The 72,089-nt window shown below is 38.4% G+C and overlaps 3 protein-coding genes and 1 non-coding gene across 7 annotated transcripts; all 4 read left to right on the top strand.

Annotated features, from left to right (window-relative positions):
- Nucleotides 1-16,562: 16,562 nt before the first annotated feature.
- LOC125931855 (protein BEX1-like) lies at nt 16,563-18,188 on the top strand. 4 transcript variants are annotated; one of them, XM_049644120.1, is made up of 3 exons: nt 16,563-16,681; nt 17,107-17,181; nt 17,537-18,187. In XM_049644120.1, exon 3 carries the CDS (start codon nt 17,542-17,544, stop codon nt 17,926-17,928), a length of 387 nt encoding a protein of 128 aa, XP_049500077.1. In that variant the 5' UTR covers nt 16,563-16,681; nt 17,107-17,181; nt 17,537-17,541; the 3' UTR covers nt 17,929-18,187. The 4 variants fall into 4 exon arrangements, with proteins under 4 accessions (XP_049500077.1, XP_049500075.1, XP_049500078.1 ...); XM_049644118.1 differs by having other exon boundaries at nt 16,563-16,703; XM_049644119.1 differs by lacking the exon at nt 16,563-16,681 and adding an exon at nt 16,740-16,862.
- Nucleotides 18,189-32,695: 14,507 nt separating this feature from the next.
- On the top strand, nt 32,696-33,462 carry TCEAL5 (transcription elongation factor A like 5). The gene has a single exon (XM_049644115.1). It carries the CDS (start codon nt 32,719-32,721, stop codon nt 33,337-33,339), a length of 621 nt encoding a protein of 206 aa, XP_049500072.1. The 5' UTR covers nt 32,696-32,718; the 3' UTR covers nt 33,340-33,462.
- Nucleotides 33,463-35,879: 2,417 nt separating this feature from the next.
- Nucleotides 35,880-36,144, top strand: LOC125932485 (small Cajal body-specific RNA 2). The gene has a single exon (XR_007460645.1). It is a non-coding gene; the product is annotated as a small Cajal body-specific RNA 2 (non-coding RNA).
- Nucleotides 36,145-51,538: 15,394 nt separating this feature from the next.
- Nucleotides 51,539-53,498, top strand: TCEAL8 (transcription elongation factor A like 8). Its single transcript, XM_049644123.1, has 3 exons — nt 51,539-51,647; nt 52,043-52,113; nt 52,713-53,498. Exon 3 carries the CDS (start codon nt 52,753-52,755, stop codon nt 53,104-53,106), a length of 354 nt encoding a protein of 117 aa, XP_049500080.1. The 5' UTR covers nt 51,539-51,647; nt 52,043-52,113; nt 52,713-52,752; the 3' UTR covers nt 53,107-53,498.
- The last annotated feature ends 18,591 nt before the right edge of the window (nt 53,499-72,089 follow it).

The following is a 72,089-nucleotide window of genomic DNA, read 5'->3' as shown; positions in this document are numbered from 1 at the left end:
CTCATATTTTGCTGGTGGGAAATTTTTCTTACAATTATATATATTAATTTCCAAAATTCAACTATTCTGTAAAACTATTTGGTATTTTCTTAAAATTCAGCTATTCTACTTTTAGGTATTTGCAATAAATGAAAATTTTCTTTCACAAAAATATTTGTATGTGAATTTTCATAGCAGTTTTGTTTATAAAAGCTTATTATTGGAAATAATCCATAAACATGTGGACAGCCATAGAGGAAATGAGGCCCTCAGTCTAGAAGCTTTCTACAAACAAAAATCCTGCCAATAACCTTGTAAATTAGAAAGTCGACCCTCTTTTAGTTGAGCCTTAAGATGATATTGCAGTCAGGTCAACATCTTGATTGCAATCTTGCATATGACCTTGTGGGAGAGCCACCCAGTTAATCTGTGCCAATTTCTTGGCTGTGAGATAATAACTGCTTGTTGTTGTAAGCCAATAAATATTAGGGCTATTTGTTATGCAGCAATAGATAACTAAACACATACAGTTGAACAATAAAAAGAAACAAACTCTTTATTCAGTCCATAACATGGATAAAGCCAAGCACAAAAGAATGCATGCAATATGATTCCATTTAGACAACATTCTTGAACAGGAAAGCTTATCAATAGTGATCAAAAACAGATTACTGGTTTCCTGGAATGAAGTTTGGTGGGGTAATGGCTGCAAAAGGGCATGACTTTCTGGGGGCAATGAAAATGTTTCATATCTTAAATAAAATAGTGTTTATGTGGGAGTATATGCTTGTCAATACTCAGACTCATTTGAAATGTACTCTTCATATATATGATTTATTGTATGGAAATTACATCTCTGAAAGTTGTTTAAGAAAAGTGGTCAAAACAAAAACAACACAAGGTGGGACTAATGCCTCTGCAAAACAAAGAAATTACTTTATACTATAAAAGGCTATATAGAAACCCCTCAATTGTCATAGCTCTGTAGCAATGTAGTTTTATCCTAGATGTGTACCTTCTGCTGCCTAAGTGAAACACACAATGAAATCTTGAATAATTGCATGGAATAGCAGGACAAAGAAATTCAGATAATCCCGAATTAACATACACTAGGAAACCACTGAGATAATCCAAACGATAGGATTCTTAACAACCCTGATCTTGTTTGTCATGAAGTCACAAGGAGACTCTAAGAGCTCACCATCATTACCCTTGCTATTATGTAATGATTTTTGAAAAGGTGTCTTAGGTCATATTCATGTAAATAAAAAGAAATCATGTAAGTTTTAAAGAGTTTTTATTACAAAATATAACCTAGAAACATTAAAAATGTAAACATTAGTGAAATAGTATAAGGTGAACACTCTTGTTTTAACTATAACTCAGAGCATAAAACTTCATACATACATACATACATACATACATACATAAAACTTCATAAGTAAAATTTCCAGCCACTCCAGAAGCTCCTCCATATGCCCCATCCTAATGGAAGCCTGGCTTTTCTACCCTGAAAGTAACCACTGTCCTAAATTTTGTAGTAATCACTTTCTTTGGTTTCTTTATGGTTTATCTTCCAAGTGTGCATATCTGGATATTATAGTTTAGTCTTCTTTAGAAAATGGTGCTATATTTATTTAAAGTCTCTATTAATGTACAGGTTTTATCTCCATTTCTTTCTATTTCTTACCCATTATCTATGGAAGAAATTGGGCTGTTTGACTTCTAGACTTTCCTAGAGTCTAGATTTTGCTAACTGCTTACTTATGGTTCAACTTGATCCTCTTTATTCTAATTCCTGCAAATTGGCAACTATATCCAAGAGATTAAAATATTGACTCTAACACTTTGCCCTACCCAGACATCATTTGGTGACTACAGGTCTATGGCGACCAAATTGACTTTCAAGTCTCTGTTGATATTTTATAGTCATTTTTGAGTGAGATCCTGTGCTCTTAACACTAATTAACCCAACCTGCCTTATTAATTTGTCTAGTTGCTCTATCTTGAAATGTTAGAGCCTTGTCTGACTCTCACCCCGTCTATAGCCAGTAAGCCTCTATCTTTCTTCAATGTGACAGCTGAATTTGTCATTTTGCTGTTTTAGGCCCTCATGACCTTTCATCTGAACTACTAGGGCAGACAATTCTCTGATATTCCTCCCACTCTCCTCTCCTTCTCTTCTTTTGAGAAATTTAAGTAAGGTGTCCATGGATACACACTAGTTGATGTTGAATCTAGGAACTAACCCAAGTTTTAGAATGCGGACTGTCTCAAATGTTCCCATATTTTCTCCCATCTTTGTTCACTGATGAGTCAATAGTTATTTGGGAGAAACTTTCACATGCCCAGCACTTTTTTGTGTTCTCTTAATGTTAAGGGCTAGGTCTCAGAGAAAGGCACAACATTGGTGAAAAATATACTGTCTCTGGTTAGGCCAAATAGCCTTTCACATGAGACCATTTGGAGATAGCTATATTAAAGGGTGAACTTTCTGGCCAATAGAAGCTACAAGAAAGCAAAGGCCATGTTGGCCTGAAATAGAGAAAGTCTCAAGGAGGAAAAGAACATTGACCTGGGCCTCAGAACATGGGAAAGATCTAGAAGTTAGGTTGGAAACAGAGAAAAGAACTATATGACTGAACCCAAGCCCCCATCCTTAACATTAATCACTCTGACCTGTCTTATGCTGCTTTGTGGGTACAAGCCCACTTGTTCCTCCTTTAGAGGTGCTTAAATCTATTGATGGTCTATGATTTCAAAGCAGGTTCAGGGCAAACTTTTTCTGACATGAAATCAATAAATCTGTGCTCCGAACTTCCCCAGTGGATTTCTCACTTGTTTCCAGGTAATAGAATCCAAATATGTTAACCTTTCTTTATGGAACTCAGGCATGTGCATTTAAAATATAGGTTCCTGCCCTAACTGAAGATGGCAGCGTAGGAGGACGCTGGGCTAACCGCAAGTCCTGCTGGTCACTTAAATTCCACCTACACCTGCCTAAAAAACACAGAAAACCTCCAGAAGACTAGCAGAACGGAGTTTCCGGAGCCAAGCGCAGACGAGAGGTGCACGGAAGAGGGTAGGAAGGGTGGAGAGGCGGTGCTTGCTACACAGACTGGTGGGAGGGACCCAGGCCAGAGGGGCAGCTTGCCAGGCGAGCAGATCCCCCGAGTCTGGCTTGCAAAAGCAGAAGTGCCAGACAGAGTGTGTTCCAACACCAAGCGGGACTTAGCATCTGGGAGGTCAAAAGTTAGACCTCTGCTCAGAGAGCTGGAAGGCTGGAGGACAAAGGGAGGGAGAGATGCTGAGCCCCAGGATGACAGAGCTCAGTTTGTTGGGGAACAAAGGCACTCACCAGCGCCATCTCCATCGCCCATCCCGCAGCCAAAATCCCAAAGGGAACCAGTTCCTGCCAGGGAACTTGCTTGCACCGCGCAAACACCAAACGCTGTGCTTCTGCGGATCTGCACCTCCAGCGGTGGGTCTGACTCACTCCCACTACCACAGGGCCCCTCCTGAAGCAGATCACCGAAAGGAGAAGTGAGCTGAGCTTGCCCCTCCCGCCCTCATGCACCTTGCCTATCTACCCCAGCTAATATGCCAGATCCCCAGCACCACAAGCCTGGCAGTGTGCAAGTAGCCCAGATGGGCCACGCCACCCCACAGTGAATCCTGCCCCTAGGAGAGGGGAAGAGAAGGCACACACCAGTCTGACTGTGGCCCCAGCGGTGGGCAGGGGGCAGACGTCAGGTCTGACTGCTGCCCCGCCCACCAACTCCAGTTATACACCACAGCACAGGGGAAGTGCCCTGCAGGTCCTCACCACTCCAGGGACTATCCAAAATGACCAAACGGAAGAATTCCCCTCAAAAGAATCTCCAGGAAATAACAACAGCTAATGAACTGATCAAAAAGGATTTAAATAATATAACAGAAAGTGAATTTAGAATAATAGTCATAAAATTGATCGCTGGGCTTGAAAACAGTATAGAGGACAGCAGAGAATCTATTGCTACAGAGATCAAGGGACTAAGGAATAGTCAGGAGGAGTTGAAAAACGCTATAAACGAGATGCAAAATAAAATGGAAATGACCACAGCTCGGATTGAAGAGGCAGAGGAGAGAATAGGTGAACAAGAAGATAAAATTATGGAAAAAGAAGCTGAGAAAAAAGAGATAAAAAAAATCCAGGAGTATGAGGGGAAAATTAGAGAACTAAGTTATGCACTAAAAAAAAATGTTATACGCATAATTGGTATTCCAGAGGAGAAAGAGAGAGGGAAAGGTGCTGAAGGGGTACTTGAAGAAATAATAGCTGAGAACTTCCCTGAACTGGGGAAAGAAAAAGGCATTGAAATCCAAGAGGCACAGAGAACTCCCTTCAGACGTAACTTGAATCGATCTTCTGCATGACATATCATAGTGAAACTGGCAAAATACAAGGATAAAGAGAAAATTCTGAAAGCAACGAGGGATAAATGTGCCCTAATATATAAAGGGAGACCTATAAGACTCGTGACTGATCTCTCTTCTGAAACTTGGCAGGCCAGAAAGGATTGGCAAGAGATCTTCAATGTGATGAACAGAAAAAAAAAATGCAGCCGAGAATCCTTTATCCAGCAAGTCTGTCATTTAGAATACAAGGGGAGATAAAGGTCTTCCCAAAGAAACAAAAACTGAAGGAATTCGTCACCACTAAACCAGCCCTACAAGAGATCCTAAGGGGGATCCTGTGAGACAAAGTACCAGAGACATCGCTACAAGCATAAAACATACAGACATCACAATGACTCTAAACCCATATCTTTCTATAATAACACTGAACGTAAATGGACTAAATGCGCCAACCAAAAGACATAGGGTGTCAGAATGGATAAAAAAACAAGACCCATCTCTTTGCTGTCTACAAGAGACTCATTTTAGACCTGAGGACACCTTCAGATTGAGAGTGAGGGGATGGAGAACTATTTATCATGCTACGGGGAGCCAAAAGAAAGCTGGAGTAGCCATACTTATATCAGACAAAGTAGACTTTATTTATTTATTTTTTTTAATTTTTTAACGTTTATTTATTTTTGAGACAGAGAGAGATAGAGCATGAATGGGGGCGGGTCAGAGAGAGAGGGAGGCACAGAATCTGAAACAGGCTCCAGGCTCTGAGCTGTCAGCACAGAGCCCGATGCGGGGCTCGAACCCATGAACTGCCAGATCGTGACCTGAGCTGAAGTCGGACGCTTAGGCGACTGAGCCACCCAGGCGCCCCAAACTAGACTTTAAATTAAAGGCTGTAACAAGAGATGAAGAAGGGCATTATATAATAACTACAGGGTCTATCCATCAGGAAGAGCTAACAATTATAAATGTCTATGCACCCAATACGGGAGCCCCCAAATATATGAAACAATTACTCACAAACATAAGCAACCTTATTGATAAGAATGTGGTAATTGCAGGGGACTTTAACACTCCACTTACAGAAATGGATAGATCATCTAGACACACGGTCAATAAAGAAACAAGGGCCCTGAATGATACATTGGATCAGATGGACTTGACAGATCTATTTAGAACTCTGCATCCCAAAGCAACAGAATATACTTTCTCCTCGAGTGCACATGGAACATTCTCCAAGATAGATCACATACTGGGTCACAAAACATCCCTTCATAAGTATACAAGAATTGAGATCATACCATGCATACTTTCAGACCACAATGCTATGAAGCTTGAAATCAACAACAGGAAAAAGTCTGGAAAACCTCCAAAAGCATGGAGGTTAAAGAACACCCTACTAAAGAATGAATGGGTCAACCAGGCAATTAGAGAAGAAAATAAAAAAATATATGGAAACAAACGAAAATGAAAATACAACAATGCAAACGCTTTGGGATGCAATGAAGGCAGTCCAGAGAGGAAAATACATTGCAATCCAGGCCTATCTCAAGAAACAAGAAAAATCCCAAATACAAAATCTAACGGCACACCTAAAGGAAATAGAAGAAGAACAGCAAAGACAGCCTAAACCCAGCAGAAGAAGAGAAATAATAAAGATCAGAGCAGAAATAAACAATATAGAATCTAAAAAAACTGTAGAGCAGATCAACGAAACCGAGAGTTGGTTTTTTGAAAAAATAAACAAAATTGACAAACCTCTAGCCAGGTTTCTCAAAAAGAAAAGGCAGATGACCCAAATAGATAAAATCCTGAATGAAAATGGAATTATTACAACCAATCCCTCAGAGATACAAACAATTATCAGGGAATACTATGAAAAATTATATGCCAACAATCTGGACAACCTGGAAGAAATGGACAAATTCCTAAACACCCACACTCTTCCAAAACTCAATCAGGAGGAAATAGAAAGCTTGAACAGACCCATAACCAGCGAAGAAATTGAATCAGTTATCAAAAATCTCCCAACAAATAAGAGTCCAGGACCAGATGGCTTCCCAGGGGAGTTCTACCAGATGTTTAAAGCAGAGATAATACCTATCCTTCTCAACCTATTCCAAAAAATAGAAAGGGAAGGAAAACTTCCAGACTCATTCTAGGAAGCCAGTATTACTTTGATTCCTAAACCAGACAGAGACCCAGCAAAAAAAGAGAACTACAGGCCAATATCCCTGATGAATATGGATGCAAAAATTCTCAATAAGATATTAGCAAATCGAATTCAACAGCATATAGAAAGAATTATTCACCATGATCAAGTGGGATTCATTCCTGGGATGCAGGGCTGGTTCAACATTTGGAAATCAATCAACGTGATACATCACATTAATAAAAGAAAAGAGAAGAACCATATGATCCTGGCAATCGATGCAGAAAAGGCCTTTGACAAAATTCAGCACCCTTTCTTAATAATAACCCTTCAGAAAGTCGGGATAGAAGGAACATACTTAAGCATCATAAAAGCCATTTATGAAAAGCGCACAGCTAACATCATCCTCAATGGAGAAAAACTGAGAGGTTTTTCCCTGAGATCAGGAACACGACAGGGATGCCCACTCTCACCGCTGTTGTTTAACATAGTGTTGGAAGTTCTAGCATCAGCAATCAGACAACAAAAGGAAGTCAAAGGCATCAAAATTGACAAAGATGAAGTCAAGCTTTCACTTTTTGCAGATGACATGATACTATACATGGAAAATCCGATAGACTCCACCAAAAGTCTGCTAGAACTGATACATGAATTCAGCCAAGTTGCAGGATACAAAATCAATGTACAGAAATCAGTTGCATTCTTATACACTAACAATGAAGCAACAGAAAGACAAATAAAGAAACTGATCCCAGTCACAATTGCACCAAGAAGCATAAAATACCTAGGAACAAATCTAACCAAAGATGTAAAAGATCTGTGTGCTGAAAACTATAGAAAGCTTATGAAGGTAATTGGAGAAGATATAAAGAAATGGAAAGACATTCCCTGTTCATGGATTGGAAGAATAAATATTGTCAAAATGTCAATACTGCCCAAAGCTATCTACACATTCAATTCAAAATTGCACCAGCATTCTTCTCGAAACTAGAACAAGCAATCCTAAAATTCATATGGAACCACAAAAGGCCCCGAATAGCCAAAGTAATTTTGAAGAAGAAGACCAAAGCAGGAGGCATCACAATCCCAGACTTTAGCCTCTACTACAAAGCTGTAAGCATCAAGACAGCATGGTATTGGCACAAAAACAGACACATAGACCGGTGGAATAGAATAGAAACCCCAGAACTAGACCCACAAACGTATGGCCAACTAATCTTTGACAAAGCAGGAAAGAACATCCAATGGAAAAAAGACAGTCTCTTTAACAAATGGTGCTGGGAGGACTGGACAGCAACATGCAGAAGGTTGAAACTAGACCACTTTCTCACACCATTCACAAAAATAAACTCAAAATGGATAAAGGACCTGAATGTGAGACAGGAAACCATCAAAACCCCAGAGGAGAAAGCAGGAAAAGACCTCTCTGACCTCAGCCGTAGCAATCTCTTACTTGACACATCCCCAAAGGCAAGGGAATGAAAAGCAAAAATGAATTACTGGGACTTTATGAAGATAAAAATCTTCTGCACAGCAAAGGAAACAACCAACAAAACTAAAAGGCAACCAATGGAATGGGAAAAGATATTTGCAAATGACATACCGGACAAAGGGCTAGTATCCAAAATCTATAAAGAGCTCACCAAACTCCACACCCGAAAAATAAATAATCCAGTGAAGAAATGGGCAGAAAACATGAATAGACACTTCTCTAAAGAAGACATCTGGATGGCCAACAGGCACATGTAAAGATGCTCAACATCGCTCCACATCAGGGAAATACAAATCAAAACCAGACTCAGATATCACCTCACACATGTCAGAGTGGCCAAAATGAACAATTCAGGAGACTATAGATGCTGGAGAGGATGTGGAGAAACGGGAACCCTCTTGCACTGTTGGTGGGAATGCAAATTGGTGCAGCCACTCTGGAAAACAGTGTCGATGTTCCTCAAAAAATTAAAAATAGACCTACACTATGACCCAGCAATAGCACTGCTAGGAATTTACCCAAGGGATACAGGAGTACTGATGCATAGGGGCACTTGTACCCCAATGTTTATAGCAGCACTCTCAACAATAGCCAAATTATGGAAGGAGCCTAAATGTCCATCAACTGATGAATGGATAAAGAAATTGTGGTTTAGATACACAATGGAGTACTACGTGGCAATGAGAAAGAATGAAATATGGCCCTTTGTAGCAACGTGGATGGAGCTGGAGAGTGTTATGCTAAGTAAAAAAAGCCATACAGAGAAAGACAGATACCATATGGTTTCACTCTTACGTGGATCCTGAGAAACTTAACAGAAACCCATGGGGGAGGGGAAGGAAAAAAAAAAGAGGTTAGAGTGGGAGAGAGCCAAAGCATAAGAGACTCTTAAAAACTGAGAACAAACTGAGGGTTGATGGGGGGTGGGAGGGAGTGGAGGGTGGGTGATGGGTATTGAGGAGGGCACCTTTTGGGATGAGCACTGGGTGTTGTATGGAAACCAATTTGACAATAAATTTCTTATATTGAAAAATAAAAAAAAAATAAAAATAATTAAAAAAATAAAATATAGGTCCCTCAGTCAATTGATCATTTGGCTCTTGATTTCTGCTCTGGTCATGATCTCACAGTTCGTGGTATTGAGTTCTGCATCTGGCTCCATGCTGAGACCTCAGAGCCTGCTTTGTATTATTTCTCTCCCTCTTCTCTCTGCCTCTCTCAAAATAAAATGAATAAAGTTAAAAAAAAATATAGTTGCCCCATTGAGGCTACAAATCCATTCTTAAGCATCCATCCTAAGGAAATAATCAATGATGTTCACCAAAATACTGTTACTCTATCAAAAGTTATAGTACATATGGATGGTCAAGTTCTCTTTATACTACAATGATATTCAATCAGTTGATTTTTCTTAGACGTGAATAGAGAAAACCTTATGCTTTGCACTAAACTGAGTTGTGCGTGAATGTATTCCAAATGAACAACTTTGCCAAAGTCTGACTGATGAGTGTAACCTTATTGCTATTACTCCGTTTAGTCAATATGGCTAATTTTCCCCAGTAACAACTTTCTCCATCTTCTTCTAAGTAATAGGACTCCCTTCCCCAAAGTTTTAAAGGAACTCTTCATCAGACAACTGGAAACTAACATTCCCCAGCCTCCCTTGCAGCCAAATACGTCTTTGCATCCAAATTCTATACCATGAAATATGTTATGTGGAGCACGCAACTTCTGTATCACTTTTTAAAAGGAAATTGTTTGTCTAATAATTTCTCTTTCCTCCTTCTTGTGTCCTAGAATTCAAAGTGTATGTACAACACTCTAGGAAATAACAGGCCAGGAAAATAGAAAGCACTTGACCTCACACAGCAGACAAATCCACCTGCCCAGAAGTCCCTTTCTATCTCTGGACTATTTTGTATGAGAAAAATATATTTTCCTCCCTCTCTCTTGTTTGAACCATTGTATTTTGGGGGTCTGTATATTATAGTGGCTTATCCTGTATCCTAAACAATTTTGGGAAGCAAGTGATAGATTTTCCACATAGAGTGAAAGGAAGGATTTTTCCTCATCACTTTTTTTCTGACGTGAAAAATGAAGTTAAAATGAATTCATGATATATGTTCTGCACATGTTTCCTAGTTTGTTATTTACTATTTTTGTTTCTAGTGGTTTTATGTATAGAATTTTGTTTTGTTTTGTTTTGGGGGTGCCTACATGTTCAGTCAGTGGAGCACACACTCTTGACCTTGGGGTTGTGGGTTTGAACCCCATGTCTGGTGTAGAGATTTACCTAAAAAAAAGTCTTAAAAAAAAGAAGTTTTTTGTCTTAATATTGACAATATAAGTATATTCAGAAATAAGGATTGATTATATTCTATTTATTACAGTCTATGTTTATGTATATATGTATATACATGTATATTAGAATTCCACTGAGCACACTGTTTTTAATCAACTTTTCTATTATTTAAAGTGTAAATCATGAAAAGATTTCTTAATCATTAAATACCCCTTTATAGCACATTTTCTTTCTTTTATTAACTTTAAATAATTTTTAATTATGTTTTTAGTTTTAGTTCCAGTATAGTTAATATACAGTGTTATATTAGTTTCAGATGTACAATATAGTGATTCAGTACTTTCGTACATCACTTGGTGCTCATCACAAGTGCACTCTTTAATCCCCATCACCTATTTCACCCATCCTCCCACCTACCTCCTCTCTGGTAACCATCTGTTTATTCTCTAAATTAAAAGTCTGTTTCTTGGCTTGTTTCCCTCTTTTTTTTTTTTTCCTTTGTGCCTTTGCTTTGTTTCTTAAATTCTACAGACAAGTGAAATCATATGGTATTTATCTTTCTCTGACTGATTTATTTCACCTAGCATTGTGCTCTCTAACTCCATCCACGTTGTTGCAAATGGCAAGATTTTTATCTTTTTTGTGGCTGAATAGTATTCCATTATATATATAGTGTATTTTTCTTGTTTTATAGAACTCAATTATACAAATAGGCAATGATATGTTTAAGCCAACTAATCCATATTTGCTTATTTTTTTCATTTTGTTTATATTTTTGCTTATGTTTTCCATTATTTTCCTCATATTTGTTTTGCTACAATGAATATCTTTATAAATTTCTAAACACATGTATAATTTTTTTAAAAATAGAATAGCATCTAAAAAATTAAATGACTACATCAAGCAGTATGAAAATTTCTAAGACTTTTAATAATTACTGTCAAATAGCCTTCCAGAAAGAATATATCAAATTACATACCCACCAATAGTGTGATAATTTTTTTGAGGTTTAACAATTTACTATGAGAAGAATTGTGTCAGTTTGTTTTGCATTAAGGAAAATTTTAAATACTGTATAAAATACATATGTAAAAGTGACCAAATCATGAATACCTAGCTCAGTGAAGTTTTACAAACTAAAACTACTTAACCAACACTTAAAATGCAACAAAACAAAACCCCAGACCACTACCAACACTGTAGAAGCTCTGTTCCAGTCATTATTCAAGGCTGTCACTACCTTGAATTCTAACATCATAGTTTTGCCTACCCTAAACTCATAAAACTCATATACATTATTCTTTTTCACTCTGACTTTTATATCTCAACATTATATTTTTGAGATCCATCCATATTACATGTACTCATAATTTTTACATTTTTATTACTGAATTACATCCAACTGTGTAAATATATGATTTACTTATACATTTTCCTGAAGAAGGACATTTGAGTATGTCTAATTTCAGGAAACATAATATGTGCTTTTATAAACATGTGTAAATGTTGTTTGGTAAACCAATACACATTTTTATTATAGGCATATCTGGAGTACAACTGCTTGGTCATAAAGTGTACATATGTTTACATTTATATACTGTGATAAACAGTTTTCCAAAGTGGTAGTACGAATTTATGTTGTACCACAACCTCATAAAACACTTGACATTTTCAGTTTTTATTATTTTAGGCATCCCTAGAAAGGGTGGGGGGTGTATAGTGGTATCACATTTTGGTTTTAACTTGCATTTCTCTTCAAACTGATGAAGTTAAACATATTTTCACAAATTTATTAGATATTAGGATATTCTGGGTTTTTTTAAGTATTGTTTTAAGGTGTTTGCCCATTTTTCTATTGAATTATCTGTCTTTTAAAATTTATTTGTAAGAATTCTTTATACATTATAGATATGAGTCATTTGTCAGATATATGTGTTCCTTATGTCTTTCCTAGTTTGTGGCTTGCTTCCTTATTCTTTTAATGGTCTCCTGATGAACAGAAGTTTCTGATATTAATAAAGTACAATTTGCAATCATTTTTATCCTTCATAATTAGTGCTTTTTGTGTCCTCTTTAAGAATACTGCCTACTCCAGGGGTGCCTCGGTGGCTCAGTTGGCTAAACATCCAAATCTTAATCTCGGCTCAGGTCATGATCTCACAGTTCATGCACAGAACCTGCTTGGGATTCTTCCTCTCTGTCTTTCTCTGCCCCTCCCCTGCTCACACGTGCTCTCCCTCTCCAAAATAAATAAATAAACTTTAAAAAACCCAATAATGCCTACTCCAAAGTAATGAAGATGATTTCCTCTGTATTTTACATTAGAATGACATTTTTACTTTTCCCACTTCGATCTGCAATTCATTGGGTGTTTATTTTGTGTGTTAATTAGGGTGGAGTCAACATCATTTTTTCACATATAGATATCCAGCTGATGTGCTACCACTTTTTGGGGAAACAAATCCTTTCCCCACTTCACTGCACTGTCATCTTTGTCATAAATCAAGTGACATGTGTAGGTATGTTTCACAGGTCTGTGCGTGCATGTGTGTACACAAATATGTTAATCTCTTAGACAATATGCTATTTATTCGTAATTTACTCACTATAGCATTGTACCAAGTTTGGTATCTAGAAGTGGAAGTCTCGGTGCTCCCTTCACTGTTACCTTGGCTATATTTGGTTCTTTGCATTTTGATATACAGAGTTTGGATCTGCTTGTCAACAAAAAATAACTAGCCAAGATTTTTATATAGATTGCATGAATTTAAACATCAAATTGGGACCAATTATATGGATTGCATGAATGTAAACATCAAATTGGGAATAATTGACAACTATAAAATATTGAATCTTTCGGGGCATCTGGATGGCTCAGTTGGTTATACATCTGACTCTTGTTTTTGGCTCAGGTCATGATCTCATGGGTTCGTGAGTTTGAGCCCTGCATCAGGCTCTACACTGACACCACGGAGCCCGCTTGGAATTCTCTCTCTCCCTGTCTCTCTGCTCCTCCCCCACTCTCTCAAAATAAATAAACTTTTAAAATATTTAATCCTTCAATCCATGAACCAGGCATATCTCTATAATTATTTAGGTCTTCTTGAATGTTTCTCAAAATTATTTCTTAATTTTTAGTGTAGAGGTCTTGCAACTATTTAATTAGATTTATTTCCAGATATTTCATTTTTTTTTAATTTTTTTTCAACGTTTTTTATTTATTTTTGGGACAGAGAGAGACAGAGCATGAACGGGGGAGGGGCAGAGAGAGAGGGAGACACAGAATCTGAAACAGGCTCCAGGCTCCGAGCCATCAGCCCAGAGCCTGACGCGGGGCTCGAACTCACGGACCGCGAGATCGTGACCTGGCTGAAGTCGGACGCTTAACCGACTGCGCCACCCAGGCGCCCCCAGATATTTCATTTTTAATAAGGATTTTTTATCCTGGATTTTATCAGGATTTTTTCAGGATATAATTATCAGGATATAATTTTATCAGGATATAATTACAAACAATAAGATACATACACTTTAACTATACAGTTCAATGATTTCAACAAATGTATTAGCCAGTAGAGTCACTACCTCATCAAGATACAGAACATTTCCCTCAGCTGAGAAAGTTCTGTTATGCTCCTTTTACAATTAAAAAAATAATTCCAACCTTCAAGCCAGGCAAACACTGACTTGACCCAATTTACATCAATATAAATTAATTTTGCCTCTTCCCAAACTTTATATAGATGGAATCACACAGAAAGCACTCTTTTGTGTCTGATATCTTTCCCTGAGTATAATATTTTTTTTTTGAGATTTATCTATGCTATTGATTGTACCAGCAGTTTGTTCTTTATTATTCCTTAGCTGTACCCTAACATATGACTATATCACAATTTGTTTATACATTTCCTGGTTGATGAACATTTGGATTGTATCCAGTCTGGGGCTATCATAGATGAAACTGCCATGAAATTTCTTATTCAAATATTTTTGAGGAAATATGGTTTGAATTGTGTTTGGGAAAATTCCTAAGAGTGAAATTTCTTGGACTTATGGTAAGTGTAAGTTTAACTTTTAAAGAAACTGTCAAAAAGTCTTTCAAAATGGTTGAACTTCTCATCAACAATGAATGAGGAATGAGTGCTCCAGTTCTTCCATATCCTCTAAAATACTAGGGATTGTCAGACTTTTTAATTTTAGCAATTCTGATGGCTGTGTAGTGGTATTTAATTGGTTTTGTTTGTTTGTTTGTTTTACTTTTCCCTGATGATTAATAACATTGAGCATCTTTCCATGAGCTCTTTGGTGATTTGTACATGTACTTTTCTGAAATGCTTGTTCAAATCTTTTGATCATTTTTCATTGCATTGCTTGCCTTATTTTGAATTTTAGAAGGTCTTTATATATTTTCTGGACACAAACATTTTGTTGGTTACACATATTTTTTTCTTGGTTTCCCACCTCATTTCTCAACCATATCTTTCATAGAGCAGAAATTTTTAAATTTAAATTCAATTTCTATGTATATTCCATTACTACTCTACTTTTACTACATCTTTAATTTTTTTTAAACATTCATTTATTATTGAGAGACAGAGAGAGACAGACCATGAGCACGGGAGAGGCAGAGAGGAGGAGACACAGAATCTGAAGCAGGTTCCAGGCTCTGAGCTGTCAGCACAGAGCCCGACGCAGGCCGAACTCAGAAACAGGGAGATCATGACCTAAGCCAAAGTCGGATGCCTAACCGACTGAGCCACCCAGGCGCCCCTACTTTTATTACATTTTACGTCTATAAATCAAATGGTATAATTCTCCACATTTGTGGGTTTTTTTTCAAATTATTTTGTTTATACTAGGTCTTTCTCGTTTACATATAAATTTGAGGGTAATTTTGTCAAGGTATACAAATATGGCTGCTGAAATTTTGATTTTGAATACACTAAATTTATAGATTGATTTGGAGAGAATTTAGCTTACCAGTATTGTATTTCCTGATCCAGGACCTTGTTTTTTCAAATTTATACCTAAGTATTTCACCTTTTTTGGAAGCTATCATGAAATTATATATTTTATCATTATAATTATATATAGATAATAATTTCAATTTCCAATTATTCATCACTAAAACACAGGAATACAATGGATTTTTATAATATCTATCTATAACTGCAAACCCACTAAATTAAAGTACTAGTTCTATAGTAGGCTTATTGTAGATCCCTTAGGATTCTTTAAATACATGATCATGTGATTTGTAAATAAAAACTTACTGCTTTTTGAACTTTAAATTTATGAAGGAATTTTAATATTTGATATTGTTTTAGTTCTGAAAATTCATTAAGACTCTGCTGCACTACGGTCTAATTGGCTCACCTCATGCAAGGGCTTCAGGTATCTAGGGGCCCCTAACAAGAGGAACCATCAGCTGCCCTGTTTTTTTCCAAGTTCTAAAAAAGAAGCTGGCTGTATAGTCTATATTTATGTAATGACTTATCAGAAGAGACAGATGGTTGGGTTCCCCCCCCCAACTTTAATTCTTATTTTCAAATAAAAATAACTAAAGTATATTGATTTGGGAGGATTTAATATAAAAAGAACAAAACAGATATTAAGAATTTTTAAAAATCCACTCTCCTGGGCTCTTTTCCTCACTCATCTCTTCTACGCATTTAAAAAATTTTTTTAATGTTTACTTATTTTTGAGACACAGAGAGACAGAGCATGAACGGGGGAGGGTCAGAGAGAGGGAGACACAGAATCTGAAACAGGCTCCAGGCTCTGAGCTGTCAGCACAGAGTCCGACGCGGGGCTCAAACTCACGGACCATGAGATCATGGCCTGAGCCAAAGTCGGAAGCTTAACCGACTGAGCCACCCAGGCGCCCCTCTTCTACACATTTTAAAAGTGGAGGGAAAATGGAGAGAGAGCACTAGTAGCAGAAAAGACAGCAAGTGGAAGAAAGCATATCCTTGGAGCAAAGAAGGGGAAGAAGCAAGTCCCCAGAGAAGAACTGGAAGTGGTCAACAGACCCCTGAGAAGATACTGCCCTTACCAGGCAAGCAGAGAAAAGCCCAGGAATATATAAAGAGGGAGAGTCACAGAGCCCAGCCTGGAGTTGCTTCGAAGGACGAGGCGGCAGAGGGAAGGTGCGCAGACCAATCAGCTCTGCGCCACCTAGCGGGCAGCAAAGGGCGCGGGATGGGGGTAGTGCCGCTCGCGGTGACGAAGGCCTCACGTGACCTGCCAACGGTGACTCGAGCGCCTAGCTCTAGCGTCAGACTGGGCTGGCGCTCGCTCCCTTCTCGGTACCTGCTCCCGGTGGCCCTGAGGGCGTGCGGGACAGGGGCACCCCCAAAGGGTAGGAGGCGGAGGGGGAGCAGGTAAGGGACCCGGAGGAGGGGGAGCGTCCCCTGGGCTCGGTGTGGGAGAGCCCACGCGGCCCGCGGAGCCCTCCTCGGGTCCCAGCTGCCCGAGGGCGAAGCCGCGGAAGGACCGCAGCCTCACGCCCAGCTGCGGACCGCGTTTGGCCGCAGAAAATGGTAGGGTGGAAGGCTGGACCGCTGTGAGGCAACGACCCTTTGCAAACACCTGCCTCCTGCACGCCCGGCCCCGCCCGCGTCCTTCTTGGTGTAGAAAATGGTGGTCTGCGCGGGGCATGGGGCGTCTTGGCGTAGGGGTGGGACGGCCGTAGGGTCCCGGGGCCTAGGAAGGGCTGGGTGGCGACGGGTTGGACCCAAGCGCTGGTTGCATCAGTCCCCGCTCCCTTACTCCCGCCCTCTGCAGGTGTGCGGGTCTAAGTGTCGCAGCGGCGCACTCGCGGCTAGAATCGGGAGGAGGAGACTGCAAGGATAGGCCCAGGTCGGTGTGGGGGACAGTGGGGGGGGCGGGGGGAACGTGTGGAAAGCCCTGAGACCCCCAAATCCCCCGCCCCACCAAACAGCCCGTCCTCCATCTTGGTGCCCGCAGAGGCCTGGGCTTGGATCGGCAGGGAAAATGGTGGGCTTTGCGCGAGGGAGGGGAGAGGAGCGGCTGGGAGTGGGTAGGGCTCTTACTGGGGGCCCCCTAGAGGGCGTAGGGAGCCTCTCAGGTGGGAAAAATGAAATTTTAAAAAGGCTAAGAGATCCAGGGCTGAATCTTGGAATGTGCCTAGTAGGGCCTCTGTCCTCGGTGCTGATCAGTCCTGATAAATCCTTCTCTTTCTTTTGTCTCTTAGGAGCAATGGCGTCCAAAGACGAGCAAGCAGTAAAAAATCTCCACATGGAAAATGCCAACCAGGAAAACGAAAAAAAGAATGAAGAGGAGCAAGTTGCAAATAAAGGAGAGCCCTTGGTCCACCCTTTGGAAGCTGGTGACTATTGTGTGCCTAGAGTAAATCGTAGGCGGTTCCGTGTTAGGCAGCCCATCCTGCAGTATAGATGGGACATGATTCAGAGGCTTGGAGAGCCACAGGCAAGAATGAGAGAAGAGAATATGGAAAGGATTAGGGAGGAGGTGAGACAGCTGATGGAAAAGCTGAGGGAAAAACAATTCAGTTACAGTCTGCGGGCAGTTAGTACTGACCCCCCTCACCATGACCATCATGATGAGTTTTGTCTTATGCCTTGAATTCTGATGTTTTCTCTGAAGTTAATAGGAAAACACACCTACCTAAACTTACATGTTTTCAGTGTACCTTTGTTGTAAACCTTTTGGTGTTAACATGTTTCTTGTGCGTCTCCTATGACCGCTTCTGATTGAATATTGTATTTTGACCCAATGTGTAAGATTCTGTCAGCAAGGGAGTCTTACCCTATTGAATGGCAAGATGCTCATTATATATTGTGAAGTTAATAAAGCAGTTTAAAAAGGCATTCTCTGTATTCTTTTCTATTTCAGATCTCTTAATATTTTGTATACGAAGACAGTCTAAGAATATATAAAGTAAAAAGTTAAAGTGTTTATCTCTTTATGGTAGAATTATGAATAATTTTAATTTTCTTACCTATATTTCATTTCAGAACTAAACACATTACTAATGAAAGAGCTTAACCACCTTTAAAAACAATGTGGGCACTTACACAAAAACTTGTGACAGAATCTGTTTTAGCTTACCTCTGGATTTCTATTTAGAAGTATAAACTAATAGTGATAAGAGACACGTCTTTTTAAAAATCATACTCATCAGAAAGATGATGATAACTCCAAGGGCTGCTGTGTGTACTTGGTGAAGCAATAAGTGTAAGCTTTCTCCAAGTTCTTGTTCCCACTGGAATGTGTGCATGACCCAACTCTAGATATCCCTTTCAGCTATTTGAGGAAGTTTCCAAAGCCAGTTCTTCCCTATACTCCCAAACAAGTCTAGTAGACTAAGAGGTAAGTACTTCCATTCCTCTGCTACTGTGCCCCATTCCCATCTTCTCCCCTGAGTACATCAGTTCAGGAGTCCTCAAGGTGAGGAAATCCCACTGATTTTTTTTTTCTAGAACACTCAATAAAGTGAATCCTCACTCTTCTATAAAAGTGTAAATTCCCTCTCCCTTTTTAGCTTCATGAAAAGACCTTATCTGTCTAGTTCTCTATGTCTGTAGGTGTGTAGTTCTTTCCTAAGAAACCCCCTTAGTTCATTAGACTATACAGGATGTGTAAGGGAACACAGCTCACTTTCAGTCTGAGACAGTCCCTCCTCATTCCAGCCCCCTGAAATTTAGGAATATAAAGAATTAACCTACATTGAGTTGAATGCCAGGAGATTATGTCAACGAATACCCAAATGTGGGTAATTATGAGAAGTCCATTGGAGGACTGTTGGGTTTAAGTTCCAATAGAACTTGGGAAATGAAGTTGCCTTGGAGTGTGCTATGTAGGTGAAATATATATTATATATGAAGACAGTCTTGTGGAAATAAACTTAGAAGTTAGGATTCTAGGGGTGCCTGGGTGGCTCAGTTTGTTGAACACCAACTCCAGCTCAGGTTATGATCTCACGGTTTGTGAGTTCAAGCCCTACATCGAGCTCTGTGCTGACAGCTTGGAGCCTCAAGCCTGTTTTGGATCTCGTGTCTCCCTCTCTCTGCTCCTTCTCTCTCTGTCTCTCTGTCTCTCTCTCTCTGTCTCTCTCTCTCTCAAAAGTAATATAAACATAAAAAAATTTAAAGAAGTTCAGATTCTAAAATGGAAGTTTGCAAACCACAATCTAAGAGCCAGATTTGGCCTATTATTTTTGTGTCCAATGAGCTAAGAATAAATTTCATGTTTTTAAATGGTTGAAAAAAAATCAAGAATATTTTTTGACATGTAAAAATTATATGAAATCCAAATCTTAGTGTCCATAAATAAGTTCTTATTGGAATACAGCCATACTTAGGAATTTACATACAGTCTGCACTACAGTGGCAGAGTTGAATAGTTGTGAAAGAAACAGTTTTGCCTGCCCGCAAAGTGTACATATTTTATTATCTAGCCCTTACAGAAAAAAATTGCCAACCCCTGCTCTGGAATATAATGTCACAATAGCAGTTATGAAACCCAAGGAAAAAATGGATAGGCAGGTGAAAACCATGTAACGGCAACCCCCAGACATCATGAATCAGATGCCTAAGCAATTCCAAAGCCCTCCCTCCTCCAGGTGCTTGAGATATAAGGCACATTCATGCAAGACAAGTTCATACAGAGAAAAGCTAGAGTTGAAAGGGCAGGTGAACTGATGAACAGATAAGCATATGCCCTACCATACTTCCTAAACTTGATTGTTAATATTAGCACCAGATTTTCTGGAAAACAGAAGCATCCTAGATTCACTGGCCTAAGGATATTCTTCAGCCTTGAAGAAAAAGTGGAAGCTCACATATGAACTCATGCCATACTGTAATAGAAGTTTAAGCATGTATATGCCTAGAAAAATGTACATCTCTTCCATGTAAGGCAGATCCAAGTTGCCTTAACCTCAGAGAAGGATCAGTTCAGGATCCTAGTCTTTGAAGAGAGAACCTGCTGTTAACCAGCTTCCTTTGGTTGTTAGTGTTTGGATCTGAAGGGACATCTGAGGGAGTAGTATGTGAGTGGTTAGGCTCCCTATACAACGTTCAGGTAACAAACAACCAGCAGAAAGTGAGCGAAAGCCAGTAAGGAAACAGAGCATTAGGTTCCCTCAAGGGAAACAGACATATATTTGCCCATTTATATCATTTCTATGTGTTGTGTAGTGAGTCTCCTTTTCTCCCTCTGGCCATTGTCCATGAAAAGAAGAACAAATTATTCCCATAAGTGCCTAAAAATTTTAATAAAGAGAAGGCAGTGAGATTAGGGATTGTACCCTGGTTCTCAAAAAAAAAAAAAAAAAAAAGGATGTGCAAGAAAGAGGCTTGAGATATAGATATGTGGTGGGCCATTGGAGTTTTAGCATATCATGCACATCTAGTAGGTATCTGGTGAATGAAAAATTCAACAAAGTAAGTATGGATTTACTGGTATTCAGCAACTGATAAACAAGTATGTACATCTTGGAATCCTTATTTAAATTGAGATAATAATGCAAATAATGTTTCATAACTTTTGAATAAAAATAATTACTGTTTGTTTTCAAAAATTCAATTCAATTGAAGGAAATTCAGAAAATAAATTTAAAGGCCACCATGTGACCAAAGAAAGCAGTGCAATTTGAACTTTCTAGTCAGGCAGAGCAGGGAGAATACACAGACACTGGACTCTTACAGGAGTCCAGGTAGCATAGGAAACTTTGGTTAGAGGCGAAATAAATCCTTCATGATTAACTATCATTTAAAACACAAAGCCATATTTATGCTTCAAGTGAAAATGGAATAACGGTATGGATTTACCTCCCTAACTGAAACAACTAAAACCGGGACAAAATACATGAAACAACAGTTTTCAGTTATTTAACGTCAGAGAGTTGGGAAAGTTAATTGAAATATGAGCCTTCTAATTGCCCCCAGCTTACTGTGTATTGTAGGATTTATAGCATATGTAGAAGTAAAAGGTATGTCAATAACAGCACAAAGACCAGGAGAGGGTTAACAGAAGTACAGGATTTTGAAGTTCTTATTCTATACATTAATATCACTTGAAGGTAGATTCTGAAATGTTAAAAATGTATAAACCTTAAAACAATCATGTAAAAAGTTGTAGCTGATGAGCCAACATATGAGATAAAATGGAATCTTCAAATAGTCAATGAAAAATGTTAGAGGAAAAAGAACAAAGAGCAGATGGGACAAATGGAAACAAATAGCAAGATGATTGATTTAAGCCCAAACAAATCAACATCAATAATTGCATTCATGTAAATTGTCTAAATACCTCAAATATAAACCAGATATTATCAGATTGTATATAAAAGGAAGACAAATATATGCTGCCTATAAAAACCGTATTTTAAATTTAAAGATACAAATTGATTACAAGGAACGGAAAAACAATGAGCAATCTTAACATCAATCAAAACAAAGCTTGAGTGGCAATATTGATTCAGATACAATAAATTTCAGGGCAGAGAATAGTATCAGGGATGGGGCACCTGGGTGGTTCAGTCAGTGAAGCATCCAACTCTTGATTTTGGCTCAGGTCATGATCTCACAGTTTGTGGGTTTGAACCCCACATCAGGCTCTATACAAACAGTGCAAATCCTGCTTGAGGTTCTCTGTCTCCCTCTTTCTCTCTGCCCCTCCCCTGCTCTTTCTCTCTGAAAATAAATATTTAAAAAAAAATAGTAATAATACCAGGAATATTACAGTTATAGAAAGTCATTACATAATTTTAAGTGCTAAGTTTGTCAAAAGGACATAGCAATCGTTAACATTCACATGTTACAGTGCTTTAAAATAGATGAAGGAAAAACTGATAGCACTGCAAGGGAAGCAGACAAATCCACAATTACAGTCAGAGATTTCAACACCTTCTCTAAAATATTGATAGAACAAGTAGACAATCAGCAAGAACATATATGGCTTGAAGAACACTATGAAACAACTTATCTAGTTGACAATTGTAGAACTTGCCACCAACAACAGTAGAATGTACCTTTGCTTCATTTGCACAAGGAACACTTACCAAGATAGTCCATATTCAGGGCCAAAAAGTAAGTTTCAAAAATTTTAATAGGATTCATATCATAAAATATATGTTTTCTGAGCAAAATGGAATTAAATGAGAAACTAATAACAGAAAGATATCTGGAAAAATCCCAAATATTTGAACTAACATCAAACAGCACATGTCTAAATAACCAAAGAAAGAAATCAAAGAGGAAATTATAAGGCATTTTGAACTGAATGAAAATGAAAATTCAACAAATAGTAATTTGTGAGATGTGGCAAAAGCACCACTTGGGCAGAAATTTATAGCACTGAACATACATATTAGAATAGAAGGAAGCTCTATACCTATTAAATAAACAGAAATCTTTAAAAAAAGTTTTTTATTTGAAGTATTTTTGGTATCCAATGTTATATTAGTTTCAGGTATACAGCATAGTGATTTGACAATTTTATACATTAAACTATGCTCACCATGAAAGTAAATGGAAATTTTATTTAAAATACTTCCTCTAAAGAAAACCATAGGTCAAGATGGCTTAACTGGTAATTCTACCAAACATTTAGGAATTAACATAATGCCAATTCTATTCAAAATCTTTTAGAAAATTGAAAAGGAAGGAATAGCTCCCAACTCACCCTATGAGGCTAAAATTACTCGGATAACTAACCAGACAATTATGTTACAAGGAAAGATAACCATAAACTAATCTCCCTCATGAACATATATGTTCATTTTTTTTTTTGAGAGAGAGAGAGAGAGCATGAGCAGGGGAGAGAGAGAGAGAATATTTGGTTTTTGGTTGTTTTTATGTTTTTTTAATATGAAATTTATTTTCAAACTGGTTTCCATACAACACCCATGCTCATCCCAAAAGGTGCTCTCCTCAAGAGAGAGAGAATCTTAAGTAGGCTCCACACTCAGTGCAGAGCCTGACATGGGGCTCGAACCCATGACCCTCGGATCATGACCTGAGCCAGGCACTTAACTGTCTGAGCCATCCAGGCACCTGCCCTTTTTAAAATTCAGTTATATATACAAAACATAATACACCATTACTAAGTAAGGTTTATCCCAAGGATTCAAGATAGTGTTAAATTAGAAAATCATTGTAATTCACTACGTTAACATAAAAGAGAAAAAAACATACGATAATCTTAATGGGTGATGAAAAAACATTTGCTAAAATTGAAAGAATTATTACTGATTAAAATAGTCAGCAACCACATATAGAAGAGACCTTCCTCAACCTGATAAACTACATCTACAAAAATTATACATAATGATGTGTATGTAAAGACTAAATGTTTCCCACCTAAGATGAAAAATGAAGCAAAATAAACACTTTCATAAATTATATTTAAAATTATACCAGAAGTTTTAGTCAGTACAATAAGAGAAAGAAATAAAAGTCATACAGATTGCAAAGGAAGAAATAGAAAATACTCCTAGAAAACTATTATCTATGTAGTAATTCTATGTAATATATAAAAAGCTACTTGAGCTAATAAATACGTTCAGAAAGGTTGCAGGATACAAGATTGAAATACAAATTTAGTTGTTTTTCTAATTTTCTGAGACTGCTATAACAAATTACCATAAGCTTGGTGGCTTAAAAAAAACACCCAGAAATGTGTTCTCTTATAGTTTTGTAGGCCAGAAGTCCAAATCAAGGTGTAAGTAGTGCTATGTTCTCTCTGAAATTCTCTAGAAAAGAATCCCTCCTTACTTGTTCCAGCTTCTAGTGGCCTCAGACAGTCCTTGACTTGTGGCAACTTTAACTCTAATCTTTGCTTCTCTTCTGTATGTCTGTCTATGTGTTCTTTGTTTCTTCTAAGGATACATCCATTGGATTTAGGGCCCACCCTAAGCCACTATGATATTTCTCAACTCTTTTTTTTAATATTCTATTTTTAAGTAATCTCTATGCCCAACATGGGGCTCAAACTCACAACCCTGAGATCAAGAGTTCCAAGCTCTACCAACTGAGCCAGCCAGGCACCCCTCATCTCAATTCTTAATTAATTACATCCACAAAGACCTTATTTACAAATAAGATCACATTTTGAAGTGCTGGGTAGACATGAATTTTGGGGGAAAATATTCAGTCCTGTACAACAATGAACAGCCAGATTAAAATTTAAAACAATATCATTTACAATAGCATCAGAAATATGAAATACTTAGGGATAAATTTGGCAAAGATATTCAAGACCTGCACATTGAAAGCTATAAAACATTGATAACATACATTAAATCCACCAAAATCATAGGAAAAGAGATCAGATTTGTGGTTACCAGCAGTGGGGGTGAGGGGAGGGAAAATTGTAGAAAAGTGGTCAAAAGGTAAAAATTTCCATTTATAAAATAAATAAGTCATGGGGATGTAATGTAAAGTGTGATGACTATAGTTAACACTGCTGTATGATTTATAGAAAAGTTATTAAGAGAGTAGATCCTAGGTGTTCTCATCACAAGGAGAAATTCTTTTCTTTTTTTTATTGTACCTGTATGAGATGATGAATGTTCACTAAGCTTACTGTGGTAATCATTTCACAATATATGTAAATCAAAGCATCATGCTATCTTAAACTTATACACTAATGTGTGTGAATTATCTCTCGATAAACTGGGAGAAAAAGTTGGAAACAACCTAAATGTCCATTGACAGATAAATAGATAAACAAAATGTAGTATATACATAAAATGGAACATTATTCAGTCTTAAAAAGGAATGAAATTGTGACACATGCTACAATATGGATAAAACTTGAAGACATTATGCTAAGTGAAATAAGCCAGACAGAAAAAGATTCGTGATTTCATTTATTCAAAATCCCTAAAGTAGTCAAACACTTAGGGACAGAAAGCAGAATGGTGCTTGCCAGGGCATAAAGAGAGTGGGGCAAGGGGAGTTAGTTTAATGGGTACAAAATTTCAGTTTGGGGAGACAAAGAAAGTTCTGGAGATGGATGGTGGTGATGGTTGCACAACAATGTGAGTGTACTTAATGCCACTGATATGTGTACTAAAAAATGGTTAAGAAGGAAAATTTTATATTATGATAACTTATCATAATTAAAAAAGAAATTTGCAAGTCAGTCTTCCAAGCCCAACATTGCCTTTAGAGTCTACACACATCCCAGCCTCCTTATAATACCAGAACCATGAAAACATGACTCGCATCAACCCGAGTAGGTATCTACTTGTAAATAATACCACAGTCCCACATCCTAGATGACATCACCCCAATCCAGAAGCCTGCCACTGGAAATGATGTTTCTTCAGATAACATGGTCCCAAAGATCTTACATTGGAGATGACTTTGCTCTCTAAACAGGGGAAGACTTCACCTCAGACACTGAGACCATCGTTTCAACAATGCCTATATGCTGTCTTTCCTAAAGTACTGACAAATTGAACACAATATATTTATTGTTTTTCTTTCTTTGATATTGGGGATTCTATTACATTTCTTCAGTTCATTATTTATTTAGTTCATGACCCTGGTATATGTTTTTCTCTCTGCCAAAAGGTATACTGTATACTTCTACACTTCCATATCTAAAGGGGAAATCTTGTAGAAGTTATAACTATTAATGCCATTTTAAAAATTAATGGAGATTATTGCTTGCCTCATGAGGCAACTACCTCCTAGACCACCCCTCATCTACCTTGGTTATGTCTGGCCTATAAGAACTTCTTATTCTTCTACTTGTTTTCTTCCTTTTTATTCTCATAATAAAAGGTCTTTTATGTTGTTTAAGGCAACTTATGTCCTGCTCTCTGTAAATCTTTTTTACTATTTGAGCCACTCAAATATCCCAACAATGGAGTTCAAGATGGATGTCAAGACATCTAGTCATCAACTACATCATCTTTTTTATTTTTATTTTATTTTATTTTATTTTATTTTATTTTATTTTATTTTTGTAAAAATGCTGTCGAGTCAATTGTGAGGCCCTGGCTAGAGGCTGGTTAGTTGCCCTTCATGAACAGATGATAAAGTATACACTTCTACCACTTCCCAGATCATGCATTCACACTCTGGGACACTATGCACAAGCCCTATTAGCCCATGGGCCAGGTTCCAGACAACTAAGAACAGCCTCTATGCCCTGGAGCCTGAGAAATTATTCAAATTAGCCAATCCTCAAAGGTCCAGAAAAATGTAGCTAGCCCCACCTAATTTGTAATACATAAACTGCCCTTGAGAGATCCAACTAGCTGTTATTCAGGTGTAATGCCTGTAGCTCTGCTTGGCAACTAACTTTCTCTCTTTTGGAGCTATAAGTAACAAAGGGTTCTGCCTTCTATCTATTTTTGTGACAGTGTGTTGTGTTCTGCAATCAAAAGAACCTTTAAATTGTATAAAGTCATTTAAAAAAATAAACACACAATATACAAAAATTAACTCAAAATGTATCAAAGAGCTAAATATATGAGATAAACTTTAAAACTCTTGAAAGAAAACAAAGGTATAAATCTTCATGTCCTTGAATTTGGCAATGAAGTTTTAGATATGACATCAAAAAGAAGAACAACAAAAAAGAAAAACATATAAATTGGACTTCATAAAAATTAAAAACTTCTGTGGATAAGAAGACACTTTCAAGAAAGTAAAAAAGCAATCCACAGAATGGAAGAAAATATTTGCAAATCATATATCTGAAAAGGGTTTTGTATCCAGAATATATGAAGAACTCTTATAATTCAATAAGAAAATGACAAGCAAGCCAATTTAAAAAATGGAAAAGGGTCTTGAATAGATATTTCTCCAAAAAAGATCGATAAATATCTGATAAATACAAGAAAAGATGCTTAATATTATTAGTCATTAGGAAAATGCAAAAATAAAAAAAGTGAAAATTAACAGTTGTCTTTGAGAATGGAGAGCAATTGGAACCCTAATATATTGGTGGTAGGAGTGCAAAATGTTGCAGCCACTGTGGAGCAGTTTGGCAGTTCCTGAAAAAGTTTTACATAGAATTACCACATGACCCAGCAATTCCATTCTTAAATATTACCCAAGAGAAATAAAAACATACACCCACACAAACACTTATACAGAAGTGTTTAAGGCAGCACTTATAATGGTAGAAACATGGAAATAACCCAAATATCCATCGATATTGAATGGCTAAACAGAATACAATATGGGCATACAATTAAATATTATTCAGCCATAAAAAGGAATGAAATACTATACATACTACAATGTGAATGGACCTTGAATATATTATGCTAAGTGAAAGAAGCCAAACATGAAAGGTCACATATTGCATGATTCCATTTATATGAAATATCTAAATTGGATAATTCCATGGAGACAAAGCAGATTAGTCATTGCTAGGAACCAGTAAAAGGGAAAAATTGGTAGTGACTGCTTAATGGGTTTGGGGTCTCCTTCAGAGTTAATGCAAATTATTTTGGAATGGAATAGAGGAGATGGTTTCACAACATTGTGAATGTACTATATGTCATTGAGTTATACACTTTAAAATAACTAATTTTTATGTTATGTTAATTTCTCCTAAAAATAGAGTCCTATTTGAAAAAAAAAGATATTTATAAAAGTATATTCTCTAGGGCAGTTGGCCTTCACTTGTTTTTATATTGCATACCCGTCTGAACATCTAATGATACTAGTGGATCCTATCCTAGGCAAATATACACACCCGGTAACAATGTACATATCGCTCCCAACCACACACACATGCACATCATTTTGAATATAATTCCAGAGGATTAAGACGGTTCTCTAGTTAAGAATGCTGGAATCCAAGGAGAAAGTGCTCTCACTTTAACATAGGTCAGCTTCTAGGATGTTTTTTTTTTTTTTCCTTTTCTCATTTTATTTATTTATTTATTTATTTATTTATTTATTCAATATATGAAGTTTATTGTCAAATTGGTTTCCATACAACACCCAGTGCTCATCCCAAAAGGTGCCCTCCTCAATACCCATCACCCACCCTCCCCTCCCTCCCACCCCCCATCAACCCTCAGTTTGTTCTCAGTTTTTAAGAGTCTCTTATGCTTTGGCTCTCTTCCACTCTAACCTCTTTTTTTTCCTTCCCCTCTCCCATGGGTTTCTGTTAAGTTTCTAAGGATCCACATAAGAGTGAAACCATATGGTATCTGTCTTTCTCTGTATGACTTATTTCACTTAGCATAACACTCTCCAGTTCCATCCACGTTGCTACAAAGGGCCATATTTCATTCTTTCTCATTGCCACGTAGTACTCCATTGTGTACATAAACCACAATTTCTTTATCCATTCATCAGTTGATGGACATTTAGGCTCCTTCCATAATTTGGCTATTGTTGAGAGTGTTGCTATAAACATTGGGGTACAAGTGCCCCTATGCATCAGTACTCCCGTATCCCTTGGGTAAATTCCTAGCAGTGCTATTGCTGGCTCATAGGGTAGGTCTATTTTTAATTTTTTGAGGAACCTCCACTCTGTTTTCCAGAGTGGCTGCACCAATTTGCATTCCCAACATAGGTCAGCTTCTATTTGTCTTTTCCTTTTCTCACTCCCAAGTAGCTTCTTCTCCATCTCCTCTATATCTTTTCTCTACCTGTAGCTTCTGCTTTTCCATGATGTCAATCTGCTCATGTATCAGGGTTTCTCTGGTTCCTAGGTACAGATCTTTTCATAAGTGCACATACTCTAGTACTTTCTAAGCATATGCAACCTTGCATACCATTTTAGGTGGTCCAAGACTTCATCAGTTGAGAATGCATGGTCTACGTAAATCAGTACAGTCACCATGTCAGACTTCCTTAGACACTGAACCAAACCTGGCTCAGAGGGCACAGGATGGGTATGAACTGGGAAGCAGACACCTTGCAGCATGCAAGGTGCTTTGGTGCTTCCTAGGTGCTCTGGTGAAGATACTGCAATTTAGAAACCCATCAGGCATCACCTCCTAAGTCAAGCAGTAGGCAGCAGACAGGGTCAAAGAAACTTCCACTTGGACACTCTGAATAAGGGCAGAGAACAGGCAGGTATGGAGGCTCTCCCTAAAGCAATCATTTCTCTGGGTTTTATAGAAACCTTCCACTGCAGGGGGCTGGAAGGGATGTGTCTTGGTTTTCAGTTGTTCGGATAGCATTCCCATCTCTGCTGGGGTTGACTTACTTCTGTGAGAATTTGGAAGAAGGAGGGAAGGATCCAAAGACATTTACTCAGGTCACTACCATGGTCATCTCTCCATGTTCGTTTTGGAGTAAGCAATAGTCAGGTGCCTGAATGCAAAGGATGAGAGGCTCTGGAAGGTGAGAAGGGGATCTGGAAACTGCATATTCCCCGCTTCTTGGAAGGGCAGGGAAAATCAGACCATATCTGCATCCCTCAGATCCTCAGCCGCCTTTCCACAACAGCTAAACTTCTGAATGAAAATAGCCATGGACCAAATGTTCAAGATTGATATTGTGTCCGCCATCAGATTTCAGCAAGTCTACTTAACACTCAGTGATTGTTTAGGCACAATAAATACATGTATTTTTAGTAGAACATGGAAGAACTACCTATTTATGAAAATTACAAAAAAATATTTTGTGTATAGCCAGTTCAAGCCATTTTCCATATAGTAAAAATTAATGCAATGAACTTAATTTTGGAAACTTGTTGGTTTTTTTTCTATCCTAAACACATTCTTTGCCCCAAATGAAAATAGCTTTATTTAATTTTTGCTTATAAGAATAACCCATGCTGAGGGGAGCAAATTAAATAAAACTGAAAAAAAATATTTAGAAGAAAATAAAATCCCCACTTCAACTATCTGTTTCCCTACCTGGCAATCCATCATGTACCTGTTATGTGAAGATCTGGAGGAGAGGAGAAACGAAAATCAGTGGCTAAGTTGAGTAGATTGACGGGACGGGGTAGGTGCTCTGAGATCAAAGGAGAGAAAGAAAAAACAATCCTCAGAAATGTACCAGTGACCAGTTGCTCTAGGAGAAAATGTAGCTCTTCCTTGATAAAACAGAACAAACACATACCGCAGGGAGAAGGGGCCACATTTGATCTTTGGGAATAGCAAAGACCAAAATGAGTGACAGGGGCTCAAACGGTGAGAGGAGGGGACTTAAGCAGAGCGAGGCGGAAGGGGGCTAGTGAAGGGAAGAAGTGGGCTGGCTCCTGACGCACTTTCTGCTGGTGGGAGGGGAACTAGGGACCCGAGCCCACTGGTGACGTTTTCTTCACGTGATCAGAGGCCTACGTGTGCAGAAGTCCCTCTCCTCCAGGTACCAGCTCCCTATTTCCGTGGAGAAAGATTTCAGACTGAGGGACAGAGGGCAGCTGCCCTATAGCCCTGCAGGTCGGTACAACCAGAGGAGAAGTTGCGGGGGGCGGGGGGTGGTGCACTGGGGTAGGGATGGTAACTGATAGAGGCTACAAAGGATCCTGTCTGCTTTCCAGATGCCACCCCCTCCCACCACCATTCATTCTGGCGCAGGAAATTGTATGAGTGTTCAGGGAGAGGTCTGGGTACCAACTCTTATTTCCCCGGATAAATGTGGGCTTATGGCAGAAAGAAATGTGAGGAGACGGAAGCATCTCTCTGGAAGGGCTACAAATCCACAGGCACCTGCAGACCCCTGGGGTGGGGGATGGCAAAGGGCAAAGACCCGAGCGGGTCCAGGACTGGATTCTCTCTATCCCTTCTTTTCCCAATGGGTATATATTTGGTACAAGAAATCCAGGGCTTGGCGGGAGGAGGTGGAGAGGGACAAGGGGTTGAGACTGGGTACCAACTGGGATCTCCTAGGAGGCAGGTTATCCAGAGACGTCTGGCGGAGACGGCCGGGGGAGGGGGATGACGATGAGGAGGAAATAGCCTGATCTCTGCCGAGCAGCTGGAGGATGGCACAGCCTGTGAGCCAAAGGTGGGGAGGGCCTGTGTTATTTGCATCTTTTCTCCAACTTCCGTCCATTTTGTAGCCGAAAATGATGGCCTGCAGGTAGCGGGGGAGGGGGGAGGAGGTGCTGCAAAGAAGGGAGACAGAGGTTCAGTCTGCAGCTCCCTGTTGGGGAGGAGTGGCTTCTAAACTAAAGAACACTAACAGGAGATAAGATGAGCCAAATCTACTGAATTTGGAAATAATTTGTCTCTTGCATTGTAGGAAAACGTGATATTCTTCGTATGTAGAGAGGCAAGGGGTGTCAGGAATGCTCTGGACGTTTCAGTCCTGCCTCCTGACTCTATCTTCATCATTTTCAGAAACGTGATGGACTTTGTGCTATGTGGGCACCCTGGAGTGGGGGGTTGGGAAGGCAGATACCTGAGCCCAGCAGGATCTGCCTTCTGAACATCACTGTCCTGAACCTCACTCATTTTAGTGCAAGAACAAATCAGATATAAATTTGGGAGGAAGATTCAGAAACATAGTAACTCTTTGGAAATAATTGTTCTCTGCCATTGCCCAGTGGTAGAAAATGGAGGTATTAGGGAAGGGCTGTAAAGGGGGATCCGGGAAGCAAGGAAAAGGATGGGGGGGTGGCACGAGTTGGGAAAGTGTTGACAACTATAGTGTGAAAAGAAACAGCGTCTCAGTTGCCAGTCATTCACTTCTCATTTACCATCTGTCTCTTGTCTCTTTATAGGTCTTCAGGTCGGTAGTTGTAGGCACCAACCCAAACAAGAAAAGGAAAGACCTGCAGTATCAGTGCAGGTCAGTGGGAGAAGGTAACTGTCCCAGGACCCCTGGGAGTAGCAGTGACTTAAGCTTGAGCAGAGGTTGGGGAGGACAACCTTCCTCCAAGCCACCCTACTGCAGTCTCAGAATACATGGCCTATGTCAGGACCCTAAGGGAAGGAACATGGTGCTTTATGGCTGGTGAGGACCAAGGTAAGAACAAAGAAGTGAGAGACAAGAGGCATGGCATCTGTGAAGCCCCTTGAAGATATTAGAATAGCTCTGAAATCTGAGAACTGGCCATTATCTGTTATATCTGCTGTTCTAGAAGTCTTACAACTGCAGGCAAGGAAAAAAAGAAACTGGCCAGGATTCCTGCAGGTCAGTGTGAGTTGGGACTACCCATTTAAAATTGTCCTGGGCATTGCTAAGGCCAGAGCAAAGTTTAGGGACAAATCTGCTCTTATACAGTTCTCAGCACACCCCACTTAAATGTAGAGAGAAGCACCTGTGAAAGTTTCTGTAAGGCTGGCTCATGTAAACATGTGGAAGTGGGGAGGAAAGGGAAAAAATGTATAGGTAGGAGTGCACCTGTAATTTGGGTAGGGTAAGGAAAACTCTAAATCATAAAGGCAAATATTTTTAGGAACTATATTATACAACCTAAGTTCTTCTTTTTGTCTCCTAGGACAGGCAAAGGAGGGAGAATCTCAACATGGAAAAGGTCTACAAAGAAAATGAACGAAAGCCAGAAAATGAAGGAAACCTCAAAAATGAGGGAAAGCCAGAAGATGAAGTAGATACAGAAGATGAAGGAAAATCAGATGAGGAAGAAAAGCTGAAAGTGAAGGGAAAGCCAGGGCATGAGGGAAAGCTCCAGAATGAGGGACAGCCAGATGATGAGGGACAACCAGAAGATGAGAAAAAGCAAGAAAAGCAGGGCAAGTCTGAAAATGAGGGAAAACCACACAGTGAGGGCAAGCCAGAATCCCTGACAAAGGCTGAGAGTGAGTCGCGGGCTGCCGAAAAGCGCCCAGCTGAAGATTATGTGCCTAGGAAAGCAAAAAGAAAAACGGACAGGGGGACAGACGATTCCCCCAAGGACTATCAGGAGGACTTACAGGAAAGGCACTTGGGCAGTGAGGAAATGATGAGAGAATGTGGAGATGTGTCAAGGGCTCAGGAAGAGCTAAGGAAAAAACAGAAAATGGGTGGTTTTCATTGGATGCAAAGAGATGTACAGGATCCCTTTGCCCCAAGGGGGCAACGGGGTGTCAGAGGAATGAGGGGTGGAGGTAGGGGCCAGAAGGACTTAGAAGATGTCCCATATGTTTAATGCCTTTGGCCTTCAATTCTGATTTCTCTAGTGAGAATATTGCTGACCCTGCTTTCCCTGGTAGGCATTTGCCAGGCTATGTGCTTTAACCTTATGCTGATACTTTGCTTTAGGTGTCACTCTCGGTTACCAGCAGCCTTCACCCAACTGCAGCACTCTGTCTTTAAGTAGGGAACTTTCACCCATGTGCATGGAAAATATGTTCATGGTACATTGTAAAATAATAATAAAAAAACAGTTTTCAGAACCGCATATACAGCATCAGCCCATTTTTGAAAAAAAAAATAGTTACATAATACATCCATGAGTAGGGAAAACTGAGTATATCAAAAGAGAAATGGTGGCTTTCTCTGTGTAGTGGCAATGGAAGAGATTATCTTCTCTTATCTGCTTTTTTCCTGAAAAAACATAGATTACTTTTGCCATAAAATAAATAATAAAAGATGTAAAAATGGGAAAACACATACAAAGCAATCAAAATAACAGTTCAGTGAGTTTATGAAGGCAGTGGAGACACTTAAAATTACTTTGGCACGATGTGAATGATGTGTTATATTCACATTCCCTCTGGGACTCAAAACTGGAGGAATTAACTTGAGAGTTATTACAGATCCATTTCTGTAACAGTCTTGTCATCTGTGAAATGGGGATAAAACTTCTCTTCCAGGGCTGTGGAGAAGATCAGATGAGGTACTGAGTATGTGAGCTGTATTGAGCTGACTCCTACCCTCTGACCTGCAGTAACAGAAACAGAACTCTGGGGGAGGGCTGAAGGAAGTCTCATTTGTGTCAGGAATAAGTCCTGGAAGCTAAGAGGTGGGTGCCACTTTACCTTGAGTAATACTATGTTTGATGTGCACTGTGCTTCTTCTCATGGGTCCTGCACTCCCCTAAGGGCCTCACTGCTGCTGGTGGGTTGGAATCCTCAAGGTAACAAAACCTCTTTGATTTCCAGAGTCTCTGCTGAGTTGAATCCTCACTATGTTCCCTGCCAAACTGTGGAGAAGGTCCCTCTTTCCATGTTATACTGTAGTTTTAACACTGACAAGAAATGTGGGAAAATGCTTTGTAAATTTTTAATTAATATACTTTTCAGACATTATAATTACCCCATTAGACTTGCCTTTTACAAAACAAAGAATTCATCTTACTGATTTTGGTACCCACAACATATAATAGAAATTTTTTTAAAAAGCCGGTACATTATCAAGTCAGAAGGCCTCAATTCTTGCTCCAGTTCTGTCTCTGATTGAATATGTAAGCCTGAGCACATAATTTCATTTTTTAGCAACTGAAACTTAACACTCCAAAAGGAACACAGCAGTACAGGGATTATATCACAATTCATTGGTAAATGATTTTAACATTGGATATAGTAGTATTCTCAAATTTTGCTAGCTGCCAGCAGACTACCTGCATTAAAATCATCTAGCTACCTTGTCAAAAATTCACAATCCTGGCACATCCAATATAGCAGAATCTCTTTTGACTTGTCCTCACAATGTCTGTGTGTGTGTCTTTTGTTCTTAGCTCATTTTTATCAAATGGATACCTGTAAATTTTTTTAATCCAATAGTGCAAAAAGTTTATTATTAAAAATCTCAGTCTGCCTTGCCATTCCACATTCTCATCCTCCAAAGGCAACTACCATAAACGTTTTTGGTTTCTTCTAGTATTTATCTCCATATTTCTGAATAATATACTTACGCTGCAATTTCTTTTTTTATAAACAGTTGCATTGAAATGTAATTCACATACCACAACATTCACCCTTAATTTTAAAGTGTACAATTTATTGGTTTTTAGTATATTAGCAGAGTTCTGAAACCATCACCACTATTAGTTCCAGGATATTTTCATCACCCTGAAAAGAACTTTATACACATTAGCATATAATGGTGTTCCCATTCTCTTCTCCCCCCAGCTCCTGGCAAATAATGATCTACTTTGTCTCTACAGATTTGCATATTCTAGACATCTCATATATATGGAATCATACAATATATGATTCCTTTCAAGTAGCATAAAGTTTTTAAGTTTCATCCATATAGTAGCATGTATCAGTACTAAAAATTCATGTACATGGGATTTTTTGCCTTTTAAAATAAACTTCATTGAGAAGACAAAATATAATATTTACAAGTACAGAAATTATGGTTCTGTCTTAGCTTATTATGTAGATAGCCTCAGTGCATGCTAATGATTATGTCCAAAGTTGCATTAACTTCATTTAAATGCTTTGATTCCTTTTATGAAGAGGTACTCTAAATTTAATGTACTTGTTTTTTGTCTGTTTTAAAGTAAACACAGGTGTGTAGTATGTGATACACTGCTTATTCATTTCTGCTGAAAGAACCAAAAGTTTTTTCCATTCTTTTTTTACTTGAAATCTTTCATTTTATTGAAATATAATTTACATGCATTGCTATATGTTTAAGATGTACAGCATGTGGATTGATTTACATATTTTTAAATTACCACAATAATTAGCTGTATACCCATCATCTCATATAGATATGATAAAAAACAAAACAAAACAAAACACCTGTTGGGAGAGGGGCCTGGAGCGGCACCACCTGTGTGGTGCAATGGTGTTGCATGGAAGGTTCATGTAGGCTGAGTTTTGAGTGGATGCACGACTGTATGAGTGTGCGAGTGGGCCATGCAAGGTGAGTGTGTACCCCAATCCCTGAGCCCTTGCCCTCCCCCACACTTTGATAGTATTTGACCAAGGTGTGACCCTAGCCCTGAGGAGCTGACCTGAGATGAAAAGCTTCCTTCCTGAGAAGTCCCCTCCTCTGTGCAGGGATCTCCCTCCTCAAAAAAGGAAATAAAGAAAAAGAAAAGAAAAGAAAAAAAAATATATGGTGATGAGAACTATTAGGATTTCCTCTCAACAACTTTCATATATATTATACAGTAATGTCAACTTTTTGCATTTAAATATGTGTTTTATTTCCTTGAGTATATACCTAGGAGTGGAATTGCTATGCTATGCGGTAATTCTATGTACAACTTTTTGAGGAACTGCCAAACTGTTTCCTAAAGCAACTGTGGCACTTGACAGTCCCATCCAGATCCTGTGTTCAAGTGTTCCAACTTCTCTACATCCTTGCTAACACTTGCCATTGCCTGCATTTTTTATTTTGGCCATCTTAGTATAAAGTGGAATCCATTGTGGTCTTGATTTGCATTTTCGTAATGGCTAATGATGTTGAGCATATTTTCATGTGTGTATTGTTCATTTGTATATCCTCTTTGGAGAAATGTCTATTTAAATCCTTTACCAATTTTAAAATTGGGTTGTTTGCCTTTTTATTGTCAAGTTTTGAGTTCTTTCTTTATCTTGGCTACAAGTCTCTTATCAGATATATGACTTGTAACAGCTATTTTCTAACTTATTAACTTAGTCATTATCCACTGGCTTTCTGATACCATAATTGAGTAGTTCTCTCTTCTCATCACAATCTCCATATCAATTGCCTATCTCCTAATATAGCTTTATCACATCTAATGTGTATTGTAACAAGCCTTCAGTGATTCTGTTGTTTAACTCTGAGGACCATTTGTGCATTAGGGTAGCTACCAACCCCAAAACATCAGTGGCTTACCACAACAAAGGTTTATTTTTGAAAATTCATGAGGATTGGGTATGGACAGGTTCTGCTCCCTCTAGTTTCCCAGAGATCCAGACTAATCACGATACCACTGCAACCACTCATTTTTCCACACCGTGGTCTAGAAGTGATATAAATCACTGCTGTTCACAGCCCATTTTTTTCATATTTCTAACTCTTCAATTCTGGCAAGCAATTCTGAGAAAGGTGTTATTATGCTTTCCATATAGGTGACTTAATTGAGGCTCATAGAGTGTAAATGACTTATGCAAAGTCACATACTGGTAAGGGAAGGGCCAATATTGGAACTTGGGTTTACTTGGCTCTAAGGCGATGATGCTTAACTAGTTAGCTTCCCTAAATACAAGGATTTGAATCTTATCTTCACCCTATTGACCAACCAATCCTTTAAGATGTCAGAATAGTGGTAATGTTTTTTTTCAGATGACAGACCTAAAGAGCAAGGCTCACAATGGCATTGCTTCCTCCACTATTAATGCCTTTAAAAGACATTTAATGCCAATTCACGGCTCAATTGCCTTGGCCTCCAAGTCATGGGCTCTTCCTATAGTACATGTAGGTATTCAGACAGGTGGTAACACCTGTTTTCTCCTGAGTTGGAAGATCACATTCCTTCTTAAGCTCCCTTTGCCTGGGATCTCTTATACATTTGGGCCTGGGATGACTCAAACATTAGAAGTACTGCACTGGGAAGATACAGAACTGATGTCACTACAAAACCACCAAAACAGGCCCAGGCACAATCAAGGCCCTTCTGGGAGTTGGAGCAAGGTTGGCTGGAGTAATTGTCTTAACTGCATCCCCATGCCTATTGTTCTGGGGGCTATTTCAATAGACTCTGAGAGAAGGGTTCAACATGTTTACTTCAAAACTCAAATTATCTGTTCAAATCCAGGTTGTAACTGGTTCTGAAAGGGAGCAATGCTTTAAAGTTTTATGGTATGGAGTTTAATTTCCATCCCTACAAAATTCTCCTTCATACTTCAAAAGTGAAAAGGACAGAGAAAACAAACAAACAACAAAGCCTTATGACTAACAATGAAGAGTTTCTGTCATTGGAGACTATCGAACCTATTACCTGTTCCTTTTAGCCAACAAACAATGACCTATGTTGCTAAGGATAGTCATATAAGAGATAGCTACTTTGCTTCTCCCTCACAATCTTCCCAACCCATAAATACTTTTGGGATAAGAAAATAAATGTTCCTGAGAATAGATATCAACTCCTTGTCCACTGCAAGCCACTAGAGCAAGAGTTTGTACTTCTTATGGGAACCAAAAGGAACCTTAAATCAAGTGTTATTTAATTTGTAAAATGAACAAGAAAATTTTTGGTTTCATCCCCAAATGGAGAGCTAAAAAGAATAGCACTCACACTACAACAGGAAAGAAAGTTGTATAAATGGCAAAATAACAATTTTTCTTAAAACTCTCAGAGAACTGAGTTCACAGGGCAAACAATTATCACAAAATCTATAGAGAGACTTGTGGAGGGAGAAATAGGACCTGAGTATCTGCTTATCTGGGATAGACACTACCAAACAGCATGTAGACCAGTAAGAAAATTTGGCTTGAAAATGCTAATGAATTTCTAGAGACTGAGTGAGGGCTAGCATGAGTGTGTGAAGTCCCCGAGGGCTGCAGATATAAAGGGCTTACATTCAGGTTTTATTCCAAAAACTTCAAGTGTTCCTAGGGAAGATCAGGGAGAATCTGAGAAAGCTTGCTCCAAAATGCCAGCTAAGAGACTGAGACAGCAGTCACTGATTAAATCCCAACCAGACTAAACTCCCCTGATAAACAAAAGACTTTTTTTTTTTTTCAAATTTTTTTTTCAACGTTTTTATTTATTTTTGAGACAGAGAGAGACAGAGCATGAACAGGGGAGGGTCAGAGAGAGGGAGACACAGAATCTGAAACAGGCTCCAGGCTCTGAGCTGTCAGCACAGAGCCCGACGTGGGGCTCGAACTCACGGACCACGAGATCGTGACCTGAGCCGAAGTCGGCCGCTTAACCGACTGAGCCACCCAGGCGCCCCGATAAACAAAAGACTTAATCACGCAGGAAGAAGGACAACAAAACCCATATCTTGAAGGCACAAGTAGAACCCCACAGCAGTTGGGGAAAGGAAACAGAAAAACAAAAAGCTCTATGAAGGGAGGGAGCAGGCATGTGTGCTAGGTTCAGCATTGTATCTGAAGGAGAGGCATGAATACATGCAAAGGTTACATCACTAAAACTCAGGTTCACAGTGCTTACCTAAGATGAAGACCTTATCAGAACATCAGAGAATGCCTGTCCCTCTCTGTTCAATACCACACTAACAACCACTGAGTAAAAATAACAGTGGAGGACAGCAAGAAACATTCTTTCTCAGAAGAGCAAAGGAAAACTGCAAAGCCAATTGGAAAGACTCAAAGCCAATGGGAAGAAAACATCAAACTAAGCCCAACTTCTAACTAGATTAAACTTCCATACTAAAAACTTAGCAGGAAAGACACGTTCATCTTCAGTCATAAACTCTATTTACCTCAGTAATTACTATCTTACCTAGTTTTCAGGTAAAATTATGAGAAATACAAAGACAAGAAAAGAAAACATTCTGAAGAGACAAAACAATAATGAGAACCAGAATCAAATATGACATGGGTCTTGAAACTATCAGACAGGGAATTTAAAATAACTGTGGTTGGTGTTCCACTTCTGGCATGGTAATGTGAGGAACTCTGAGGATCCATTCCCCGGTGAAATTGCTGAAAGTTATTTTTTAATATAACCATTTGAATTCTTTGAAAATTATCATAAGGGTATACAGCAAATGGAAAAAAAAATGATACATTTCTTTAAAAAAATCTAAAACAATAAAAACAATGAGAATCTGTGACATTTGAACCAAGACTTTCTCCATGCTTACACCTTCCCAGCTCAGCATAATGGAAATTATACTCCAGAAGGGTACAGCCAAGAGCACAGTTCCCTTCTCACCTTCAGCTCACATCTGAAGGGTCACTTTATCTTTCCAGGAGAGAAGGAACTTCTTATACTGCTTTGAGTTAATCTGTTGCTCAGACTATAAGTTTTAGGTGAGTGTAGCCAAAAGGTGAGGGCTCCCTTCTGCCCAGGCCCAATTTATCAGAAAGAAGCTCTCTCTTCAGCACAGTGTGCTAAGAATACTGGGCCCCCAGTTGCCTGGGACAGGCAAGTCAAGAAGACTTGATGGTACTTAATCCCCATTCAAGTGCACAGGTCCTAAAGCAGGAGTGTCACTCAAATTGTGCCACTGTGCCCATCCCTAGCTCCAGAGCCTTGTATCAGAGATTTTTTTTTCCATTGGGAAAGGCAGGCTTTGAAGCAGAGAGCTCCAATCCCTTTCCAAAGCACTGTCACACAGTGTGGAGAGGTTGAAGTTTGAAAGCACGATAAGAAATGAAGATTGTGGTCAAATGCAATTAAGAGGAGGTCAGTACATTAACTAGAGATGTAACTTAACATTATGCCAGCTAGTTTATCAGAGGATTAAAAAAAGAGACAGATAAGTAGAGTCTTATTGGGGTCAAAACAAACATCACACAATGACATCAAAAACTATGTCTGAAAAGGGGCCAAAATTTATACCATAAATCTGTGAAGCAATTTATGCCCCAGAGCAGTTTCAAAAACAATATAGCAATAGGGCACCTGGGTTTCTCAGTTGGTTAAGCATCTGACTTTGGCTCAGGTCATGATCTCCAGGTTCATGAGTTTGAGCCCCACATTGGGCTCTCTGCTGTCAGCACAGAGCCTGCTTCAGATCCTCTGTCCCCCTCTCTCGGCCCCTCCCCTGCTCTCTCACTCAAAATAAATAAATAAATAAATAAATAAATAAATAAATAAATAATAAAAAAATTAAAAACAGGGGTGCCTGGGTGGCTCAGTCAGTTAAGCATCTGACCTCAGCTCAGGTCATGATCTCATGGTTCATGAATTCAAGCCTCGCATTGGGTTCTGTGCTGACAGCTCGGAGCCTGGAGCTTGCTTCGGATTCTGTCTCTCTCTGTCTCTCTCTTTCTCTCTCTGTCTCTGCCCCTCCCCTACTTGCTCTCTCTCTCTCTCTCTCTCTCTCTCAAAAATAAATGAAACATAATTTTTTTTTAATTAAAAACAAAATAAAAAGAAGAGAACAATCAGCCAGCTATTAGTGGAGCTTAACAGCTAAGTATGTTCAGGGAAAAAGACAGTGAAGAGAACTGACAAAACCATTGTCATACAACAGTGACTGTGGGCATACCCAATTCTGTGCCCTCTCAGGAACAACAAAAGAGTCTTAACATAGCTGGGAAGAAATGGACATGACTAAAATAGCCAGCCACTAAACAAACAAGCAAACAACAACAATAATAAACCCCAGGAGAAGAACACAAGTACTCAGAGTTGCTAAAATGTATTACCTAAAAAATTGCAAGACATGCAGAGAACCAGGAAAGTATGCCCATGTATGGGGAGCAAAGCAGGCAATAGAAACTACCTGTAAGAGTGACCAGATGTTAAATTTAACAAAAACTTCAAAGTAGCCACTATAAATAAATATATTTCAAGAATGAAAAACCCTGTGATTAAAGAATAAAGGCAAGTATGATAACAATGTTATATCAAGTAGAAAAAAATAAAAAAAGAGATATTATGAAAAGAAACAAGTGGAAATTCTGAAAAGTACAAAGAATGAAATAAAAAATTCATGAGAGGAACCAAACAGTAGATTTGAGCTAGCAGAAGAAAGAATTTGTAAATTCTAAGATTCATAGATTTTATGTAATCTAAAGAAGAGAGAAAAAGGAAAACTGAATAGTCTCAGGGAAACATAGAATAGCATTAATTGGACTAATGTACATAATGAGAATACCAAAAGCAGAGGGAAAAGGAGGAGAAAAAAAATTCAAAGAAATAAGGTTTGAAAACTTCCCAGATTTAATGAAAAATATTCATCTACATATCCAGGAAGCTCAGTGGATTTCAAGTAGAATACATACAAGAGATTGGCAAACAGACACAACATTGCAAAATACTGAAAGCCAAAAACAAGAAGAAAATATTGAAAAAAAACAAGAGAAAAATAACTTCTAACTTATAAGAGAACCACAGTAAGATTAATAGCTAATTTATCATCAAAATAATGGATGCCAGAAGGAAGGAAAACAACATATTCAAACTGCTCACAGATACAACCTGTTAGCCAGGAATTCTGTGTTCATCAAAGTTAATTTTCAAAAATGATGGCAAAATAAAGAAATAGATAAAAAATGAATCTGTTGCTAGCATTCTCACCTTACAAAAAATACTAAAGAAAGTTCTCTAGTTCTGAATGTGAATGACCCCAGACAGTAATTTGAATCCATGGAAAATAAAAGCACACATACAGGTAATTATGTAATTCTAAAAGACAGTACCAGTGCATATTTTTCCCTTTCCTTCTCTTAACTGATTTTGAAAAGGAACTGTTTAAAACAGTACATTTATAATGTGTTGTTTGGGGCTATAACATATAGAGCTGAAATATATCTGCCAATAAGAGCACAAAGGAGATGGGTGGGAGCAAAGCTGTATTAGGATAAGGACATGAATCCACAAGGTAACTAAAATACCTCTGAAGAAACGAAGAGAACCAGAAGTGATAAATAAGGAGACTAACATAATTCTATGAATATTACTTGCTATCCTTCTTCTCACATCTTTCATAAAAGACATAAAGTTATGTAAAGTAATAATAAAAATGGATGGGCTTATAAGATTTTTTGATGTGATATGTATAACAATATTACCAAAATGAGTGGAAAAAGGGAATAGGACTGTATGGGAATGATGTTTCTATGTCTTACTGGAGTTTAGTTAGTATAAATATGAAATAGATCCTGGTAAGTTAAGATGTATGTGCCAAGTCCTAGGACAATCATAAAGGAAACACTTCTGAAAAATATAATGAAAATGTTATTAAAGAAACTAAAATTCTTTATTAAAATATATTCGGGGCGCCTGGGTGGCTCAGTTGGTTAAGCGTCCAACTCTTGGTTTCGGCTCAGGTCATGATCTCATGGTTCATGGGTTCAAGCCCCACGTCAGGCTCTGTGCTGACAGCATGGACCCTGCCTGTGATTCTGTCTCCCACTCTCTCTGCCCCTCCCCTGCTCTCTCTCTCTCTCTCTCTCAAAAATAAATAAATATTTAAAAAAAGTTAAAAAATATATTCAATTAATGTAAGGAAAAGGAAGGAAAGGGAGAATAGAGGAACAAAAAATACATGAGCCATATGACAAACTAAAAGTGAGTTGGCAGAAATAATTACAATTATATCAATAATAACATCAAATGTGAATGAATTAAACAACTCAAATGAAAGGCAAAGATTGTCAGACTGAATTTTAAAAAGATCCAACTATATGCTGTTTATAGGAGACACACTTTAGATTCACAAGTAGATTGAAAGCAAAGGGATGAAAAAAATATAAATCATGAAAATCCGAGGCATTGTATTACAGATGAATGCCCTAACCTTATGAAAGGGTGGGGGGAAAAGAGCTGACCTAAGATGCTTTGGAAAATACTGTTTTCGCTGTATATTATAAGGATGAAGACAAAAAGAACTGACAAAATAAATTCTGTGCTCTTATTGGGAAATTTGTTTCCCACAGATATAAATGACAACAATTCTGAAACTACTTTAAATATACAGTAGGGTTAAATCAGCCAATCAATCAATCAATCAATCAATCATATATAAAGAGAACCAGGTTTCTCACTGTCAGTGACAGAAGTTAAAAATAAGTGGACGGACTGGGGTGCCTGAATGTTTCAGTCAGAAGAACATGCAATTCTTGATCTTGGGGTTGCAAGTTTGAGCCCCACATTGGGTGTAGAGATTACTTAAATAAATTTAAAAAAAAACTTTAAAAATAAGTGGAGAAAAAGCTAAATTAATACCTGTCATAATGGATTAGAGTCATAAGTATAAGTATGAATGTATGTATTGTGGGGAGGGGAGAAGGAGGGAAGGAGAGATACAGACACAATAAATAGATGCAGGTATACATACATCTCTTTGCTCTATCAACTGAGAAGTCCTAGAAACAATGACACTCCATTACCAACAGATACACCTTGCATTCAGATCTTAATTATATATGATTATCCAATAAAAGTAACCAAGATTTCTTGGAGAAGTGGCTGATTATTGGGCCATTGGAAAAAGGAAAATACAAGATGAATCTGGAATATCTTGTAGTACCAGAAAGCAAGGAAGCAGAAAAAGGATAAGGGTATGCTAACCTGAAAGAGCCCCTATGGCCAAGGGTGGTACAATTTGGGGGGAAAAAACCCAAAAACAATAATGATCATATTGAATTATAATGCCAAAGATTTAAAAATTCATGAGTCATAGTGATAGAAACAAAGATTTGTATCAATAAGTAAATCGGGGGAGGGGGAGGACAAATCTTTACAGAATAATTTAGAAGTATTAAATGTAGAAGGAAATGAGTGATATAAAAATTTACCATAAGAACATCATTGTAATAATTGCTGCAGGAAAAATCCACAGAATATTTTTCATAGTTTCAAATTATTTGACTCCTATTATTTATTAATTACTATGGTTATTTTCTTTTCATTTTTAAAAATTTTTTAATGTTTATTTATTTTTTAAGAGACAGAAAGAGACAGAGCATAAGTGGGGGAGGGGCTCAGAGAGAGGGAGACACAGAATCCAAAACAGGCTTCAGGCTCTGAATTGTCAGCACAGAGCCGGACATGGGGCCCCAACTCACAAACCATGAGATAATAACCTGAGCCAAAGTCAGACGCTTAACTGACTGAGCCACACAGGCACACTACTATGGTTGTTTTCAAACACATATCTACAAATTCCTTGGTACTCCCCCATCCAGGGGGTAGAACTTAATTCCTCTCCTCTTTAATGTGAGCTAGACTTGGTAACTTGCTTCTAACAAATAGAGTAAAAAAAGAGAAAAACAGTAACTTTATAAGTGGAGAAACCCAGTAGACATCATCTTAACCAAGTGATGAAAATTAACTTCACCATTGATTGGTCATATTGATATCATGTAACCCTGATATTATGATGAAAATGGCATTTCACCTCTGTGATATTCTTCTTCCAAATCAGTAACTCTGGTGTAATTATGAGAAAAATATCAGACAAACCCAAATTGAGGAACATTCTACAAAATACCTCACTCTTCAAAAGTGTCAAGGTCATGAAAACCAAGGAAGACTGAGAAACTACAACAGTGCAGAGTAGACTAAAAAGATGTGTTAACTTTGTATCCTGGGTTGAATCTTGGAATAGAGAAAAGTCATTTGTAGAAAACCTGGAGAAATCTGAATAAAGTCTGTAATTTAGTTAATAGTAGGGCACAAAAGTTAATTTCTTTATTTTTATAAATGTAACATAATTATTAGACAAAGCTGGACATAGGGTATATGGGAACTCTTTGTACTATCCTTAAAAGTCTTCATTAGAACTAAAATAATTTCAGAACAAAAACTTTAAAAAAATACACCAGGCTGAATTTCAAGAACCCATATAATAAAACTCTCTTAATGAATGAAACTAAATAGCTGAGAAAACAAACTGAAATGTCATTACATGGACTCATTATTCAGTGAGAAAGGGAGAATTTGACAGACTACAGTTGACAGCAATTACTTGAAAAAATAAAACCATTCCATGTTATGCCAGAAAATTTGAACTACTTAATAAACTAGTTATGCATACATATATCTATTTATCATGTGTATGTGCATGAAAGAGTATTTTCTAAATACTGTTATGCCACTTCCTTCACTCAAAAATATAATTTTAATTTATTTTAACATTTATTTAGTTTTGAGAGACAGAGAGAGATAGAGCATGAGCAGGGGAGGGGCAGAGAGAGACACAGAATCTGAAGCAGACTCCAGGATCTGAGCTGTCAGCACAGAGCCCGATGTGGGACTCAAACCCACAAACTGTGAGAACATGACCTGAGCTGAAGTCAGACACTCAACTGACTGACCCACCCAGGGTCCCCCCAAAATATTATTTTAATATAATTCAATGTCACTTATATGTACATTTTTCATTCCTTTTTATATCTACACAATTTCTACAGTATGGATAATTTATTTAATCATTCCCATATTGATTTAAATTATTTCCACCAACTTAATTGTTTCTATCAACATTGGAGTGGTTACAAAGTTGAACCAGATAAAGTTTTTGTCCTTATGGCACTTTTAGGTAAGGGAGGGATACAAAGTAGAAAGCCAACAAAACAGGGTGAAAGTGTTAGGATGGGAAAATACAGCATCTAAAGGATAATGTAGAACAGGTAATGTAGGCAGAATCAAAAGGCCAGCAGAAACTTTCTTTTTATTATAAATTTAATTTTTAAAAGCACCAAGCCTGTTAGCAAGGACACTTTCTCTCAAACAACTCAGCTTCTGCCACAGGAAAAGGTTGCCTGGCCCAAGCTGTAGTACAGCTGATGTGTGCCTACCCTGAACCCAATAAGAGGCTCTACATAGATATGGATCTCAAGGTTTAATTAAGCAAAACAATCTAAAGAATCTACCTGAGGTGGATCTTGAGCATGCTGTCATATTAAAAGTCTAAGCAGACCAACTCAAGGATTCCTATTAACTGTGGCCAACATGGATACCATGGGAACATTTGAAATGGCAGTGGTTATGACACAGCATTTCAGGTTCACAACAATTCATAAGCATTATGCCCTGATAACCAGAAACTCTTTGCCACAATAATCCACAATGTGTGCAGCATTTAGCTGTGAGTTCAGGAAGCAGGCAGAATTATCTGGCAGAGATGAAAAGTTGTGCTTCAAGATAGGTTCATTTCCTTGAACATGGCCAATGGCTATTCTGAGTAGTTTGTGAAACTTTTGAAACGTATCCATGCCAAATTTCCAAATGTCAGGGAATATAGTATGGAGGGATGGTAGAAGAGTTTACTTTGTGAAACAGATACAGTCTAATTGGAAATCATGTTTTCTGTGTTTCACTTAACAGAACATGAGTGGACTACTCTCAGTAGAACAAAGACCCAATGTATTATGTCTGCTTGTGCTCTGAAGGGGCGAATCATCTCATATGGTGGCCACTTGAATCTACACTATGCAGCCAAATCTTTGGATGTGGAGCAGATTTTGCCATGCTGGGAAGGATGCTTTCAATCCATACAGAGTGTGCTAGAGAAGTGAAGGAGAGGAATAGCTGTCTCAAGCTCTTCTATGGGATGAGCTTTGAAACAACAATGAAAAAGAAATATGCAGGAGGAGTTCCTGAATATAGAGATTCAGAACAAAAAACTATGGAAGTGACTTCTAAAGGGAACACAGAGGGGCACCTGGGTGGCTCAGACAGTTAAGCATCCAACTCTTGATTTTAGCTCAGGTCATGATCCCATGGTTCAGATCCAGCCATGCATTGGGCTCTGCACTGACAGCCTGACAGTGAGGAGCCTGCTTGGGAGTCTCTCTCTCTCTCTCTCTCTCTCTCTCTCTCTCCCTCTGTCTCTCTGCCCCCCCCCACCCCCACTAATGCTCTCTCTCTCTCTCTCTCTCAAATAAACATTAAAAACATAAATAAAGGGAACATAGAAAACAATATTCTGGATATCACAGTCTTGTACAAGAGCTCCTGGTTGGCAAAATGCTACCTTCCTTTCTTCTGCCCTCACACCACTTGGAGGACTTTGGGCTTTGCAGCCATCCCTAGTGTCCTCTTGGTACATGAAAACAAGACATTGATTAGGTCAGAAGCTCAGGGTATCTACTTTCTAGAACTCATACCTTTATTGTTAAATTAATATGTGCACATTTTTCATTCCTTTTTAAAAATAGTTTTCACTTTAATATAATGCTATTATATTCAAGTATCTACTTATATTTATTTTTCTATTTCAAATTTTTATTTAGATTCTAGTTATTTAACATATAGTGTAATATTGGTTTCAAAAAATCTACTTATATCTAAAAGCTACTGTGATTAATTTAATTTTGAAGGTAGCTATGTGTTATATTGATGCACTGAAATTGCTCAGGGATAAGAATAAAGGTAAACACCTGTATGATCTTCCTGTCAGTGTACACCAGTGAGTGTCCGATCTCTCTCGTCAGTATTTAGGAAAACAGGGTCAATATTTTCTATCGATATTTCCTTAAAAATGGTGTCAAAGTTGCTCAGACTACATGTAAGGAGAATAAGCAGAGGAGGAGGCAATGAAACTTCTGCTCCATTTTTTTGTGCAGACAGAAAGAAGTTTCATCTGTGAGTCAATCTGCAAACAGCTCCTTCTGAAACTCTGAGTTTTTTGGGAGATGCACCGTTGAAAATTATAAGAGCCACTCAAGCAGCATGTAAGCTGAAGCCTGACACTCCCTCCACTCCCCATCTTCAAACTACATCTGACCATCTGCCTGATTAGATATGCCTTCCCTCCAAATACACAGAAAAGTGCAAAGGTACAAGGCAACTTTCACTAAGGGCAATATAAGAGGTACAAACCCTGTATGTAGAATAGAGAGGGAAGGGAGAGATCACTTCCAGTTGTGGTGGCTTTAGAGTCTGGGTGATGAAGTCTGGGCTCCTAAGAATGAGCAGGACCAGGATTTAGGAGGAAGTGGAGGGCAATCAGGAGGAAGAAAATGGCATGTTAAGGACAAAGAGAGAAGAAGGCATACTTGGGGCACAGTGAATGAGAGTTCCTTTTGATGCAGTAGAGAAGTGTAATGACAAGGTTGTGAACATGGGTCCTGAGAATCAATTCTGATCAATGTTGAATGTCAGGATGAGGAAAGTAGGATTTATTTCTCTGATGGTGGGGTTGCCATCCAGGACTGTCGAGCAGGAGAATAACAAGCTAAAAATAAGGAAGAGTAAAGTTGAATTTGATGGTAATGTGCTAGGTAAATTGTAAAGGGAGAAGGAGGCACTGAAAGCAGATAGGTCAGAGAAGGAGTTCCCTTAACAGTCAGGCGTGAGGCAATAATGTCCTAAACCTATACACAAATGTTTATAGGAGCTCCCTTCATAATTACTCAAAACTAGGAACAACTTAAATGTCCTGCAGGTAAATGGACAAATAAACTGTTACATCCATATAACAGAAAGTTACTCAGCAAAAAGAAAAGAATGAACTATCAGTGCTACATGAAATAGCTTAAATGACTTTCCAGGGCATTTTGCTGAGTAAAAGAAGCCTGTCTCTAAATGTGATATATTGTAGATTTCTTTTATATAACATTTTGCAAAAGACAAAACTATAGGAATTGGGAATAGACCAGTGGTTGCCAGAGTTCAAGGATGGGGGTAAGATATGACTACAAAAGGGTAGCATAAGGGAGTTTTTTTGGAGGGGTGACTGAACTGTATCCTGATTGTGGTGATGATTACATAAATCTATACTTTTGTTAAACTTCATAGAACTATCCACACAAAAAAAGGGACAATTTTATTGCATGATAATATTTTTTTAAAAAATCAGAGTTGTCCCCCATTAAATGTAACATCTGATGGGGCACCAGGGTGGCTCAGTCGGTTTAAGCTTTGGACTTTGGCTCAGGTCATGATCTCACGATTTGGTTTGTGGGAGCGTTGGGCTCTGTGCTGACAGCTCAGAGCCTGGAGCCTGCTTCGGATTCTGTGTCTCCCTCTCTCTGTCCCTCCCCTGCTCACACTCTGTCTCTCGCTCTCTCTAAAATAAATAAACACATTTAACATGTGAAAGAATGGAAACATTTTGTCGTAGTTAATGATTACATCTTTATAATTCACTGTCTATATTTACATTGAAAACTCTCTCTTGAATAATAGAAAATGTATCCCTCAACTGTGGAATAAATTATTCATGCTTAAATATAAATTATGAAGCATTAAGCCTGAAAAAAATATTTATTTTTTGAACCTTTCCTTTCCCATGGCAGGCTTTGTTGTTGGCTGCCTCATCCCCCTGTGACCATCCTAGGCAAAAGATTCCTTACTTCCTCCTTTCCCTGACTCCCCAGCTGACTCCATTAGCCAGAATGCCATTTCTGGCAACAACACACCTTCAAGTACTCAAGATTATGAGTTGTTAGGGTATCATTTTCCACTTTTAACTAATATTTTTTTGCAGCACTGATGTTCTCTCTGCTTCTGATCATAACAATTATGCATGTTGATAGTTCTCTTTTTGAATGGAACAAAGTGAATGATACCAGAATATCTTAAGAGTGCTATGAATGAATGAAAATTCTACCTAATAAGCCTCACACCAAATGGTGAGATATAGGGGACCAAATGGTGAGATATAGGGAACTCTCTCCTTTCTGAATGTTTGAATGTATGAAAGCTATTTGAGTTCCAAAATAAAGTTCACTCTGAGGAAAGCTGGCTTTTCTGTGGACTCATCTGATTAACAAGGCACCAGATCCTAGAGAACAGAAGAGGTCTGTCTGAGGTCCATTTGAAACCCAAGCGGAATTCATTCATCAGTCATCAATGAAAAAATCAGGCTTCTAACACTTGATAACTTGAGTTCAGCCAGAGAGAGAAAATAGTTGATTATTTATATAAAATTGTTAACAAGAGAAAACTGGGCTTCTTTCCACAGATTAATCTGGGAGCCAGTTTTTTTTAAAGGTGCACTTTTAATAAGATTATTTTTTTCTAACACATCAATATGTTGTGCAAACTGTCATTTCATTTGTAGCCATTACGAAATTTTTCCGAAGTCTTAAAAATTGATAAAACTATCTTGTCCTCCATATTGTGTCAAATATCGACTATAAGGCATCTTTTTTAAGTATCATTGTAAAATATCATGATCATTTAATATCATACTTAAAACATTAAAAAATTCAAAAGAAGTCGTAAAAAAAAATCTCACACTCTCACTCCTACATTCTTTTCCTGCCGCCTCTACCCACCACCTTCCCCCATCTACCACCTTCGCCCCTTTTATTTATTTTTTTTTATTTTTATTTTTCCAACGTTTTTTATTTATTTTTGGGACAGAGAGAGACAGAGCATGAACGGGGGAGGGGCAGAGAGAGAGGGAGACACAGAATCGGAAACAGGCTCCAGGCTCCGAGCCATCAGCCCAGAGCCTGACGCGGGGCTCGAACTCACGGACCGCGAGATCGTGACCTGGCTGAAGTCGGATGCTTAACCGACTGCGCCACCCAGGCGCCCCCCACCTTCGCCCCTTTTAATGCTAGTTAGGACTCCAGGGGAAATGGTGGACTGTAGGTCTTCCTGGAGGAGAGGAGGTGGGCGAATTTGAAGCGGGAGAGAGAAGGAGATAATTCCCAAACGAAGGAGAAATGGTCGATTAACCCCTAAAAGCTGATCCTCCCTGGCAATCCAAGAAGGGCGAATAGCAACTGCAAGAGTAAGATACCAGTTCTATTGTCTGTGATTGGCAAATACGAAAAAAGATTGACAGTATCAACTGGAGGGAATGCAGGGGGCGGACTGCAGTGTTAAATGGGAGGGGTAACTGAAGACTGGAGCTCATTGATGACGCGACCCTCACGTGATCAGGAGTCGACGTGTGCAGAAGTCCTTATAGTCCAGGGCCTGTTTCCCTGTAGCTGCTACGTATTGCTGGAGAAGGAGAAAAGTGCCCCGGATCCTTTCAGGTCAGTATAAAAGCGGGCGCTGCCTTGGGGATCCTGAGGTCTAGGAACCAGAGAGCAAAAGCTAGTCAGGGTCGCCACTGTTTTCCTAACATTACAGTCCGCCAAACTCCCATTTTTTGCAGGAGATTTGGGGCTGTTTGATGGGGGTGGGGGATGGGGGAGGAAAGGCAGAATGCTAACCAATTGAGGGTTCCTAGAGAAACAGAAACAATTTGGGAAATAACATGTGTCTTCCACTCCCTGCCTGCAGGGAGCCGGGGGGCACCGGGGACGGAGGGCGGGGTTGCCTTAAAAGGAAGGAGAGGACAACTTTAGATGAACAAGGCCTAGAATCGTGAAAAGGATCCGAGATTCAGGTACTGGCCTGCTCAGCAAGCACTTCTGTCCTTCTGCAGGACTCTTGGTCTTTGGACGCGACACAGATCGAGTGAGGGAAGAGGCAGGAAAATCCCCTGGATCCCTGCAGGTCAGTGTAAGGTTGCCTCAGGTCCCTTCGGGTGGGGACGGGAGTGGGAGTGGGAGTGTGGATGACAGCAAAGCAGATCCTGGGGTCGCCACAGCCTCTCCCCATCCGGATTAAGCGCCGGAGGCCTTTGCAGAGCCTGCAGCGGAAATGGGGCGGGGGCGGGGGAGGTAGGAGAGACCGGGAAGGGGGAGGGGAGGCCAGATACTGCACCACCCGGTCTCAGGTGAGTGGCGGGAGTTTGGAACCTCTTGGGAAAGCCCAGGAGGGCGGGAATATTGGAGACAGGCCTCTAAGGAGAGGGTTAATTGCTTCTGCGCTGCTTCCGCTTGTGTGCTAGGAGAGGCCTGTAAGCAGGGCCTGCTGGGAAATGGTGGGCTGGAGCGGGAGAAGGGAAGATGGAGCTGGAGCCAAACGGGGAGGGAAGGAAGGTGGAGGAAGGGGTGGAGTCAGGGGAGTTCTGAGCTTGAGGACCTAGCTTTCTCTAGTTGGAAAACTTAGACATATTAGGGACCTGAAAGAGAAGAGGCCAGTCGCTATGGGAACCCATACTATGGCTGGTCTATTTGTCTGGCATCTAGTTTTGTTTCCTTGTTTTCTAGAATTAATTTATTCAAAAGAAATAACAGAAAAATACTCAACATGCAAAAGTCTTGTGAAGAAAATGAAGGAAAACCACAGAACATGCCAAAGGCAGAGGCAGGCCGCCCTTCAGAAGCTGTACCACAGGAGGCAGAAGGAAATCCTCAACCTTCCGAAGAAGGTGTAAACCAGGAAGCAGAAGGAAATCTTAGAGGAGGGCCGACCCAACCTGGCCAGGGGTTTAAAGAGGACACTCCTGTGAGGCATTTGGACCCTGAAGAAATGATAAGAGGAGTAGATGAGTTGGAAAGGCTTAGGGAAGAGATAAGAAGAGTAAGAAACAAGTTTGTGATGATGCATTGGAAGCAAAGACATTCACGCAGCCGCCCTTATCCTGTGTGCTTTAGGCCTTGAATTTTTTTGTCTGATATTAAATCTGGCCCCTGCTTTCTTTCTGTTAGCGTTTTCTGATGTATCTTTGACTTTCGTTTTATTTTAATCATCTGGTGGAATTTTTTTTAGGTAGTTCCCTTGTTACCAGCATCTCACTGGATTTTGTATTTTGACCCATTCTCCAGGTCTGTTTTTCAATTGGAAAGTTTCACACATATGCATGAAAATATATTCATACTATATTGTAAAGTAAAACATAACCGGTTAAAAAGCAGTATATTTAGTATCAGCTCACATATGTAGGATTAAATCCCAAATTGTGTGTGTGCGTGCGTGTGTATACATACATACATATATCAAAAACTGATTATTTCTGTGTAGTGTGAGCTTTTTTCTTTTTGCTTATATGTATTTTTTCATGAACACATGTCACACACACAAAAAGAATAAAAGTTTTATAAGTAAGAGTCAAATAATTTGCAACTGGCTTATAGGGGCAATGGGGGCACCTAAATTCTTGATGGAATAACTAAAAGAAATATGTAAACCTCAAATTACCTCTGGATCTCTTAGCCAGAGGAATAAAACTGGCAATTATTACAGATATACTTGCTTAGACTCAGTCTTTTCATGGGGAAAATATTTGCCTCACAGAGCTGCTGTAAGGAAGAAATGAGGCAACTCTGAGCTGTGCCAAGTAGACTCAGTCCTACCTGTGCATACAGAACTCCAACCCACTACAGAACATCAGTTATTGGAGGGAGGTCCCTGGCATGACTTACCTGTGCTCAGGAACAAGTTCACTAGTAGGCAGGGCATTGGGGGCTTCCATACCAGTCATCTGCTGTTAAACCCCACTCCTCCCCTGGGTTCTGCCATGCCTGGTGGGCACTGCTACCTCTTCTGCTGGGTCCTTTACTCTGCTGGCCCTCACTGCTCCTGACACATTGGAGTGCTTGGGTGCCAAATCCCACTCAATTTCCTGGAGTCCTTACTGGGTTGAACCTCCATTCTTTTCTGAAGCCTGTCTGCTTTATAGTGACCCTTAACACAGGTGAGACTGCTCTAGGATTGCTTGAGCCACAGTGTCTTGCAGAGTTTTTAGCAAAACAGCCCCTTTTGTTTTTAATTCCAGGACGCTTCCTCTAACTAGGAGTCAGACATGATGAGGTCATTTGAGAAGTAGGACCAAGGTACAAGTTTGAATAAAAAAAGTGCTGTAGTCAGAGTTGCTGCTTTAGGTCTAAGGACTAACTAAAGTTTTGTCTTCCTTCTCTTGTGAGATGATCTCTCCCTGAAAGCGCCTGGCAGGCTTGTCCTACTGGTTCAGAAGACTGAATATGCATAAATTGCGCAAAACAATACAGGAAACCGATCTAAGGGAATAGTTTCCTTCACCCCATCCCATCCCCAGTTGAAACGTGAAAAAAGAAAAAAAGACTTGAACTGTATAAATTCACTAATAGAAAGGCTACTATATAAATGTTCAGAATTTTATTTCCCCTACAGAACAAAAACTATCTTTTCTTCCTGACAGCCTCACATACTTGTGTTTAACTGAGACATCATGTTTTAATATTTAATTGATTTCTTGATTATTACTAAGGAGCTGGTGTTGTCCAAATTCTGCTATCGACTCAATAGTCTTCAACAAATCTTTTTATTTCTCTAGTATCATGGCAAGCAATTCCAAAAGGAAAATGCATGATGTAGATTGCACTCCAAATGTTTTCTCAAAGTCTTGCATAATCACCTGCATTAGAATCACCTTGGAGAGCATCTTTAAAATAATGATTTCTGGGGCTGACCTAAGACTCATTGACTGGCTGTAAAAGTAACAGCAAGTTCCTCTAGGGGATTATGATACACACTGAAGCATGAGGATGACTGGCATATACAGTATGCTTTACATTGTTTCAAATATGAACCCTAAAATAATGAGACAATATGGATGAATTTTATTGAAATTCAGAAAGTAGAGGTCTACAACAGTATTTATATTTTTAAGTATGAACTATGAAAAGATTGACAGATTTATACATAAAATTTAAAAGATTCCCCTTGATAATGAAATACAAGATAAAAAGACAAGGGAAGAAATGTAATATTAGATACATTTTTTCTTGACTGAACACCATGTTTGGCCATGCATTCACTCCTTTTAATATGAGTTAAATATATTCAGGTACCCTTTTTGTGATCAGCACACAAAATGGTTAGCCAGTCCTATGCTTTTTGGCTTTGTTTTCATTTTTTCATTGTGATATAATTTGGGGGGATCTTCATGTCTCCAAACTATTCTTCAAAGTTGCAACAGCTGGATGGATGCTAGTTGGGCTCGACTCTGGTTGGAGTGAGATGAACTTCTAGGTCCTCATTGCACCAGTTCTACAAGACAGGGTAAATCCATTCTCCTGGTTCTCAGAGGGGCTGTGCTCAGGTAGTCACTGAGGTAGACTTGGCTGTGCTCACCCAAGTCACTCCTCCTGAGGGTGGCTCTGACTATGATTTCTCTGTTCCAGCCTGCAGCAGGCACAGACTCTCTTAAGATGATGGCTGGGCTGCCCTGGACATACTTGGAGGACAACACCTGTCCTCATTGCAGTTCAGAGCAGTTTACCTTTGCTTCCTTCTCCCCTTCTCTTTTAAGGAACTTTGTGTATGGGATGAGATAAAGCCCCAAAGATTCATAACCAGAAACATTGGTTTATGATCATCTTTGTCTATGCAATTGTCTGAACTGGGTTTGGCCAGGTAACTTGGAGATAAAGCTGAAGAGATTGACTTTTCTCTCAGAGTCCAGTGAAGTAGCTCCCAAAACAATTGGGATGAAAATGGGTATAGATTTCAGGCAAGACCTCTATCATTCTCCTACTATCCAGCTTGCTCAGACTCCCAGAAGGCCTCTGTTGTGTCTGGGCCTGTTGGTGTGGTTCTGCAATAACTCTGTATGTGTGTGGTGCAGTGCTTCTGATGTCTGTATCAGCCCTGGCTCAGGGATATAGGAAACCCCAGGTAAAGGAAGCTTACAAGAGTATGTGGTCCTACAGTTCAGGAGAAAAGGGGTGTCACCTCCTGTTTGAACAACATCCTTGCACTGTGGGCTCAGCCCCCAACTTGGGGGCCAGAGGAGTTAAGCCGTAAGTTGGTATGAAGATGCATTTGAAGGCATTGATGGTAGAGGAAACAATTGTTACCATTGCTCTTTTGGTCTGTCATCTGAGGAATTATTACCACTTTTTTTTTTCATATCCTGAAAAACTGGTTGGGCAGTAAGGTGAAGATAAAATTCAAGTTCTTGGGTTTAGGAAGGCAAAGTGGTTAAGTGTATGGCCTTGGAGTCAGAAAAAACTTGGGTTCCAAGCTGGGCTCTTTCCCTTACAGCGTGTAACATTGCATTAATCACTTATCATTTTTTCTTGGAGGACACCTACTATCTTTGAGACTAGACCATTCATGGGCTCCCTGGAAATGGAACTCCTAGACCAAAGAGGAAATTTCCTCTCCATCACCATCACTGCTGTTATCATCATCATCATCATCATCATCAATGTCATTATCATCATCAAGGGATGGTATTGAGTGAATACTCAGTGGATTCCTGTTGGGTACAGGCCACATACTGTGAAGATTTCTAATGATCAATGAGCAAGCCCTGGCAACCTATCATCTGAAAGAATGAGGCCAGTATAATGGAAAAGCAGTGGCTAGAATTGGATTCTCTATGTATAAAAAGTGTGAGCCCAGAGTGGTCCATTCATCTCTAAAATGAGTATGACTCTACATACACCCACAAGACTGTTGTGGGAAGTTAGTGCAGAAAACTATGAAATTCCTGGCTTACAACAGGCCCTCATAGAACGTTAGATCTTTGATCATCCTTATCAACATCATCATCATCATCATCATCATCAGGTGATGCTGAGATAATACTCAAATACAAACTCAGAAAGTCTGTGCTTCCTTGACTCCATATCACCCTTCCAAAGCAAAAGTCTATTCTTGTTCCTTTCATTCAACCTCATCCCTTGCATAAAAGAAGCAAATAGTGCATAAACTAAATGGAATAAATGTTATTCATTTAGAATTATAAAATAAATAATTGAATTCCGTATACATTTCCAGCATTTATGCACTCTGGTGGCATGTGTGAATTTTAGAACGAGAAAATTTCCCTTTTTACATTTCCATGTTATTTAGCTACCTGCCTTAAAATTTGAAATCATGAAGAAAGTCTTTCTTTCATGAATTACAAAATATGGTGTAGAAACATCTCACTGACATGGAAAGGTATTTCTGACGATCATACTGTTTCATGAAAAAGCCAGCTGCAACACACACACACACACACACACACACACACACACAGAAGTTAAAGAGAAATATCAAAATACTTCTAAATGGTATTATTATGGAAAATTTATAGCTTCCTCTTTGTTCTCTGTATTTCCAGTTTTAACTGTTTCAATGAGCATATGGATTTTTTATAATTAGAAAAGGATCATAAAGGTGAAAGTAGTATAATTCTGTTTCTCCTATCCCTTTAGCTGAGATAGGGCCTGATGGCTCTTCCAGTTCTTTGCATTCTGTTCCATCTTACTTCTGAGAAGAACCTGGTATAAGTGTTAGACCTCTGAGGGTACTGGCTGTGAAGCTTCCCCTCTCTGGGCCACTCTCCCTTGTGTGAAATCCTGTACTTCTGTCTTTGGTCACAAGGTGGCATTTCATAACTACTTTCTAAATATTCTACTACAAAGTGACATTAATTTTTCAAAAATAAAATAGCAATAAACATAATTTTCAAAGAACATTATGAAACTGATTCCGAATTCTGCTTTTAAAGATACACAGATATAGAAAAATACTGGTAGGATATACCTTCAGTTACATTTGCCTGAGCTTCCAGATTTACATTTCATTTATTTACTCATTCACTGGATGCCTACTGTGTAACAGACTGTGCTAGACAAAATCAGTTTATCCAACCCAGACTTTTCTCCTGAGACTCTATATTCAACTTCCTGCTAATACTGGCCACATGGACTAAGATAAATGTTAACCGACAATATTGCATAATTTTGTATGGACACATACTCATCACTTAGCCAATTTATCGCTTAATCCTGGAGGCTCACCACGTAAAGTGAAGGCAGTATGAAAAAAACTAGGAAAGTTTAGGTTTAAAGTAAGAAAATTTTCATTGAAATGGACATTTTCTTATTTCATAACACTTGTAATTGATCAAAAGGATTCTTAGTAAACTAGGAAATGGATTAATAATATAAGGTTTCAAATACAAGACATACCTATACATCTAGGGTTGAAAGTTAGAGTCTACATTACACATTTGACAACCATTGATGTAGATGATTTCCATGGTCTGCTTCCTTTCCTTCCTTTATTGAGCTCCTGCTAAGTGCCCTGTCCCTTGGCTAGGTCCTGAGACACAGCAGTGAACAAAAGAAAGTTCCTGCCTTTATGATGTGCATATTCAGATAGACACTCTTTTGAAAAAATTGAAGTAAAACTTACACACAGTGAAATGCACAGATCTTAAGTGGATACAATTGTGTGTAAAATAGGACACTTCCATTACTCCAAAAAATTTTCCATCACTCCAAAAAGTTTCCTGTCCTTTTCCATAGTCTGAATATACTACAATTTGTTTATGTACTCAGATATTTTGAACATTTGAGTTATCTCCATTTTTGTCTATTATAAATATAGCTGCTATGAACATTCTTGCATAAGTTTTTTTTAATGAATATGTGTTCTTATTTCTTTTGGGTAAATATCTAGTAGTAGAGTTGCTGGGGTATAGAAAGAGCAACTGTTTGACATTGTATGAAATTGCCAACAGTTTTCCAAATTGGTTGTACATTTTGTACTCATACAAACAATGTATGAGAATTTCATTGCTCCACATTCCACCAAAATGTCAATGCCATGAAAGAATGAAGGTGAGAGAACTATTCTAGATTAAAAGAGATTAAAAGACATACCAACTAAATATAATGTTTGAATAAGGATGGTAGATAAGAAAATAGTATTACATTAATACTAAATTTCCTGAAGCAATCATTGTATTGTGCTTGTTTAGGAGACTGTCCTTATTGTTAGGAGATAAAATGCTGAAGTATTATAATATCTGTGATTAGCTTCAAAATGTTTCAACATGAAGAAAGAGAAAGTAAATATGTAGCATAAGAGAGAAAGCAATTGGCAAAATATTAATTGCTGAATCTAATCTAGATGAAGGGATTAAGAGTATATGGACATTCACTTTATTATTCTTGAAATATTTTGGAGGTTTGAACTTTTTCAAAATAAAAAGTTAGTGAAAATGGGGGGAGGTGGTGGGGGAAAGCATAGATATCTGGTCAGCTCTCCAGAAGAAAAGGTGGCTAATGAGAATCTAGAGTCAAGATTGACAAATTCGGTTATCTGCAAACATGAGGTGATAGATTATGCAAATTTAGAGGAACACAAAGACAGGGACAGCTGCTTGAACTCTGCTTGTGGAAATAGTTTAAGAAATCATTCCAGAGGCCAACTTGTTGGGACAGCCCACCACATGTTATCAAGACTTTTTTTGTAAAAGTTAGAATAGCAGGGCACCTGGGTGGCTCAGTTGATTGATCTCCTGACTCTTGATTTTGGCTCAGGTCATGATCCCAGGGTTGTGGGATCAAGCCCATGTCAGGGTGGAGGGTGGGGTGGGGCTCAGCATGTAGTATGTTTAAGATTCTCTCTCTCTTACTCTCTCTCTCTCTTTCTGCCCCTCTCCTCCTCTCACATGCTCTCTCTCTCTCTCTCTCTAAATTAAAAAAAAAAATAGGGGCTCCTGGGTGGCTCAGTCAGTTGAGCATTGGACTTTGGCTCAGGTCATGATCTTGTGGTTCATGGGTTCGAGGCCTGAGTGGGGTACTGTGCTAACAGCTCAGAGCCTGGATCCTGCTTCAGATTCTGTGTCCCCCTCTCTCTTTGCCCCTTCCATGCTTGCTGTCTTTCTTTCTCTCAAAAATAAATAAAAATTAAAAATTAATTAATTTAATTTAATTTAAAAATAGCAATATCTACACACCATGGATAGGATTAGATTATTGTGGGAGGAAGAGTGGAGCTTGGGAACATCTAAATATCCAATTAAAGGAAATGACCTTAGAGAGTTAAGACAAAAATATATAGTTTAATAAGAAGAATTGAATATATTGTATGAGATATTGATGATGTGAAAAGACTATGTGAACTGCTTTGCCAGCAGGGAACGTATCAAAAAAGGGGAGTCACGGAGACCAAGGTTGGACCTATCCCATTCAGCCACCATCCAAAACAGGATGAAAACAGTGGTCAGAAGCCCTAGAGCAAGTGTTCACAGTCAGGAAGAAAATACAGCAATGGTAGGAATGGAGTAACAAGCGGTGTGAGGATGCAGCAAGGATGGGAGTAAAGAAAAAGAATCCAAAATAAGAGTAACGTAACCTGTATTTACAGCAAAGCCAAAGGTGAAACTGGACTCAGACTAGAAATATATCAGGACTATAGTATAGTGGTGTACATAAAGTTACCCTCCAAGAACAACATTTTATACTAATGTTCTAAACATTCCACAAACGGAGTTCATCTCCAATAACAGCTAAAAACTGATATAAAAATATATAAAAAAAAATGTTTTCTACTTGTCAGGTTCTTCTTGTCTTTGAGAATTCTGTAAAGGTAGAATGAAGATTTCCCAAAGTTATGCTGAATTCATAGAGCTGTTTAAGGATTATTGAATATGACATTCTGGAATCACCTTAAAAATTTTTTTAATGTTTTTATTTATTTTTGAAGGAGAGAGAGACAGAGCATGAGCGAGGGAGGAGCAGAGAGAGAGGGAGACACAGAATTTGAAACAAGCTCCAGGCTCTAAGCTGTCAGCATAGAGCCTGATGCAAGGCTCGAACTCACGAACTGTGAGATCATGACCTGAGCCGAAGTTGGACGTTTAACCGACTGAGCCACCCAGGCGCCCCTGGAATCATCTTTTTTTTTTTTTAAGTATATTTATCTATTTTGAGAGAGAAAGAGATAGAGTGAATGCCTGAGTGTGTGGGGGAGGGGCAGAGAGAGATGGAGAGAGAGAATGCCAAGCAGACAGTGTGGACCCTGATGTGTCTTGAATCCATGGATCATAAGATCATGACCTGAGCTGAAATCAAGAGTCAGACACTTAACAAACTGAGCTACACAGGCATTCTTGGAATCAGCTTTTTGTAGGATAGGACAATACTTTAGGTGGGGAGATCAGAAAGGAGGCTGTTGAGTAGTTTAAGGGAGGTACAATCAATAGGTCTTGGTAACTGATTGGATGTGGACACTAAGAAAGTCTGGTTTAGGAAGCTTGTTGAATCTTAGTGTTTTAATGTAATTTAATTTAATTTAATTTAATTTAATTTAATTTATTTTACTTTAGACCAATATAGTTAACATATGGTGTTATATTACTTTCAGGTGTACAATATAGTGATTCAACAATTCCATTCATCACCCAGTGCTCATCATGACAAGTGCACTCCTTAATTTGCATCACCCATTTACCCATCCCCCCAATCACCTCCCTTCTGGTAACCATCAGTTTGTTCTCTATAACCAAGAGTCTATTTCTTGGTTTCTCTCTCTCTCTTTTCTACTTTGCTCCTTTTTTCCCCTTAAATTCCACATATGAGTGAGATCATATGGTATTTGTCTTTCTCTGACTCACTTATTTTGCTTAACATTATACTCTTTAGCTCCATCCATGTCATTGTAAGTGACAAGATTTCATTTTTTTCTGTGGCTGAATAATATTCCAATGTATATATCACTCCTTTATCCATTTATCTGTTGATGGACATGTGGGCTGCTTCCATAATTTGGCTATTGTAAATAATGCTCCTATAAACATAGGGGTGCATGTATACCTTTAATGAGGGTTTTGTATTTTTTGGGTAAATACCCAGTAGTGTCATTACTAGATTATAAGGTAGTTCTATTTTTAACTTTTTTGAGGAACCTCCATACTGCTTTCCACAGTGGTGGCACAGTTTGTATTCCCACTAACAGTGTAAGAAGGTTCCTTTTTCTTCACATCCTTGTAAACATTTGTTGTTTCTTTGTTTTTGGCCATTTTGATAAGTGTGAGGTGATATTCATTGTAGTTTTGATTTGCATTCCCCTGATGAATGATGTTCAACATCTTTTCATGTGTCTGTTGATCATCTCTATGCCTTCTTTGGAGTAATGTCTGTTCATGTCTTCTGCCCATTGTTAATTGGATTATTTGGTTTTTGGGCGTTTAGTTGTATAAGTTCTTTATATATTTAGGATACTAATCCTTTATCAGATATGTCTTTTGCAAATATCTTCTCGCATTTAGTAGGTTGCCTTCTAGTTTTGTTTCTTTCACTGTGCAAAAGCTTTTAATGATGATGTAATCCCAATAGTTTCTTTTTGCTTTATTTCTCTTGTTTCAGGAGACATATCTAGGAAAATGTTGCTAGAGCCAATGTCATCAGAAATTACTACCTATGCTCTCTTTTAGGATTTTTATTACTTCACACCTCACATTTAAGTCTTTAATCTATTTTGAATTTTTGTATATGGTGTAAGAAAGTAGTCCAAGTTGGGGTGCCTGGGTAGCTTAGTTGGTTAAGCGTCGGACTTCGGCTCAGGTAATGATCTCACAGTTCGTGGGTTTGAGTCCCGTGTCAGGCTCTGTGCTGATAGCTCAGAGCCTGGACCCTGCTTCTGATTCTCTGTCTCCCTCTCTCTTTGCTCCTCCCCTGCTCATGCTCCATCTCTCTCTCTCTCAAAAATGAATAAACATTAAAAATTTTTTAGAAAGTAGTCCAGGTTAATTCTTTTTCATGTAGCTGTCTAGTTTTCCCAGCACTGTTTGTTGAAAAGACTGTTATTTCCCCCATTGGATATTCATTCCTTTGTCAAAGATTAATTGACCATATAATTGTGGATTTATTTCTGGGTTTTTTATCTTCTTCTATTGATCTATATGTCTATTTTTGTGCCAGTACCATACTACTTTCATTACTACAGCTTTTTTATATATCTTGAAGTCTGGAGTTGTGATACCTCCAGTTTTGCTTTTCTTTTTCAAAATTGCTTTGGCTATTCGGGGTCTTTAAGGTTCCATACAAGTTTTAGGACTGTTTTTTCTAGTTCTGTGAAAAAATACTTTGTATTTTTATAGGGATTGCATTAAATCTGTAAATATCTTTGGGTGGCATAGACATTTTAAGAATATTTGTTCTTCTAACCCATGAGCATGGAATATTTTTCCATTTCTACATTAATTAAGATAAAGATCCCAGAGAGATTTTGGGTAGGGAGAGAGAACTGAAAGAGAAGACATTTAGTACAAGGTAGAGAATATAGGTGGTGAAGTCGAAAAGTAAGTTGAATAAAATAGCATGGAGCTCAAAAGAGGGATATATGGTAGAGACACAGTTTTGGAAGTCAATGTTTATATGACAGTGTAAATCATAGGATCATTTGAACATTGTAGTAGGCTGAATATTGTTCACCAAGGATATCCAGTTTCTAAATCCCTGGAACGGGTAAATTTTACCTTACATGGCAAAAGGGATCCTGCTGATGTGATTAAGTTAAAGATCTTGTGATGGGGAGATTTTCTTGGATTATGCAAGTGGGTCCTAAATGTAATTGTAAGTGTCCTTATAAGAGAGAGGCACAGGGAGATTTGACTTCAGAAAAGGAAAAAGCAATGTGATAATGGAAGCAGAAAATATAGTGGCACAACGTAAGGCAAAGAATGTCAGCAGTCAACAGAAGCTGGAAGAGGAAAGGAATGGATTCTCTCCTGGATCCTTTAAAAGGAATCAGACTTGACAACACCTTGAGTTTAGCCTTGTAGAACTCAAAATTTGGAGTTCTGGCCTCCAGAATTCTAAGAAAATACTGTTATTTTAAGTTTGTGGTAATTTGTTACAGCAACAATAGGAAACTAAACACTAAAACCTTTTCATTTTGAGAATAAAAAAAATGACTGTGAAAGAACTCAGACAGATACCAGTATTTCAGGGGGCCTATTGCTTATCGGCCCTGAATACAAGTGGTGGTGTCAAACAGATCTGGATTCAAATTCAGGTCTGCTCTTAGTAGCAGTGTGACTATGGGCAAGCTATTTAAACTATATAACTAAGTTTCTCTGTAAAATTGAGACAATAACAGAGCATCTGTCAAAGATCTGTTGTGAGGATTAAAAGCAAATATCCAATTATGCCCCAGTGCATAGTAAGAACTTCATAAATGGTGATTTTGGAGATCCATATGTATAAGCATGAGTTACAGCTATTATTGTGTAGTTAGTAAACATTTTTAATGTGGAGATGAATCAACAATGCTATTTTTTTTTTTGGAAGAGTTGTATTACATTGTTCAGCTGAGTTCAACAATGTATGAGAGCATGTGGAGGCTTGGTGGCAAAGCCTACACTGTTAATAAAAAGTTATTAACAGCATTCATTTAGACTGCTGTATGTGTGTGTTGCATATATATTTTTGGGAAAAAATAGGTCAAAATGCAACTTGTTAAGGATGTGAGATGGCATCAAAATCTTTTTCTACTTTAATAGTTACTTTTTCTATTAAGATCTCTCTCCTTCCTGGTCCCCTTAAAAATTTCAGGCATTTACACAGAAGTTAATTATAGTTATAATGCTAATGATAAGCTCCCTTTACATATGAACATAAACTTGAACTGATTTTTAAATTTCTTGCTTCTTACTGTGGTGCCTGGGCGGCTCAGCTTGTCACATGGGCCCTCTCCATCCTCCAACGAAAGGTGAGGTAATCTACCTAAGACCCTCTGCCTTTCCCCCTAAAGGGAGGTGATGTTGCCTGAAACAATCTTTTCTTTTGCTAATAACTTCTTTGCCCCACCCTCATGCTTAATAAAGCCAATTTTATCTTCAAATTTATTAGGTTGATTTTTTTTAACACAGGTCAGAAGACTTACCTGAATATGTTAATTATAGAGTGGCACAGGATTTAAGTTCAAGCTAAAACATTACATTCCTTACTCTATCCCACACAGTTTGTATCCCACAGATCAATCTATAAAGCTAAGTACTGTGTACAGCATCATTATTTCCCATATATTATGCCCAGTTAAAACAAAAACATCTTTTTTATCATCGTCTACTAAGTAGTGCCTAATAAGGTATATTACTACCTTGATATCATATACATATTAAGCAAACACCCCATCATGGCAGGAATATACTACTCTGTACCTTGGGATCCATTTTTTAAAAGAATCTTTCTTTTGATATTTGGCTCCTGTTCTTGTTATGGGACTGAATGCTTACTGTAATTTCATTACCGCTATTGCAAGTTGTGGTAGCTTCACTACTTGCAGTAGTGGAGCATTGCAAGCTCCTCCTACCTTTCACGCTGTTTGGCGGACCAGTGACAAACGTGCTTGGAAATTTCCTTCTTACAAAAACATGTGAAAAGGTAGTAAGTACATAATGCCATTTTATTGGTTCTCAGGTCTGTTCTGATTGAGTTCTCATGAGCCAAGTGCTTCATATTTGTAACCTTCAATCTATTTCTTCTACTTTGGGATCCATTATGACCCTCATGCCTACAGCAGTGGTTTTCAAACCTTAGCGTACTCATAATCAACTGGCCGACTTGGAAACACAAATGGTTGGGCCCCACCTCCAGAATTCTGATTCATTTGGGCTGGAGTGGGGCCTAAGAATCTGCAATTCTAACAAGTTCTTAGGTGATGCTTCTAGTCTGACAGCAATACTTAAGAACTACTGGCCTTAGGGGTCCCTGGGTGGCCTTGTTGATTGAGCACCTGACTCTTGATTTTTGCTCAGGTCATGATCCTGGGGTCGTGGGATCAAGCCCCACATCAGGCTGAATGTGGAGCCTGCTTCAGATTCTCTCTCTCTCTCTCTCTCTCTCTCTCTCTCCCTCTGCCCCTCTCCCCTGCTCATGCACACATGCTCTATCTTAAAAAACAAAACAAAACAAAACAAAACAACTATTGGCCTTAAATAATAATTGGTAGGCACTCAATAAATTTCTTGAATAAGTGAATCTTTTTTATGTTTATTTTTAGATTTTTTTAACATTTATTATTTTTGAGAGACAGAGAGAGACAGAGCGCAAGTGGGGGAGGGGCAGAGAGAGAGGGAGACACAGAATCTGAAGCAGGCTCTAGGGTCTGAGCTGTCAGCACAGAGCCTGCCATGGGGCTCGAATCCATGGACCATGAGATTATGACCTGAGCCAAAGTAGGATACCTAACCAACTGAGCCACCCAGGCACCCCTTGTTTATTTATTTTATTTTTTTTTTGAAAGAGAGCTAACGAGTGGAGGAGCAGCCGAGAAAGAGAGAGAGAGAGAGAGAGAGAGAGAGAGAGATTGAGAGACAGAGAGACAGAGAGAAGATCTGAAGCAGGCTCTGCACTGACAGCAGAAAGCCCAATGTGGGGCTTGAACCCAAGAACCATGAGATCATGACCTGAGCCGAAGTCAGATGCTTAACCTACTGAGCCACCCAAGTGCCCCAAATGAGTCTTAACAGTAACCATTTGAAATAGATCAGAATTACCTTTTACAAATACGATACCTGAGTGAAAAAAAGTTAAGTGAATTGTGTGTAGGGGCCAAGGGCTGGGTCCCCCAAAATGTGCCACTTCAGTATATTGATTATTTTACTTTAGATTTTATTTTTAAGTAATCTCTACACACAACATGAGGCTTGAACTCACAATCCTGAGATCAAGAGTCACATGCTCTACCAACTGAGTCAGCCAGGTTCCCCTGCATATTGTATTTTAAATAAAAGTTACTTCAGAGATGGCCCATGCAGGAAGGTTCAGATCTTCCTCTGTCCATCCTGAAAGCAAGAAATAAATATCCCATGTGAAAGGCATTCTCCCTGTACCAGGAGACAAGGAGCCATATTTATCACCAGAGATGAGAAATTTAGAACTGAGAAGGCTGTATAAACAACCCTTGTTACTTTTTACTAATTAACTAACCGAGTCCAAATTCTGTTTAGAATTCCTTACGAATTGAAGCTCCCAAAGTCGTTTTCTTTTTCCTGTCAATTCCTCACAGATTATTGTCTCCTTGTCTAAAATGTATAAAAACTGCCCACCTTGGTTACTTCTTTAGGTGACAATTTCATTATTGGGGCTCTGTGCACACATAATAAAACTTTGTGAGTTTTTTTTCTGTTAATCTGTCATATGTAAATTTAATTCTTAGTCCAGCTGCAAGAACTTGACAGGTAGAGAAGAATTTTACCTTACCTTCATGTGCAAGGTAAGAATTTAATCCAATTTGTCTAAATCCAAAGTCATGGTTTTTAACAACTATGTCATGTTGTATCCTCAGTGACAATTCAATGGCTTTCACCTTAGAATATTAGAGAAGTTGTTATGACCACCAGTGTTTGAATATTTTTTTTACTATTAATATGTTCAATTATTTTTTATTTTTCTGCTATGTACATATATTACTGCAATCAGAAAATTCCATGAAGATTATTATAAATGCCTCAAAACAAAGTAACATTATAAAGCATGTTAAAATACAAATAAACAATGCAATGCAATATTTACAACATGTATTACAGATTTGGAATTAGCCTTAATATTTGAGTAGCTCTTATAACTCAATAGCAAAATGAAATGCCAACAAAGGAAAAAAATGGTAGCTGCAAAATAAAATATGTATACTTATTTGCAGTTTTTGGGATTAGATATATCAATATGAACTTGTGTGTGTGTGTGTGTGTGTGTGTGTGTGTGTACACAGAGTAGTGTAGATATATTTACTAGTTCTGTCCACTGAGAAGGTCTAGACACAATGCTGTCCCTCTAGCAATGAACACATGTAAGGCCGAGATCTTCATTTCTAAATACCATTTTTTAATAAAAGGAATCAGGACTCCTTAGAGAAACAGCTGATTCTTGGGCCAGAGAAGGGAAAATACAAGATTAACCCGGAACATCTTATAGTACCAGAAAGTAAGGATGTGATTTAAAAACAGTATGCAAGTGTATTCATTTTCTATTGCTACATGACAACCACCAAGTTATTGGCTTAAAACAGAAGTCCAGATGGGTTCAACTAGATTCTTTACTTACAGTCTCAAAAAAAAAACGAAACAAAACAAAACAAAAAAACAGAAATTAAGGGCCAACCAGCTTGGGCTCTTGTCTGGAGACTCTGAGAAAGAACATGCTTTCAGTCTCATTCAAGTTGTTAACACAATTCAGTTCCATACAGATGTAGGATTGAGGTCCCTGTTTTCTTGCTGGTTGTTAGCTGCAGGTTGTTTTCAGCTTCTAGAGACTCCCTATATTCCTTCACTTCTGGCCACCACCATTTACAAAGCCAGCAATGATAAATTAAATCCATTTCATTCTTTGAATATCCCTAACTTTCTCTTCTTTTCTTTTCTGCCTTCAGCTTCTGCCACCAGCTAGAGAAGGTTCTATGCTTCAACAGCTCATGTGATTATTTTGGGCCAACCAGAATAATCCAGGAAAATTTCCCAAGGTTAAAGTCAGCTTATTGTGTTAAATTACATCCGAAAAATCCCCTTACAGCAGTACCTACATTGGTGTTTTACTGAATAACCAAAAAACAGGAATCTTGGGGGTGTCTTGAAAATTCTGCCTAACACATTGGGCATATCAAAGGAACTTAAGCCAATCCAAATAAGCTTTTAGTGGCCAAAACTGGATCCATTTGAAAAAAATAAAGATATTATTGAATTATATCACAAAGAATAACAACATCCATACTGATATAAATAGATATATAGATGATAGGTAGATGATAAATAGGTAGATGGATAGATAAATAAATGATAGACAAATAGAAAAATAGATAAAATAGAACTTCCTTACTAAATAATTCCAAGTAATAAATGTAGTCAGTATGAGAGATATAGAAAATCACCATTAGAACACCAAGGTAGTAATTGTTGCATGTAAGAACTACTGATGAATGCTAAACTTAATGAGTAAAACTTTAAGGAGAAACAGGATATTTGCATAGCCTCAAAGTATCTCCTCTCCAAATTTTAATTAATTACTATGTTTTTTTTAAAAAAACATACACCCACAAATTATTTGATACTTCTCCCCCCAGGAGGTCAAGCTTAATTTCCCTTCTCTTGAGTATGGCCTGGACTTAGTGATTCACTCACTTCTAAGAAATAGAATATGAAAATGGAGAAAGATCCTACAAAGGAAGAACTTGGCAGAAATCATCTTAGTCAAGGAATCAAAGTTAACACTATCACTAATAAATCATGTTGATATCATATCACATGAATCATATCACAGAACATCACAGGAAAGGACACATTGCCTCTGTAGTATTCTTCCTCAAATCCCATAATCTCAATAATCATGAGAAAACATCAGACAAGCCCAAACTGAAGGACATCTTCTAAAATAGCTGACGGTACTCTTCAAAAAATATCAAGGTTATGAAACAAAAGAACAACTTTCAGAAAATGTAGTAGAATCAGGAGACATGTTAAATAAATACAGTTAGTACCCTGGATTAAACCTTAGGAACAGAAAAAAAGGACTTTGGGGAAAACTTGTTGACAATTGTATAAAATGTCTAGTTTAGTTAATAGTGTTGACTGTTAATTTCTTAATTTTAGCAGGTGAAATATGTTAATATTTGGGAAATCTGGATTAAGAGTATACAGGAACTCTCTTTACCATCGTTGTAACTCTTGTGTAAAATATTCCAAAATAGGGGCGCCTGGGTGGCTCAGTCGGTTGAGCCACTGATTTCGGCTCAGGTCATGATCTCACAGCTCGTGAGTTTGAGCCCCGCGTCGGGCTCTGTGCTGACACCTCAGAGCCTGGATCCTGCTTCAGATTCTGTGTCTCCCTCTCTCTCTGCCCCTCCCCAACTCATGTTCTGTCTCTCTCTGTCTTAGAAATAAATAAACTTAAAAAAATTCCAAAATAAAAAGGTTTTTTAAATGTTGTTCTCAGTTTACTTAATTCTTGTGAGATCTTATGAAAAAGGTAAGATAAAAGCTTGTAGTCAATTTACAACATTTAATCAGCAGTCTCCCTAATTATTTTGATTTTCTGTATACTATTTCTTTCAATGTGTCTTATAATGTTTTCAGTTAACCCTCTACTCATGCATATTTGTGTTGCTTTCAAGTTTTAGTATTATCATTATTGTTCTAATTGACATTCATAAACAAACCTCACCTTTATAAAAATTATGATTATACATTATTCCCACCAGCAATATATGCTAGTCCTATTTACTGACACCCAAACACAGAATCTTATCAGTCTTTCTAATCTTTTCTGATTTGATAGGGAAAGGAAGGGTATATTTTGTTTTCATTTGTATTTCTTTCACTGTTCAGTTTCTGCTTGTTTATTGGTCCTTTATGTTTCCCTTACTGTAAATTTCCCATTCATATCTTTAGTTCTGACAATGAAAAGAATAAGATGGAGTAACCATTGCTAAGAGAATAATTTAAAATGGGGCCAGCTGGGAAGATATTGAGGAGGTGGGGCTCATGCACATCTTCTGTCTCAAATTATCAGAATTTTTACTCAACTCAGCTAAAAGACAAGGCATCTGCTATATGATAAAATGGACATAAATGGACTTTCTGCCTAACACTAGCCCTAGGAACCAGTCAAACATAGATTAGTGTAACTGTAGCAATACCAGCACCAATTGCATTTTCTCCAAAACAACCTATGTAAATCTCCTCATTCCTCTTCAAAAACTCTAACTTTCTTTGTCTCTCTGGAGCATGCTTTTGATTTTGTTCATATCTGTGTTTCCTGCATACATTTTGCTATGGTCTGAATGTTTGTGTCCCCATCACCACCAAATTTATATGTTGAAATCCTAATGCCCAGTGTGATGATATTAGGAAGTAGGGCCTTTGAGAGGTGCTTAGATCATGAGGGTAGAACACTCAAGAATGAGGTTTGTGTTCTTATAAAAGAGACTCCAGGGAGCTCCCTAGTCCCTTTCATCATGAGAGGACACAGTGAGAAATCAGCAGTCTGCAATGCAGGAAAGGGCCTTCGTCAGAATCCAAACATGCTGGCACACTTGTTCAAGCCTCTAGAACTGTGAAAAATAAATTTTTATTATTTATAAACTACCAAGTCTATAGTATTTTATTATAACAGCTCAAATGGACTAAGACATTTATAATACAATTAAATGCATTTGTTACAGTCTGTATTCCATCCTGGGTTCTTCTTACAGTCTGGCCGATTTAAAAAATTTTTCTATGCATATATCAAAGTTTCTCAACTTTGGCATTATTGACATTTTAGGCTTGATAATTCTTTGTTTGTATGGCTGCCCTGTGAATTGTTGGATGTTTATCAGTATTCCTGGCCTCTACCCACTGGATGCCAGTAGCACACACCTCCACAGTGTGAGAACGAAAAATGTCTGCGGACATTGCTAAATAACCCCTGGTAGGCATAATTGCTCCCAGTTGAAAAATACTGGCATAGGGAAAGAGTCACCTTTTGTGGTGGTGTATGTTCTATGGGTTTTAACATGTACATTAACTATAACAGTAACATATAGAAGAGTTTCACCATCCTAAAAATTCTCTTGTGCAGACTCTGTTATCAGTCACATCCATCACCCCCAGCTCCTGGGAGCCACTGAACTGATTCTGATTCTATAGTTTTTCCTTTTTCAGAATGTCATAAACTGTGATCATATTATATGTAGCTTTTTTTTTTTTACTAAATTTTAATTTATTTTTGAGAGAGAGAGAGCACTAGTGGGGAGGGGGAGAGAGAGGGAGAAAGAGGATCCCAAGTAGGCTCCAAGCTGTCAGCATGGAGCCTGTTGCGGGGCTTGAACCCACAAACGATGAGATCATAACCTAGGCTGAAACCAAGAGTTGTACCTTAACTGACTGAACCACCCAGGCA

This window comes from Panthera uncia, chromosome X (genome assembly GCF_023721935.1).
Source record: "Panthera uncia isolate 11264 chromosome X, Puncia_PCG_1.0, whole genome shotgun sequence".
In the NCBI taxonomy this organism is placed as follows: domain Eukaryota; kingdom Metazoa; phylum Chordata; class Mammalia; order Carnivora; family Felidae; genus Panthera; species Panthera uncia.
This window is presented reverse-complemented; position numbering and strand designations above follow the sequence as displayed.

Bases quoted from the DNA above. Each gene is read 5' to 3' on its own strand.
- LOC125931855 (XM_049644121.1), top strand. From the start codon at position 17,542: ATGGCGTCCAAAGACGAGCAAGCAGTAAAAAATCTCCACATGGAAAAT.
- TCEAL8 (XM_049644123.1), top strand. From the start codon at position 52,753: ATGCAAAAGTCTTGTGAAGAAAATGAAGGAAAACCACAGAACATGCCA.
- TCEAL5 (XM_049644115.1), top strand. From the start codon at position 32,719: ATGGAAAAGGTCTACAAAGAAAATGAACGAAAGCCAGAAAATGAAGGA.